Genomic DNA, 72,089 nt, shown 5'->3' on the forward strand with positions numbered 1-72,089 from the left:
AATAAGCAATTGAAGTGGAGTTAAAATCTCTTGCAAAGAGAGATGTATTTGGACATGTAGTTCATACACTTGAAAGTGTAAAACCTGTGGAATATATATGAGTTTTTGTAAGAAAAAGAAATGCGCGTTTGGTTGCACAAGGATTTTCACAAAGACCTGGTATTGATTATGAAAAGACATACTCTCTTATGGTAGATGCAACTATTTTTAAGTTCTTGATTAATCTGGCAATAAGACAAGTGTTTGATTTATGTCTATTGGATGTAATTATAGCCTATTTATATGGCCCACTTGATAATAACATTTACATGAAACTCCCGGAAGGTTTTAAATGGCTAGAAGCAGCTAATTCATGTTCTCGAGAACATTACTCAATCAAATTAAATAGATCCCTCAATAGATTGAAACAATTTGGGTGCATGTGGTATAATCGCCTTAGTGAATACTTATTGAGGGAAGGCTATAAGAATGATCCCATTTCTCCATGCATTTTAATAAAAAATTTTGGATCAAGATTTGTTGTAATTGATGTGTATGTTGATGATTTAAATATCATTGGGACTCCTGAAGAGATTTTAGTGACAATAGAGTGCTTAAAGAAAGAATTTGAAATGAAAGACCTTGGAAAGACAAGATTTTGTCTAGGGCTACAAATTAAGCACCTAAATAATAGAATCCTTGTGCATCAAACAACATATATAGAAAAAGTGCTAAGAAGATTTTACATGCATAATGCACATCCGTTGAGCACCCAATGTTTGTTAGGTCACTTGATGTAAATAAAGACCATTTTCGTCCTTGAGAAAATGATGAAGATTTTCTTGGTCTTGAAGTACCATATTTAAGTGCTATTGGTGCATTGATGTATCTTGCTAGTTATACACGACTTGATATATCATTTGCTGGCAACTTATTAGCAAGATTTATCACTTGTCCAGCCCAAGGACATTAGAATGGGGTTAAACATGTTTTTCGTTATCTTCAAGGTACAAGAGATATGAGTTTGTTTGATCCTCACAATACTCGATCATAATACTTGGTTGGTTTTGCAAATGCAGAGTACTTATTTGATCCTCACAATACTCGATCACAAATTAGTTATGTTTTCGCATATGATGGTACTACAATTTCTTGGCGTTCTATGAAACAAACAATTGCTATTACTTCTTCTAATCATGCTGAGATTTTGGCAATCCATGAGGCTAGTCGTGGATGTGTGTGGCTAAGGTCTGTAATTCATCACATATGAAAAGATCGTGGTTTATACTATAATAGCCCAAATTTCAGCGATGTTGGAAACAGTGGTTTGAGACCACCAAATCCAAAAAATGAACTCGTATATTATATTATTTAATATTTATGAGCCAAATATAGCTTTTAAAAGATTTTTGAAATAGTAAATTGTGTTTTATAAAGATTTATTTGGTTAAGAAATTAAGAAAAAAGTATTGAGATATCGGTGTTATAAACCGAGCCATAAATATTTTTATAAATATTTACGGAGTGTCAATAAGGTAGTATTAAAATATCGTTAGAAAATTTTGACGTTTGGATGATTAATTAAATAAAAATGACTAAATTGAAAAAGGTGTAAAACTTGCTAGAAGGATTAAATAGCTCAATTGTCAAATGAGGAATGACCTAAAGTGAAAATAAGCCCAAAAGAGATATTTTGGGCAGCAATAGCTGAGAAAAATCAGGAAATGGGTGAAATAAGGGCAAAATTGAAAAATTGCCAAAATTAGCTAAATAAAAATGGGACCAAATTGGAATATCTAGAATTCTCTTCATTTTCTCTTCATTTTCATCAGCTGAAAAACAACCATGGAATAGGGTTCAAGCTAGTTTTCATACTCTAGCTTCATGTAAGTTTAATTATTGCTTTCTCCTTGAAATTTCTAAGATTTTAGACTTTTATAATTGGGTCCAACTTAATATGTCATTACTTTTTGATTCCATGACTAATTTTTAAAGTTGCTATGGATGAGTGCTGGAAGCATATGATGAATAAATATAGAATTAAAGCTTTAATTTTGATATATGATGACTTTATCAAGTAAAATTGATGGAAATTGATTTTATGACCTAATTATGAAAGAGTTTGGAATTAAGGTCTACTGCTAAAGTTTTGATTTTCAGGGGTTATGAAGTAATTTAAAATTATAGACTAAAGTATTAATTGAGAAAAATTAGCTCAATTGAGGGGTTAATTGAGCAATGATTGAATTGTATGAACTGTGAAATTTGGGGTAAAATGGAAATCAATATTTTTCATTAAAATTGTTTTGGAAGCAATAGTAGTCTAATTTTGAAAAATCACCAAAAATTTTAGAAATTGAATGTGAGGATGAATAAAATATGAAATTAAAACTTATTGAGTCTAGTTTCTTATAGAGAAACGATGTAAGCAATGAAATTATAAATCATGAGATATAGTAAATTTTGTGAGAAAATGTCAGAATGATTTCGGGTTCCCCTATTCTAACTTTGTAAAATCATAAAAAATTGAAAAAAAAATAATCAGTGGCTTAAATTTATATGTTTAGAATCCTGAATGAATCTATTTTCAAAAGAAATAAATGAAAACATTATTCGAATCCTGTACGAGGAGATAATTAATTTTTAGTGAAGAAGGGTCGGAACTGTCAGACAGCAGAACAGGGGTGAATTTAAAGAATAAATTGTACTTATTGGCTAAACCAAAAATTTTAAAAATTTTATGGTAAGAAGATATGTAAGTCTAGTTTCAGGAAAAATTAGCAGATCTTAATTTGGAGCTCCATAGCTCAAGTTAAAAATAATTTAGTGACTATGACACGAATGGACAACTTTGGAATATAAATATAAGTAAATAGTTAAATTATAGATAATGTTACTTATAAGCGTATTATATACATTAATGATGTGGAATGGAGAGGAGGAAGAGGAGAAAAATATGTGAGTGGCTTATGCATAAATTGATCACATGCTCGATTATATTTGGTAAATGTTAAACTTTATTAAAATGAAAAATGTTATAAATTCATGTTTGAATTAAATGTTATATATGTTAAAGAATAATTTGAATATTTGATATTGCATAATAAATGAATATCCGATATTGCTTACTAAATGTCAAACCAAATATAATATATATATATGTTATAAGTGGAACATGTGTGAAAGAATGTGGTAAGTATTTTCATTGTTATTATTGATCTCATTCACATGAATCTATCATTTGAAATTGTGATAGATAGGAAGAAATAGTGAATGTCATGCTTATGTATGGTTATATGTATTTATTTGAAACACAAGAAAATGATGGTTATATATTTGATAAATGGAGACATGAGACTATGATATATGAACATGGAATATATATTTTATAAATGTGTTCGTTCATAATTATAGAATTGTGCAACTCAAGTGTACTATTTGTATAAAGATAGTATTTCAAATGATTTGATGAGTAAAGCTCCAATGTGAGATAGTCTGAAATCAAGACAAATTGTTATGAAAGCGTACTTAAAATAAATAGATATGATTGTTATAAGTTATGTGAATAAATGATGTCTAAAAGTATATGCATATGAGAAATTTAATGAAAGTTGAGCCCATACATGTTTATTGATATTCATATGAATTATATGACTAACAATGTGATAAGAATAGGTATTAGGGCTCATGATCAATTCGAATAATTATGCTTTGCATAATTATGTTGAATATAGAGAAGTGGTAAGTTAATTGCCATGTTATATGAATTTATTAAATATTACATGTATACTTTGTTTTATTTTTTCTCCTAATTAATAATGATTCGATAAGCTCAGGTAATGCCTCGCACCTTGTTCCGATGACAGATATGGGTAGGGGGTGTTACATATACTCTGAAAAAGAAGCTCCAACAGTTTTATATGAAGATAATACAACTTGCATTGCACAACTTAAGGAAGGATATATTAAGGGTGATAGAACAAAACGTATATCATCAAAATTTTTCTTCACTTATGATCTACAAAAGAATAGAGACATAAATGTTCAATAGATTCGTTCAAGTGAGAATTTGATAGATCTTTTTACTAAGACGCTCCCTATTGCTATAGTTGAGAAGTTAATTTTCATTATTAGATTGCGACGTTTTAAAAATCTTAAGTAATACTTACATGAGGGGGATTAAATTCGTTCTTTTAAGGTTGTGACATACAGTGTATCAAAGGATTATGTACTCCTTTTCCTTCACTAGGTTTTTGTCCCACAGAGTTTTTTCTAGTAAGGTTTTTTAACGAGACATATCATTTATACAATGAACATTTAATGGGAAGTGTTATGAATGTTATTTAATGGATGTTCAACTTTTCATCTTTTATCTCCCTTAGACTTTCCACCTTTCATCTTCTTTAATCATCTTCCTTAAACATTTCATCTCATTGTAACCGATTTTTCTTATTTATGTATTAGAATATGAAAAGCCTAATCTCCCTAAATATATAGTGAAATATACTACTTGTAAATATGATGAAAAAATAAACAATGCAATAGAAATCTTCATATTCTCATATCCATATTTTATCTATTAGTTTTGTTTATAATAGATTTTAATTTATTTTTAATTATTACGTGCAATTTTAATTTTGATTTTAAATTTTAGATCCCACGAACATTGTTACTTACGTTATAATATTTTATATTATTTCCACATAATTTTAAGTGAAATAAACGCTTTTATCACTATAGTCACGTGGAAAAAAATTAATTTTGTAGAAATAATTAAAATTATTTTTAAAAATAGCACAATTTAGATTTATTAATTCATTTTCTAATTTAATAAAATATTTCATTAATAAATTTCCCATAACTTAAATAAAATTAAAAGCAAATTTTAATATATACAATTATATCAAATAAAAAATTATTATAATATTATACATTAAATTAAATCAAAATTTACATGTAATTTTTAAATTCATCCGTAAAAATATCATATACACATTGAAGGTAAAACATTAAAAAGTGAAGACCATAAATTTGATTAATGCTATTTTTATTTAATACTTGCCATATTTAAATTACTTATTTAATATATTTTTTCAACCTATCTAAACCTATTACTGTTTCGTTAAAAATTATAATTTTATAATCAGCAGTTATAGTTTTATTAATAAATAAACTTTTTATTTTAACCAATTAAGTCTTAATTTATTTGGTACCGATATTGTTATCAATATAAAAAAATATAAGCTCGAACATATTGAAGCGCATTATCCTCCTATAATCTATATTTGTTTCTTAGATTATATAAAATTAAAATTAAAAATAAAAATATTGTTGCTTGTTGATTCCTTTCTTTGGTCCCTCGCCGGATCATTACACAAACTTGCATCATATATTTCTTTCCATTAGTTTTTTTTTTTTTTGTTGAAGTTCCATTGTTTATTGATTTGAATTCAGCCCAAGAAAGGAATCCTGAACGCTGAAGTTGATGAAATAGCCGCTTTTACCGCCACTACATATATAATAAAAACCTGATAAGATTAAAACAGAATCTAAAAGAGGAAATGTTCCTGACCTCACATTTCAGATTTCATTAGTATTTTTGAACAACTCTAAAGGGCAACGATATTTTTCTAACATTCTTTTCCAAAGTACCCCAAACATCTATCTCCTTACTCGTATCATAATCCAACAATGCACGCAACATGCTTGCTTTAACATTTGTTTAGTTTTTTCTTTTTTCTTTATTCCCTTATTTATTCATCATTTGCATGGCTGCACAGATTACTCCTCCTTCTTCATCTTCTTCTTCACTTGCCTTCTCTTCTGAATTCAATGTTTGGAAGCCAATGAGATGTTGTTTCTTTAAATGGGTTTCTCAAGTTTGTCCCAGAATCCGTCCAAGCAACCATTTCCGGATCAAATCCTCTAATGGACATCCATTAAATGCTATTTCTATGCAGGGTGGTCAGTCATTTTATTACTTTAAAAAAAAAACTGTTTGATTTGTTCATAATATGCACTGAGTTGTATTTGCGAATGAAATTTAGATAATTGATTTTTAGTTGGTAATAATGTAACCTGTTATTTACAACTGGCAAGCATTCTAGTTGTTGGATTTTGGAATTGTTGAATGGAATAAGCTGCTTTTACCTTTCAAGATTCGAGATATGAACACTTTGACTTCACCTATGTATGATTTCTGGGAAGCTTTGATTTTGTGTACTAATATGATTTTGGTGGATAATTATCAATTTGTCAAATAATAAACTATTTAAAGAGGTTTTTAGATTAGTCCAAAGCGGTGCAATAGTTTCTTTTACCATGTATTCGTAATTGTGATTTGAAAGTATTTTTTGGATTCTGGAAATCATGTGATTTTGTGTATTCTTCATCAAGTTTGTGGTTGGTTTAGTTTCTCACTCGAGGGCTTTTGGGATTAGGTATGGACGGTAGCCCTTTGGCGAAAGGGATCAACCCTGAAGAACAAGAAGAATTTTTCATCGACATCTTGGACAAAGAGGAAGCACTGTCTACACTCAGCATAACTGTTGTTGGAGCTTCAGGGGACCTTGCTAAGAAGAAAATTTTCCCTGCACTTTTTGCTCTTTACTATGAAGATTGCCTTCCTAAGGTAAAATCTTCTTCATTTCTTTCTTAAGATCGAATAATTTTCTTTGACTGGAGCCTACATAATTTCTATATGGCAGAAAAATAAGACATTGGCAATGACTAGTGAGTTTGTGCTATGTTTCCTCTTGTTATGCAGAACTTTATAGTTTTCGGTTATGCTCGTACTAAACTCACAGATGAAGAGCTCAGGAACATCATTAGCACAACTTTAACTTGTCGAATCGATAAGAGGTAAGATTATTATCATGCTGGAGTAACTTGACTAATCTCTATCATGTTATATCTAAAAAGTCTGTATGTTGTTGTGTTGATTTATTACATGGTTGACTTGTAGGGAAAATTGTAAAGATAAAATGGAGCAGTTCTTGAAGAGATGCTTTTACCATTCAGGTGAATATAATTCCGAGGAGAATTTTGCTGAACTAGACAGCAAGCTGAAAAAGAAAGAGGTAAGGTAACATGTTAGCTTGCATTTTTTCTCGGTTTCCTCAGCCTCCAATCAATCCTATTCTGTTGTTTTCGTATTTACTTTTAAGACTAGCTTAAAAATGTACATGCAGGTACAGGAACTGGATAGGTTTTAGCAATGCATATCTAATGGTATTAGGTTTGCTATCTTTTTGGAGTGGGATGAAACAGACTTGAGAATCTGAGAAATTTCCTTCAGATTTATGGAAAATTTACTTTTTGAAAACGAACTATTGCAAGCACAACATATAGCATTTTCTAACATTTTACAATTTGTTTCACCTACAAATTGTGATACCCCTACACGATCCTCTCATTGAAGTCCTGACATTTTTAGAATGGTGCAATAGTGGAAGGTTTTTCATGTTTATTCTTGTATGATAATACCGGGGAATTGGCCCTAGAAAAGATTGATTAAGATCTGATACTTAATAAAGTATAATACAGAAGGTTAGAAAATGATATCAAGGATTATCACTCATTGGGATGCCCTATTGAACCTAATGATGGATTTCATTGTTTGCCTGCTAAACACGCAATACATGCACACTGACATAGAAATGGCTTATTTTCCAGGCTGGAAAACTGTCAAACAGGTTATTTTACTTGTCGATACCTCCAAATATATTCGTGGATGTGGTGAGATGTGCCAGCATGAAGGCCTCTTCAGCAAACGGCTGGACAAGGGTCATTGTTGAAAAGCCATTTGGCCGTGATTCAGAGTCCTCGGCTGAGCTAACAAGATGTCTGAAAAAGTATCTAACTGAGGATCAGATATTCAGGTACATCTTGCTTTACAGTTTTTAAAATGAAAATGTCGAAGTTAATGAAACTAAACGAACATCTTAATTTTAATTATGCTTTTCTAGGATTGACCATTACTTGGGTAAGGAGCTTGTTGAGAACCTCTCAGTGCTTCGCTTCTCGAATCTTATTTTTGAACCTTTATGGTCAAGGAATTATATCCGCAATGTGCAATTCATATTTTCTGAAGACTTTGGTACTGAAGGACGAGGAGGGTGAGTTGCTGTTCATCTTTTTGTATTTAAAAACACGGTTCTTTTCAGTGACCAAGATCACTTATGTGTTTCTTATTGATTTCAGTTATTTTGATAATTACGGGATCATACGGGACATAATGCAAAATCATCTGCTGCAAATACTGGCACTATTTGCAATGGAGACCCCTGTCAGCTTAGATGCTGAGGACATTAGGAATGAAAAGGTAATGTTATTACCTTTGACATGATTTACTTTTACATTGTTTTTAGTTTTCCGGAAATTCTATTTATTAAGAATCTAACATGGTGCGCATATTCAGGTAAAGGTTCTGAGATCAATGAAACCATTGGAACTAGAAGATGTCATCATTGGTCAGTATAAGGGCCACAACAAGGGTGGTAGAGCATATCCAGGTTACACCGATGACTCAACTGTACCTAAGAACAGTATAACGCCTACATTTGCAGCAGCAGCTTTGTTTATCAATAATGCTAGATGGGATGGTGTCCCTTTTCTCATGAAGGCCGGAAAAGCTTTGCATCGGAAGCGGTAGGTGGATATTTTTTATTCTTTTATTTTTATCACGGGCCTATGCCTTGTAATCATTCTTATAATTGAATGGATTGAAAAGTTGTGGACTTGAAAACTCAGGGCAGAGATCAGAGTTCAGTTCAGACACGTTCCAGGTAATTTGTACAAGCGTAATTTCGGAACTGATTTGGACAAGGCTACAAATGAGCTTGTGCTGCGTGTGCAACCTGATGAAGCCATTTATCTGAAGATCAATAACAAAGTTCCTGGTCTTGGAATGAGATTAGACCGCAGTGACCTTAATTTGCTTTATCGAGCCAGGTACAGGGTTAAATTAACTGTTTTTCAACTCTATATGCGGCTTTCTTTCATTGACCTGCACTTAACGAGCTTGATATTGGAAACTATAATGTTCTGCATAGTAAAAACGATCATTGTCGGCCATTTTTTTCTAGTTCAGCGGCATCTTTAGACCGGCAAACCCATCGGTTTTCACTTAAAATCACAGATTTTACAACTACCCTTGGCAAAACAAAGATTTCTTGCCAGAAAATGCATATCTAACAGGATTCAATTTGAAAATTAAAGATAATTTTTGTCTGAAACTCCTTATTTCCTTCCAAGATTCTCTCATTGCATGAACTTAAGACTCCGGTTATGATATTCAGGTATCCAACAGAAATCCCAGATGCATATGAGAGGTTGCTCTTAGATGCTATAGCAGGGGAGCGAAGGTTGTTCACTAGAAGCGATGAGCTCGACGCTGCTTGGTCACTGTTTACGCCATTGTTGAAAGAACTTGAAGCAAAAAAGATTGCTCCAGAGCTATACCCTTATGGGAGCAGAGGACCCGTCGGAGCACATTATCTTGCAGCCAAGTACAATGTCCGGTGGGGTGATCTCGGGGGTGAAGACGACTAGTGCTCCAAAAGTATCAAACAATTGAATCCTGTATACTCATTGTAAACCATAGCAGAGCTGTTTCGTTCAAGTGTGTCGTGCATTTCAAGTGATACTTGTATTCACAAATCGAAATCATTATTTCACATGCTGGTGCATTTGGCATGTATCAAAACTGAAGATGTGAAAACTGTTAGTAGTCTGCAATTATACTTAATCAATTTAATACACCAAGTTTTAGTTTAATATGCATAAACCAATTTCATTAAAATTTTAAGCTACATTTGTTAATTGATGTTTCAAATCGAAAGACATCATTTTATACGCATAATCTTTATTTGTGCAAAAGATAACTAGATTACTAACATCTCAAATTAGTGGGAGATTATTAATAATTTGCAATATTTAGTAATCCTCCATTGCTAAGAAATATATGTGTTCCTTAAAACTAAGCCAAATGAGTCTACATGATTAGCTCATGTATATATATTCTCAGATTGACACTTGGGATAAGTTTATCATATATTTCTAAAAAAAACTATTATACTTATTATTTATGTTGTTTATATATATATATGTTCTTTCATTACTTATTTTTTATTTTTAGGGTTAAATCACTATTTAAGTTTGAACTTGGCAACTTTTATCATGTGGAGTCTAAATTTTTTTGGTCAAATTTTGAATTTGACAATTGTTCACACATTAGGAGTTGAACTTGGCAATTTTTCTCATACTGAGACTTAAACTATAAAGCTTTCAAAGACTAACTTGAACAAAAAAAATTCAAGTCCCAATATAGGAACATTTGTCAAGTTCAAAGCCTACCTTGAATAAAAAAAAATTCATGTCCTAATATAGAAACAATTATCAAATTTAAAATCTAACTTGAAAAAAGAAAATCCAGACCTTTACCAAATTCAATTCTTAAAATATGAATTAACCCTTATTTTTATAAACTATTATCTTTTTTGAATTACATATCCATTCCAGTATTAATTTGATTTTTAGGGTTCCTATAATACCACTGTTGGTGCATAGGCTGAAGTGTACCACAATATGTTGAAACTAATGTTGGTATATCTCATGCCACAACTTCAGTCAAACATGTGCCAATATCAGTCAAATTGATCTACATATTGTCGGTAGTTTTTTACGACAAATGTACCTCTTATTTTAACAGATAACTTGACAGCAAAATTTGTGATAATCCAGAGCAGATAGTGGTTATTTTTATGATGGATACATTTTGGTGATTATCTTAGCTGATAATGAATAGCTTGTGTGACAAGGCAACAAGAACTTGATCAACTAATGTGAAGATTATATGTTAAGGTTTAATAATCATATATTTCTTTAAGATAATGCAAGTCATAGTTGATGAACATATTGAAGATAATATGGATGATTAATAAGAAGATAATGTGGTATTTTTGGTAATAATATGTAAAAGCTTATTAGTGTACTAATTAATGTAACCACATTTTTTGATACACTTAATTACTAGATTTTTTTTTGGGGTTTGGTATTAAAATCATCCATTTAAAGTATTTGGTAAGATTATATATCTAATAGTTCTAAAAATGAAATGAATGAAAAAAAAAAAGGTTGAACTCAATGTCCATTACTATTAGATGGTTCAAATTAGGCATATTGATTGAAAGACTAGAATAAGAGTTTTAGTCAAATCAATTGATGAAAAGGTGTTTTGGTGTATAGTTACTAGATGGGTACCTCTCTATATTGAGGCAAATGGTGTACGAACTCCTATAGTTGAGACAACATGGACATCAAAAGAAGATAAAACAGTAAATTATAACTCAAAACCTTAAATGTTATATTTATAGCTGTAGATCTAGAAAAATTTAGATTGGTCTCAAAATGTGTATCCACACGTGAAGCATGGATCGTACAAGAGACCATGCGCGAGGGGACACCATAAGTCAAGCTCTCAAAACTCTAGATGCTCACTTCTAAGTTTGAATCATTACGAACGAATGATAGGGAAACTGTTGCTGAATATTATGCCAAACAATATGATATTACTAATGAGGCATACTCTTGGTGAAGTGTATCTTAATGAGAAACTAGTTTGAAAAATGCTAAGATCACTCCTTGAAAAGTTTACAATGAAAGTCAAAACAATTGAAAAAGTCAAAGACATGAGTACCATACGTATAGGTGAGCTAATTGAATCACTACAGACTTTTAAAATGAAACTACATGAGGCACAGAAAGGGCAACACGAAAATAAAAAAGACCATAGCATTGAATGTAAATGCGGTAAAAGGGCATACGAAGATGCTTAACATCAAGGTTTAGTCGAGGCATTTGAAGCAAAGCGGTGGCAACCACATTCCTAAGCCACTTCATCTTTTCCAGGCATTGCTGGTAATATCGGATCTTGTAAACGTTATTTAGATGAAGAGTGTTACTGTTTTTGTGTGACACCCTACACAAGATCCGTTGGTCGGATCCGAATGGATGATATCACAATACGTTGTCAGAATAACTCAAATTGTTTCTATTCATTTTGCTAAGTAATTTAACATACAATCTTAATGAATCTTGTACATTTCCAATTTCAGTCATAAACATGCACAATAGAAGTTCACTAGTTTCATTTAAAGCATTTTGAGATTATATGGGATCATACACAAAGTTAGGATTCAAATCTAACTCAAAATATTAAAATTCAACGATGTGTCTCGAGACATTCCTCCCATTTTTTTTTGAAATCGATTATCTCAAGGCAATTGTCTAAAGACAATGGGGTTCATGTCTCGAGACAATGACTTCCTTGTCTTAAGACATAAGTTTATGTCCCGAGGCATGTTCATTCTGTCTCAAGACCATTGACCAGAAAAATCCTAATTGATCATTTTTGTTCTTAATGTCTTAAGACATGCTCTAGAGTGTAAGTGTATACAAGGAAATTAATAGAAAATGAACTGACTGAAATGAATTGAAAAATGATTTATTATTGCCTACCTTGATATAGTTTTAACTAGTGTATTTATATACAATTTATAGAGAGATAATTGCTACTAACAACATGTGAACAACTCACTAACGATACTAACAACCTAACAGATTCTTTACTGATAGAAAACGATGAAAACGAACAAACGTGGATGCAGACAAAGGCTTTGTGAGAATATTGGCAACCTGATCGCAGACTGGAACCTCACCAACAATAAGATAACCATCAACCACTTTCTCCCGAACAAAAAACAAGTCAAGCTCAACATGTTTGAACTTAGAATGCAAAACTGGATTAGCAGTTACCACAACAACACTAGAGTTGTCACACTAGATAGTTGGAGTATCAGCAGAGCAAAATTGTAATTCATTCAATAAAGAAGCCAACCAAGTAATATAAGAAGCTGCAGCAACCAAACTTCTGTACTCAGCCTCAGCAATGGAGCGAGACACAACTTGTTGCTTCTTAGAGCATCAGGAGATAGGAGTAGTTCCAAAAAACACGCAATCACTAGTTTCCAATTGTCTATCATCAAATTCAAGCCCTAGTTAGCGTCAGCATAGCCAACCAGAGACAATCTGTCAATGGGAAAAAAACCAACCCATAATCAATAGTGCTACTCAAATATCGTAAGATTCGTTTTAACGCAATCAAATGAACACTAGTGAGCGCATGCATGAATTGACAAATCCGATTGACTGCATAAGCAATGTCAGGTCAAGTGAGAACCACATATTACAATGCGCCAGCAAGACTTCTATATTCAGTAGGATCATCTAGAAGAACTCCTTCATCTTTAGACAACATAAAAGAACTGATCATGGGTGTGTGGACACACTTGGCATTAGCTAACGAACTTCTGCCAAGAAGATCCAGAATATACTTACATTGGAAAATATGAGGACTCCCAATTGACGAACTAGTAACCTCAACGCCCAAAAAATAATGAAGGGCTCTCATGTCTTTAAGAGAAAACTCATCGTGCAACTGTTGAACAAAAGCATCAATACTTTTAGGTGCATTTTTTATAATGATAATATCATCCGCATAAACTTACACACACATACTCGAGTCATTTGTAATCCGAACAAATAGTGAAGCATCATATTTTGATAAAACAAAACCTAAAGAGACAAGAAACTATTTTAATTTATCAAACCATGTTCGTGGAGCTTGGCGTAGCCCATACAAGGCTTTCGTCAGGCGACACACCAAAGGCTCACCATTCACACCACATTGAACATACCTTGGAGGTTGTTGCATGTACAATTCTTCAGTAAGATCATCATTCAGAAAAGCATTGTTAAAATCAACCTGACGTAGCTGCCAACTCTTCGAGACAGCAACAGATAAAATAGTCTGAATAGTAGCAGGTTTAACCACTAGACTAAACGTTTCTTTAAAATCACAGGTTCACACGGTCGCGTGGATTTGGGGATTAGGGTTTTTGGACAAAAATTCATGCCACACAACCGTATGGCTAATTTGGGAAAATTAGTCAATTTTCACACGGTCGTGTCCCCTGGGCATACGGGCGTGTGTGTTTGGGAATTAGGGTTTTAGTGATTTGGTGCCACACGATCATATGGCTAATTTAGGGATTTAGGGATTCTACACGGGCGTGTGTTTTGGGACACACAGGGCACGCGGGCATGTAAGACCCTTACACGGTCTTGTCCTCCCTGAACCCTATTTTAGCACAATTGGACAGAGAGTTACACGGCCATGTCACTGGCTCACATGGACGTGTGCCTCCTCCTCACGTGGGCTTGTTGACCTCCACACGGTCAGAGAACACGACCGTGTGGCCCTAAGTCACCAATTTTAGTTCCATGTATGTTTTTTATCTAAAATTGTGTCTATGTGTTCCGACCCTTGGCTAGGCTTTAATGAGGGTAGTTAAAAAACTCTAATCTGGGCTCTGGTTTATGTGTTATTTTTTATTGATGTGCGAGATATCTGAATATGAACCCAGTTAGCCAAATGTGTACATGTCTATATCTGTCTGACTATCTGTTGATGTGTTCATTGTTTCTGCGTGGTTGTAAGCATGCTTGTATTTGCATAAAGTAATTTTTTGGTTGGTTGTGAAGAGAAAGAAGACTGATTTTGATCTGATCTGGCAATTTTGACTGCAACATATTTGTACAGCGGTTACCGCATATACGTCAACTTTGCTGCGTATTATTTTTTTGAGTGGCTTAGTCCACATATATGGTGTGTAGGGTTGGATGGGTCTTTCGAGGTCTTATGCGGTGTGTTTAGTTGGATGAGCTTGTGCAGATCTTTTGGGGTGTGATCGGGGGACAGAGAGGTGTTGGCTAGATAGGTGGGTTTTTTATTACTTGGTTACATTCATCCGTATCTGTTTAAGTGACTGAATGTAAGATTATTTGACTATATTCTATCTGACTGAATAAAATTTGTGATTGAGTGTATGTATATGACATGGTGTGCTTGAATTGCTACATTCTGTTGGGACGTTAGTTTCAAGTTTGCTTTCTAATTCTGTGTATCTCTGTAAGTATGTTTCGCTATCAAACTGATTTCTGTAATTCTATTATTAGTCAAGTGTTGAACTCACACTGAGCTCGTGTAGCTCACCCCATTAGTGTTTTCCCCTTTCAAGTACATTTACATGTTCTCGGTATACGGAGATCTCAGACAGTCACGATTTAAAATAGGCTTTAATAGTGTTATTATAATTTTTGAGATTATAACTAAACAGTTTGTGTTGTAAGTACTATTTGAAAATTGTGGTACGAAATTTTATGTTTTATGCTCGTAAGTGTCGTTGGGACTGCATCTTCTTTTGAAATATCAGAATTTTATAACTAAGAGTATTTACACAACTTAAATACTATTATGTTTTTCGATTTGTAAAACTAAAATTTTCCTATTATCACTTCGGTGGTCAATGTGACCTCCGGGATTCGGCCTAAATGCAACACCTCTAACCCGTATCCATCACCGAAATAGGGTTACGGAGCATTACCAGACTTATCACTTAAACAATCATACATTTCATATTCATTTCTCATATCCAAACAAAAGTCATTCAAATTCAGTCATATAGTCCTTAACACGAGTCTTTGGAGCCCAAAACAAGCATTAAAAACAATTCGAGACAAAACTAAGAACTCAAGGAAATTTTGGGAAAACATTAAAAATTTTCAAAATGCAAGGGACACACACCCGTGTGGCCAGACTGTGTGTCTCACATGGCGAAGAGACACGCCTGTGTCATAGGCCGTGTGGGCATTCGAAATAGGATCACATGGCCATGTCCCAGCCCTTGTCCCACCCTGTATAACTCACTAACTTGGGTCACACGGCCAGACCACATGCCCATGTGCCAAGTCGTGTACCCTTCGAAATGCTCTCACACATCCGTGTGCTAAGCCGTGCGAAAACTAAAGAGTATATTGACTTGTGCCACACGGCCAAGCCACACGCCCATGTCTTAGGCCGTGTGAAACTACTAACTTGATTTCTAAAGAAGTATCAGGGGACACACGGCCGTGTTACCTGGCCATGTGTCACACACGGCTAAGACACATGTCCATGTCTTTGCCCTTGTGGACAAAAATAGGCCATTTTCCAAGCTTTATTTCTCACCCAATGTGGTACCAACCTACACATACCAAATAATATCAATAGGCATTCAAACCAATCACAACCAAGTCTAAATCATGCAATTTCATTATCACCAATCATAAGCTCTTAGGCATCTCAAATGATCATTTTAAAAACATGCCAAAATCATTTACAAAAACTACCTAAATGGTCAATTACATATATGCACTATCTTGCCTAAACATAACATGCATACCATTTGTCAAGTTTACCTATTAAGTACCAATTTACCAATACACAATCAAAGCATTCTCATGGCAATCATAAATCATATAAGATGAGGCTATCCACACATATATATACATACCAATATATACCAAATCAAGCCACATTAAATGGCTAGTTACATAACAAAACATATGGGCTTCCATTAGCCAAATGACCTATACATGCCATATAACCAAAATACATAAAGTCCAAAAGTACTAAAAGGAAAGTTTGATAGTGCGATGCAATCTCTGACAACTTCCAAACCGAGCGAGCTTTCGAATCACTATAAAATGCAAAAAATTAGACAGAATAAGCAATTAAGCTTAGTAAGTTCAAATATTTTAACACTTAGCTTACTATTTAATCACAATTTAAGTAAATAAACATAGCATAATGCAACTCAATTTGATCCAAAAGCCTAACACATACTCAATCACACGGTTAGACATGAATTCACGAATCTCAGATTCAATTCACATATGATTCACATACATACATGTACTGATACATGTCAACCTCTTACTCTTTCATATTATCAGTATGCCCATTGAACCATTTGGAATAATATCTGATACTCGAGAATCTCGCACACTAAGTGCCAATACATGGTCGAAACCATCTCAATCTCATATCTCATATAAATGCTCACTCTCGAGCTATCACTGGGTCTGCTCACACAAGCTAACAGTCAAGATGTAGCTACACGGTGCTACTCACACAAGCTAACAAGTAACAGCAACACATGCCAGAAAACTCAGCCACCGGTAGAACGTACGAAACCAGCACCCAAAACACGGTAACCCCTAATGACATATCATTTGTATCCTATCTATTCCTAAGGTTCAATCCGAATCTCATACATCGCCAAATCTTTATCAAGTATATCCGTGAAATCATAATCATCAATAACGCAATATTAAAGAATTTAACACACAGTTATTTAATATTTATTAACATACGAACTTACCTCGAATTAGTACGAAGACAATTGACCAATCAATCTACTACTTTGTTTTTCCCCCGATCTAATTCTGAATGTGGCTTTTCTTGATCTATATAATCAAATTTAACCACTTTAATATTTATTCTATTCAATTCAATCCAATTTCATAATTTGACAAAATTACTATTTTACCCCTAAACTTTTGACTTCTTTACAATTTAGTCCCTAGCTCATAAAAATGCAAATTCATGCAATTTAGTCCACAACCATGCTAGCCGAATATTATCTAAGCTTAAAGCAGCCTATACATTTCATTAGTTCACACATTTCACCACATAATTTTCACATTTTACAAATAAATCCCCATTTTACAAATAAATCCCTATTTTACGTTTTCAACCAAAATCACTTTACAAATCTTGTTTAACTATCACTAAAATTTCATTTTCATCCATCAAACATAAAAAAAACCCACACATATTCATGGCAAAACTCTAGACTTTTAACAGTTTCACAAATTAGTCCCTCGGCTAGCTAGGTTAAGCTACAACGACTCCAAAAACATTTAAATCAGTAAAAACGAGACCAAGAATCACTTACATGCACAAGGAGACTTGACTAAATGTTATGAACCCTAAAATGGTGTTTTTCTTCCCTTTAATTTCGGCAAAAAAATGAAATGAAGAAGAAAATTTGACTTTGTTTTACTTAATTTGTTTTTATTTATTAAATTACATAAATAACCTTTATTATAAAACCTTTAAAACACTTAATAATGTGTCCATATATGTCCACTCACATTATGGATGGTTTAATTACAACATAAACCCTCCAACCTTTTATTATCAAAGCTATTTAATCCATTTAGCTTATAGAACTCAGGTTTTGCACCTTTTGCAATATAATCATTTTTATCAAATTAAGCATGCAAACGATAAAATTTCTTAACGAAATTTTCATGTGACTCTAGTATCATGCTGTAGACATTAAAATAATAATAAAATAAATATTTTCACTTTAAATTTGTGATCCTAAAACTACTATTTTATTTTCACTAAAAATAGGTTGTTACACTAAACCTCTAGGTCGGGTTTTAGGGCGTTACAAAAATTTATCATCCTAATTGCAAATTGTTGAAAATTAAAAACTAAATAAATTTGTTATAGAAAAATGTGTTAAATTTCCGAGAGACAAGTGTTATTAAATTACAATCCTAAACAGTCATTTGTAAGGATTTGGACTCGTATTATCTAATAAACATTAAGCAATATTCCAAATATTTAACCAAAACTTTATTTGATATTATATAAACTTCTAAAAAATATAGCATTTAATAATATTTTTTACACCACATCGTCAAATATCATATATACACACGTACACACCCACACACGATAAAATAGCATTTAACGTAGGATGAAAGAGAAAGGTGGACAAAAGAGAGATACGCCGATAAAAGCACCTGAAAACGTTGTACAATCAAAACCTCCACCAATTTCTTCAGTGAAACTGAAACTATGCCCCCCTCTCCCAGCCGCCTTTGCAGGGCGAGAAAACCTCTAATCTAAAACCAAACATATTTACTTTTTAGATGTATTTATAGATGTATGGTACTGATTCATAGTGTAATTATATCAGTATAAAAACAATGTACGAATGATAGCTTAAAATAAAAATTAAAATTCTTGTTTTCTTTTATATATAATATGTCCAAGATTTTCAAACACTATCATTTGGGTCCCTCATTTCTTGTCTTCATCCACTGCCTTCTTTGTCGTTTCTTTGTCTGCTCTCTCTTTCTTTTCTTTTCCTTTATAGCTTCTCCACTTACTTATATTTGATGTCTTCATCTTCTGCGGATGGTAATGGCAATGGCGGTGCAAGAAGATGCGGTGATTCCGAAGGACCATCTTTGACTCGTAGATGTACCAATAATGAAATCTGGCCAGGGCCTTTTCTTGAAGACCTTGTCCTCCAGGCCGCCATTGATGCTTCTCGTTCTTCTGGCCGCCTTGCCGCAGCTGTTGCACTTGCCAATGTGTTTCAAGTACGTCTTTCATCTTCTTCCTACTCCTCGTTTTGGTTTGATTCTTCTAAGAGAGAATTTTGATTGCATTAGATAATCATTTCCTTTTAGAAGCTAGCTAGTCAAAAATATCATTTTCAACCCTGAAACTGGACTATAATTTTACAGACACTGGCAGCTCAGATATTTAGTGTCAACTGTCAAGTCTTAGTAAGGGTGAAAACTGCTTTTGGGAAGGGAACTGACTTTGGATTGGTCTATTTTCTAACTAATATATGTCCCTTTCGAATGATGTAGCTTCGGGCAATGTTAGTTATTCATTTATTCCTTTTTACCACTTTCGAAATGTCTACTTTTCGGCCTCTTTTTCACATATTGAATCGTGGGAGGGGAAAAAAATAAAGAAAGGTTGTTTTGGTTTTTGAATTCCCTTTCTTGGAATGGTCCTTTTTAAGCTCTCTAGATTTTTCCAACTTTTTTGACTGAATTGTTAAGGCGCCATAGCTGCTAAAACTCCATGGGATTCTTTCTTTATTAGTGCTAAAATGTGCAAACTGACCCTTTGAGTGCCTACTTTACTTCTTAAATGTGCTGCGAATCATATATAGCTTTTAGCATAATTTAAGGCCATATGCTCTCTTTTTGTACTTTGTTCTCTTACCTTCATCATGTTCTGCATTAGATATGTCCCAAACTTGTTAGATATTTCGCATTATTTATGATTTTGAATCTTTTGACCATTGAGAAATGTGACCAAAATACATTAACGATTATTATTTAAAAATTTCTGGGTTGCAGTGCAGCATGATGAGTGCTTCATGCTTACCTCCCCTTGATTTAGTAATAACATCTGTCATTTTATGTAAGGCGTCAAAGTACAGTTACCCTACTCAACCCATAGTAATTTTTGATTGCAGGAGCATGTTAATGAGAAAACAGAAGCTTTGGTATGTATATAATCAAGAGACTTGAAATTCAAGTGAAAAAAAAAAGTAACAGATTTTGTAACATTTAAATAATATTACTACTAATTTCCATTCAAACGCGTATTATTGTCAATTTTTACCCAAAAAAATGATTACAGGGTAAGAAAATGATAAGTAATTTACAAACAGCAGAGAGTGAAACAGGTAAAATTTTATATGATAATTGAGAAGGGATTGTATGAAACTGTGATTTCACGTCATTCTTATCATTTTTCAATAGGGGAATGACAAACTAAATTTTCTTCCTAATTAATTTTTATCATTTTTAGTTGGATTTAGATTTTTTAGGAAGAAAACACTGGAAATCAAGAAGAAAAATTTGATTTGTCATTCTCTTATTGAAAAGAAATAGGGATAACGTGGAATCACAGTGTCATACAATACTTTCTCATTATAATTATAAGCAAAGATTGGTGTTTAAAATAATAAAATATTAAAAATTTCAAGGCTTTATGGTTATGTAGATGTAGCTGATGATGGTTTTTGTAGTAAAGGCATGAGGGGATATGGTTCAAAAGTTAGCATTGGCAAATGACCAAAAGGAGATGGAACCCAATGCTTGTTTATATTGAATTTCATTTTAAACATTAATTCATTATCCGAAATTTAAATAATATAAATTTATTATGTATTAATTTATAAAAAAATTTATCCAAGTGGAATATAGTAAATATTAATAAATCAAATGTATGGTGATGAAGCCTAGTGGAGATGCATCCCGATTCCCAAGTCCCAATAGTATGGGGTAAGTAAGATTGACTGAAATTCAGAGTGAAACAAGGGGCAGAAGAAATTAGTGAGGTAGGGAAGCCCCATTCAGGATTTAAACCATGAAAAGAAAATACGCAAGAAAAAGAGCGCCTGACGGTTGAATTATGTGATTAGGTCTTTGTGTCAATGCTTCAATTCAAGACAAGTCAGTTCAACGCCGATATTCCGAAAAACAAAACAGCCACTATTTATTTTCTTCTCTTCTTTTATTTATTTATCAAGAGCTGTGTTTTTCTATCTCATTTTCTGACATCTGAAACCTTCTCCTCCCATCTCTATCGTCTCTAGTGCCTACTTTTTCCCTACAAGTTATTCACGCGCATGCACTTAGCTTCCCATTTGGAATTTATTATCATATTTTCATTACTCATAGATCTCAATGAAATGATTTTACATTGCAAACACACCTTTCTTCTAATACCCTTAACTCTTATCCATCACCAGAATAGAGTTATGGAGTATTACCGGACTTTATAGATCAAATAAATTAATAAATTAATCAAATTGTCTCTTTTATTAGTCTTCGAGGCCCAAAATATGTGTTAGAAACAAATTGAGACTAAACTGGCTACTCAAGAAATGTTTCCAAAAACATCAAAATTTTTCAAAGAAACATAAGACACACGCTCGTGCTTCCAGGCCGTGTGGCTCACACAGTCAAGAGACACATCCATATCTCAAGCCGTGTGGGTATTTGAAGTAGGCACACACGGCCGTGTCCCAGCCCGTGTCCATACCCGTGTAACTCTCTAACTTAGGTCACATGGCTGAGACACACGCCCATGTCTATGCCCATGTGAAAATACCTGAGCATTCTGTTTTGAAATTTTAAGGTTGCAGGGGACATACGGCCAAACCACACGCTCGTGTATTAGCCGTGTGGACTCAAAATGAACCTTGAACATCAAGTTTACCATTCCCTGCAATCTTAAACACTAAGCAACTCAAAAACTATTCGTTCAATCCATCCAAAACACGATCAATTACCTTTTAAACATGCCAAAACAACCAACCTAGTTACCTAACCAATGTACCATTATAGATACTTCAAAAACATTATCAAAATATTTCAAATAACATCTATCAAAACCAATTTAAAACCATGCCAGTATCAACCTAAATTTTGCCTATATTATGTTCATTCATGCATCAACCTAAACATGTCATATTATAGCCTCAATAACACATATATTCATATATATAATCAACCAATATCAACTTATAATATTAATTACAATCACTCCACAAAATGATAAGCTTTAAACAACCTAGGTACATGCCAACACAAAAAGAAGTATATATCACCACGTTTTGAGTTCGGGATCGTTGATGGATATTGATTTGGCAATCAGAATTAAGTACTTAACCTGTGCACGGAAAACAAAACCATTCGCTGAGTATAAACTCAATGGTATTTCTATAATCCGAATACTTTAACTAAAATTATATAACATACACATTTAATCATACATTAACAATAGTCATTCAATTGATCAATTTAATCATACTACAATCAATTCTCATCATTTGCTATCTAAATTAGATTTTCACAATATGTCACACAATCCATATGTATCAATTTCATTCCACATTCGGTATTTCCAAATACTTTTCATAATACCACTTCTTTCAATTACTCCTATTAACATGACTCGGACTCTAACAGATACGAGGATCCAACCAAAACACACCAGTTTGGCACCAAGTGCCTCATCGGATAATTCAAAGTAATAAGTTGACACCCACTGTCTCATCGGTTAAACCAAAGTAAATTGGTACCTAGTACCTCATCGAATTAATCCGAAGTAATAAATTGACACCCAGTGTCTTATCGACTCGAAGTCTATGTAATCCCTGAACTCTTCCAATCCTATGACATGCCATCTATATCCGACTCAGCTCAATACAATTAATACGGTTTCAATTCACAATTCAAATGCAACAATATCCAATATTCAAATTTCACATTATTCACATATTCAAATAATTTCAATTAAATATCAAAATGCTAAATACTCACCTCAATCACTTACCATAAACATTTAATCAAAATACAACAATTAATAATTAAATTCGGATTATAGAAATACAAACCGGAACTTTCAAGCTATTCCTCGTCAACTTTAACTTTTCCTTTCTTAGTTGAGATTTCCGATACAATGTTGGCTACGGAAATTAAAACAATTAAAATTCATCAATACAATACAATTCAATTTCACATTAAATATTTCAATTTTTTATTCAGCATTTGCCTAAATTCCAATTTAGTCCCTAAACAAAGACTATATTTATTTCTTAAAAACTAATTCTATATTTTCATTCAATTTCTACTTTAAACTAAATTCAACTCTATATTTCACTAAAATCCCTAAATTTTAAAATTTTCACAATTTAGTCCCTATTACTCAAAACTTATAATTTATTTTACAATTCAATCCCCTTTTTCATTTCTAACTTAAAATTCTAGCAATTTAATCCCAAATACTTAAATTATTCAACATGAACAACATCTAAAAATTCAATATTTTCTAAAATTTCAACATAGGTTAAGTAGTATTTAATACTAGGATTCTAAAAACATAAAAATTACAAGAAAATGGACTAAATTAACTAACCAATTGAGCTTGTAACCTTGAAATCCCTAATTCTCCTTCTTTTCTTTCTCTTTTTCTTTCTTTTTCTTTCGCTTTACTTATCTGTTTCTATTCTTTTGTTTCTTTTCTATTCTTTTTCTTTTATTTAAACATTATAATATAATATATATACTTAAATTTTAAGTTTTAATAATATTATAATATATATTTTACACGTGTTTTTAATGTTATGTCGCCTCAATTATGGCCATTGGCATCATTGCTCCTTTGGTCCCTTTAATTTTTCTTTAATCTATAATTCAACTTTCACTCTTATACCTAATTTCTCTCAATTCAAGCTAATTCACCTAACTAAAACCTAATTAATTACACAACTAATTAATATTTACGATCCATTTTACGAAAACGAAGACTCAAAAATACACTTTTCGATGCCTCTGACTATCATATCGTTATACTTCTATTTGATCCTACCCTAATCCTAATTTTCTTTACTGCATGAACTCTATTTTTGTACTTCGACTTCGGGGGTTTTTTTTCCCTTTACGTACAAATGATTTTGCATGCAGGTTTGTTCGACGTGGCAAGCTATTTTTCAATCTTGTCCACTCTAGTATCGTCTCACAAGCATCATATGGGGTCGTGCTGGCCACATGCACACGATGTGGCAAGATAAATACACATATCATCATCGGACGACTCAGAATTTTTGTGCTAAGAGATCAGTTCACGTTACCCTCTACTTCGATCCTTCCGACGTTAACTTACCGGATGGGCTGACGTGCCGTTGCCTCACCCTATCTGACATCCAACTAACTTGCGGCTTTGATGATAGTTCCATTTGCCTTTTCGAGCTTGCCACTCGCCATCATGTCAACATTTTCCTCCCCTAGCACCGTAACCGTTTCGATCGCTTCTCACGCGTTGTATCTGGCATTGTCATCACCCACCCCAGAATCATTTTCGATACCTTGGATGACAACATCCACCTGGCCATAATAGATGGGCAGCCCCTTGCTCGTCGAGCCCACATGGGCAACGTCCTGGATGACGGTGCATTGGTGGACTTCACCAGATGTTGGCGTTGGTGGGTTGGCCTTTATGCAAGCGTCCCTGGTCGTGCTTTCCACATTTGGGACGGTAATGCTGAAGAGCTAGTCTACCTGAATGCATCATTGACAGACCCAGAAGCCATGATGGGGTGGCATATGTTGACTGAGTTCACTGAAACCATAGGCTAAGTGAGGATGACAAGTCAGGAATCGGCTGTGGCATGTACGGATTTGAGTTACATGATTCTGGACTTGATAAAATAGGAGTTCACATTGTACGATCAACAGCATAGAAGAGGACTTAGAGTGACTTGCTTCGACACCAACAACGAGTCGTTTATCACTGTTGACAACCGTGGGCTGGCTATCGTCCGCTATGTTGGTACGTTAGAGGAGGTGTGTAGATTCCACACACGGCATAATAACGCCATTGGTTGCGCGAACTTAGGGTACGCGCTAATGTGCGGTGCGAGTGTGGTAAGGACGTGGGAGATAGAATAGGGGCAATACTTGTATAGTTTGAATGAGAACATAGGGGCTATAAACGCGATGGTGGCGGATGATAGGCACGTAGCAGCTACAAGTAGGGACACCACTATACACCTATGGGATTTTGGTGCATAGTAGCGTTTGGTGAAGCCAAGGGTAGTGATGTTGTTTAGGGCGAAGGGAACTAAGAGAGGAATGTAATCTAGCTTGGGGAAGTGACAGGCGTGTTTGGTTTCGGTACTTTTTTCTGGTTTTAAACATAATTAGTGGGGGAAAGTATTGGGTATTCACTTGCCTAGGGGATACTGCTTTAGTTGGTGTATTTGACCTAAATTAACAAAGAAATCAAAACATAACCCATTGGCTATTTTTTAGAAGAATGAAATGAGAGGAAGAATTTTATATTATATATTTTGTTATTTGATATATAATTTCATGTAGTTTTTTTTATTTAAGTTAAACGGATACATTGGATCCATAAACTAAATCTCCAAGATGAGATATATTTAAATTCAAATATAGCAACGAGTGCTAAAATAAAAAAGAAAATGTATATATATTTAAAAAAATTTAAATTATAGGGACTTATTTAGATAAATTCTTATAATAATTTTGTACATAAATAAACCCTAATTACAGGGACTTATCTAAATAAACCTTATAATTTGTATTTACATAAGCTCTTAAGCTATAATCACTTATTTCAATAATATTCGGTTAAAATAATATTAATAAAGTACAATTATTCTGAAGTTATAGATTTACATTGAAATTTTATCACCACTAGATTTGTGATAAACTTTAAAAAAGGTAATAAAATAATTATGTGCCTACCCAAGCCAACAATTGATTTCCATGTAAAAAAATGTCTAAGTAATTAAATATAAGGGCTTTTATGAGTATAGATTAAAGAAAAGGGACTTATTTATAAAAGCTTATTCAAATAAGTTATTATAGTTTGAGAGTTTTTTATTAATATATAAGACAAAAGAAAATGACTATTAGGTGTGTTTGGGTGAGAAATTTTATTTGTATAAGGTTTTACTTATTTGGGTAAATACATTAGAGATTTTCAAAGTTTGTAATTAATTTCTAGAGAAGATTTTAATTGCTCAATTTCCTTTTTTCAAATTCCATCTAAATAGGTGATTTTTTTTTAAATTCCTTATAATTTTATTTTATTTAATGCACATGGTCTCATTATAAGATAAAAAAAATTTAACTTCAAAAAATCATTTTTATTTAATTAAAATTATTTATAGAAATTTACGAATATAATGATATCCATATTGAATATTTTTTTTATATTATTTTTTTTATATACTTATTCTTATTTTATACTTATTTTTTAATTGGTAAAATTCCAATAACAATTTTTTGCTATTTTCAATTAGCTATGATTGATGAGAATGTCAGTACTGGAAAAGTTACTTTACGATGTTTGATATATACTTATAAGTATTGAATAATTTTTTTTTTATTTTCCTATGTTAAGATTTCAATGGATTGTGATTTTCTGAATTGTGATCGAGGAGAATGTCATTATTGTGAATGTTACTTTATAACGTTTGTAAGTATTGATTAAAATCTCATGTTTGGCACATTCAACACATTCCTGAGAATGAAATGATACTTTACAAAACTATCCTTATTAAATAAAAATAATATTAATATATTGTTAATATTATTTTAATATTTTTTGTTATTAATAAACATTTAATAATATTTTTCAATAATCTTTATTATTAACCAATATTTGAATTAATCCAGTATGATTTTCTCATGTTTTGATCTAATCCATTATTTGAATACATTTAAAAACAACAACTTGCTTATTAACTTTGTGAAGATATACAATTTGCAAATTTTTCCTCATTACATTATAGGTATAAATTCAAATATATTCATATAGTGCATATATGACTTGAAATTATCTTAATATTAATTTTTAAATTAGCAGCTTGATTTAGATGCATGACATTTTATTCAATAGCTAGCAGATTTTTCATTTTTAACTCCTGAATTTTCATGTAAGCTTTGTTAGGATGGCATGCCATGCGTCTTCTTTTATTAAAAAATTGGGCAATAAACTAGTTTAAAATTGAATTTGAGAGTAGGTGATGCCAATGTTATCATTGGAGCAATGGGATATCATCTATGAATAGACTTGTTTTTCACACAATGTATCTTTCATGAATACGTTTGACTAATAGTTGGACTAATGGAGGTATTAACTTGGGAAAAAAGTAGTTTAGGTATCAAGATGGAAAAATGATATAGTTTAGGTACAAATTTGTGTGTTAAGCCTTTTTCTTATATGCTAAGTTAACAAAGAATTTAAAAATTATGTCACACCTGGGAATGTTAGGTTTAAGTCGAAATCTTGATTTTGGTTATTAATTTGAAAAGCTTACAATTTGAGCGGGCTCTAGTGGGGAAAAAAGGGAATCGGTGGACATGTTGAGGAAAGGTTGGATTTCAAACTTTAGTTCGGTTAATTTTGAACTAGAATTTCTTTAGTGGAGGTATGATGATTAGGGATACCTACAGATTGTTGTGGAATTGGTTTTGGTGAAGGTAGTGCAAGAGGACTATATAAAGGGGGAAATTATTCTCCGGTATTACTTTTTATTTTTTTGTTCTTTCTTCATTTTCTTCTTTGGTTCGTTCTGGAAGAGAAAAAGATTAAGGTGCATCTGTTGAGAAATATATTGTAGTAAACATGTAATTATTTTCTATGTATTTAAACGATAAATAAATAAATAAAATTAATTTCATATTTCACTATTATGTCTTTTATTTTTCTGTCTTTCATATTTTACATGCATAGCAAAATTGTGAGCAAATATTATCTCATTAATTATCTAAGTTCAATCTGATTATAACTGGCACTGTAAGAACGTTTACATTGCGAGAAGGAAAACTTACTTTAGTAGATAATCTTGACGGATCTGTAATCCCGTAAAAGAATCAAAGTGAGCATTTGATTCGAATACTTGGAAGGACTATTATGTTGTCTACAATTCCAATTGGAGAGATGACTAGTCTTGGCTATCGAAGTAGTTGACTCCATAGGTAGAGACATAGATGTACTCATTAGAAGAATGATATATTGGACTGGACCCAAGATGAATTAATTCTGAATCCATTTGTAAATTAATTCACTTGTGACGTTCATGGTGTGATTTATCTAAATCCTGAGTTAGCCACTGACCATGCGTAAGTAACTCATGTTCTTTAATATAAGCGGAAGCTTTTGATATGTTGGGTACATCTTGTGTACGGTATGGTTTTACTAACAATAATGGAATTCATAACCTGATTAAAAAGCTAACGATATCCTCTCATTGGCATTGTGTGGATTGATAAATATGGAACGTGACCATGGGTTACTTATTCTCGAACGAGTAGTTTATCATAGTCGTTTGTTGATAGTGATCATATTACTCATTGAAAAGACATAATGGTGACAATGAGATAAAATAAGATTGTATTGAGTGAACGAATTTAACTTAAAGGAATCAAGGATATCATATGAGAGTAACACACACATAACGATGTCATTAGACAAAACAATTGGTTGAATCTCTTTTGTAAATAGTATATAATAAGGAATTTTCAATCATGGTACTTCTTATAAACTTACTCCATGATTAAGTAAATCGCGAATTATCGGAATAATCATTCTGGATATAATTGCAATTACTCGAGCTTAATTCTATATATTTGGTTGGTCCCTCCGCTAGCTCAACAAAAACTTGATCAAACTACATTTGAATTAGAAGAAAATTTTATGACTTTGTAAATAATTTAATTAAGTCGATTTATTTGATGTGGAATTAAATTAGGCAGTCATGAGAACTGTTCAACTAAAAAATTTGATTCAAGAATTTTCTTGAAAAATTCATTTGAAAAATCTAAGTGATTTTTTGGAAAATTAATTTTGATCAAGTAAAATTAAATTAATCAAGTTAATTAAAATAAATATGATGTTTTGAAAATTAATTTTCAAGTTAGACAATTGGTCCAATGGATAATTAAACTTGAAAATTAGACCTTATATCAAAAATTGGGCCCGAGAATCCAAAATCAAGACTGAGACAAAAAAAACTGATTGAATCAGGCCTGGTATGTGAAACTGGATCGACAGTCCAATTGGTGGTAGGATCGGACCATTCGAGTCGTCACTAGCCCTGACCGAATAGGCAACAGTCGAACCGACTCGATGTGTTGTGAGGGTATCACACCTGCAATGGCACCGTCGAACACGATGGGTGGTCCTTCGACAATTAAGCAGTGAAGGAATCACACTCCTATTGGGACTCTACTGGATAATTTGATTTCAAATTAACTATTTCAAAAATAATATTATTTTAATAAATTTAATTTAATTACTATCTTAATAGTATATTATTAATTTAATATTAAAGTGATTATCTTAAAATTAATTTTAATTTAATAATTATCTTGATGAGTATTATATTAATTTAATATTAAAGTGGTTAAGTTGAATCAAAGTTAAACTCTCTAAAGTCTTCCTATATAAAGAGAGCCTTGGATCATTATTTTTCACACACTTGAATTCAAGAGAAAGTTGTAGAGAGAAAATTCTCTAAAGAAATTATTTTAATATTAAAAATTCCTTATATAAAAAGTATCGTTATATTTTTAATGGGTATTGATACTTTTTGTTAGTTTTTGAAAGATCATAGAATGCAAAAATGGTATCGATAAAATTTAGTATCAATATAAATCAACAGGTATCGATACAATTTTAAAAGATCAATACTTATTGTTTTTGTTTAACTTTTTTTTTCAAGTCAAAGTGTAGTTTTGGTATCGATAATAAATGATGCATCGATAGAAATTATGGTAATATTGATACATATTGGAAAATATTGATGCTTTTTGTAGAGGGTAGTTTTTTAATTTTTTTAAGATAGTTTCAATAAATTTTAAGACTTTAACATTTTTTTTGAACTTAGTTCAAAATATTCTAAGTGTTCAAAACATTTTCTACTATGTTTAGAAGTCTTGAAATAATTTTTATGCTTTGAACGTTATTAATTCTTTGTACTAAAAACAAATTTTACATTTAAAAACATTTTTATTTGTTATATCAAAATAATTTATCAAATAAAGCTAATTTAATAGATGAGATTGAATGTTACCTTATCAACAAAAGGAGTTGTAGCTCGTGGAACAACAATAGTTTTTCTACAAAACTTAGATGAAGTTTCTTCAATCCTCGATAAATCTTTAGCATGGTCACCATGATTTGCAACATCATGTTTCACACAAGCATCAGTCAAATGTCGGTCTTCATTACTCATATGTGCTCGATCCTTCGTTACCTAAATCTGCCTATACTATGATCTTCTTATTCATTCATTGTTCTAACAAGTTTTGCAGCAGAATTGAACTTTTTTCAATCTCACATCATTCTATAACAGTTGGGTTTGATATGTCCAGCTTTCTCACAACAATAGCATATAGTCTTTCTAATATTTTTATTCATAACCTCATGACAAAAAGAAGAATTCACATCTTTAACTTTAACAAAAATTTGGAGGAGCGATAAGTTCCTTACTTTTATTAATATAACCAAGTCTTCTTAGGTTTGGTTCAATTCTCCCTGAAGCCAAAATTTCATCAAGCTTCTCAATTTGGCCTCCAAACTTCTTCAAGATAGCATTTCTATAATCTAACTCGCTTTTGGTTTCTTTTAAAGCATTACCCTTTTCTTGGACCACAATTTCAAGCTTTTCTTTTTCTCCTTTAAGGAGAATAATTTCTTCCTTCAAGGAACATATGGCTATAAGCATCCTCTAAAGATTTAAAAGGAACATCATCATTATCCGAATCTTCTTCAAAATCTGTTGGAACATGGTTTGAAGCAGTAGTAGTAAAAGCAACATAGTTGCTCACATCTTCATCTACATCGAAACTTTCTTCATCATTCCAAGTGACTGTGAGGGACTTCTCATTCTTCTTAGTATTAATATGTTTTGATTGTTAATGACCAAGTCCTTTGCATTCATAACATTGAACATCCTTCTTCCTTGTCTCATTGATATCTACTTTGGTTCCCTTCCTAGAAAACCTCTTCATGCTTTTTGTGAGCAAGGCTAATTGCTTTATGGTCTCATCAATTTCCTCCACCATCTGTTCCACTGTCGGGACAGCCTTTTGAGCATTGAATGCTACGTTCTTTGTAAACTCATTTTGCCAATTTTACTTACTTTATATTCAGCTCAAAGGTTTAGAGTGAGCCTATTAACTTGTACATCTTGAGAGCTGTAATATTTTTGGCCTCCTCCATTGCTGTGACTTTAATGGCGAATCGTTTTGGTAAAGACATCAACACTTTGAGTACCAATTTATCATCAGAAAAATGTTCATTGAAACAGAAAGCCACATTAGGAATCTTACATAATCTTGCATAAAACTCAAAGATAGTTTCACTCTCAAACATTCTCAAATTTTCAAACCTAGCTGTTAAAATCTAAAGTTTTGACATGCGTACGATATCATTTCCTTCATTTTGGTTTTTTAGGATTGTCCATGCCTCCTTAGCATATGCACATACATAACTGACTTTAAGTTGGTCTAGGTCAACTCCATTGAAAATGGAATTTAAGGCTTGTGAATTTTCATGAAAAGTCATTCTTTCTACATCAATGTATTTGCTTCTTTCTTTAGGGCGTGTGGTGCCATCAAGGGTTGAGTCCACCAATTTCCAATAGCTTCCCAATTTGCTTCGTTGACAAACATAATGGAATCTCTTATTGAGTAATCGAACTACCTTTCTTCATGGATTTCATGGTTGCAGATCGGACAAAGGATCACCTTCAAATAACTTTTGAAGTCTGCTCTATAACAAATTGAAAAATAATTAATCTGTATATATGATAAATCAACTTTGCTTAACGTTAGTTATAATGACAGTTAGAATGAAAACAAGTAGAGTAAAAAATAAGAGCAGAAAAGAATTGACACAATCGATCTTTGTTAACACAATTTAGACACAATGATCCTACATCTGCGAAGCCTCGTCCAATGAATGATTTTATATAATAATCTTCTGAATCACATATTAACTTAAGTCCAATATACCCTTACACAAAGAAGTAACTGCAGCCCCAATACCGACCAAATTGTCACAAATCAATCACTCAAATACCTCACAATACAATCAATAAGCTCTCTATAATGACCCAAAATTTAAGGGCATCGAAAAAGTGTGTTATCGGGCCTTCATTTTAGTAAAGCGGATTCGTAAATATTTATTTAAAATATTTATGAAGTTAGTTGTGTGTTTAATTAAGCTTTGGTTAGGTGAATTAGCTAGAATTAAGAATAATTAGGAAAAGGGACTAAATTAAAATAGGTGTGAAAGCTTAATTAAAGATTAAAGAAAATAAAAAGGACTAAATAGGAATTATGCCCATTACTAATTTTGAGGCGGCATAAGCATAAAAATCTAAGATTTTTATGTGTTAAAATATATTATTAAATTATTATTATTATTAAATAAAATAAATAGAGACAAATGTATGGTAATGAAACCATAAATGTGTAATAATAATAAATATATGTACACTTGTAATATAATTATATATTTATAATATAAGTAAAAGATATTTATATTATTATAATATATTATTATTAAATTAATAAACAAAGGAATTAAAATAAAATAAATGAAATAAATGAATAAAAAGAAATAAAGAACAGAATTGGGGGACGAAAACAAAGAAGAAAAGAAGGAAAGAAAGGGAAAGAAAGGAAAAAAGGAAATTAGGGATTTTAAAGTTTGAAGTTTAATTAGTAAGTCAGTTTAAGTCCTTTTCTTGTAATTTTTGAGTTTTTATGATCCTAGAACAAAATACTACTATGTATATGTTGAAATTTTGGAAGTATTAGATTTTTAGATACTAATTTTGTTGAGTAAAAGTGTGAATTAGAGATTGAATTAATAGAATTTCTAATTAGAATTGGGAGAAGGATTAAATTGTAGAATAGGCTATAAATTTTTGTGTAATAGGGACTAAATTGCAAGAAATTCGAAATTAGGTATTTATGATGAAAATTAGAGTTAAGTTTAAGTTTGGTGGAAAATTGAATATAAATAAGGTATGAATTGAGATGGAAAAATAGATGATTTTGGTTAAGGATTAAATTGGAATTAAGGTAGAAGTTAAATAGGAAATTCAAGTATTCGATATGAACAATTGTTGTATTAATAATTGTAAATTATTTTAATTTTCATAGCTAACATCAAACTGGAGACATCGGCTCAGAAGGAAAAGAAAAAGATTGCCGGAGAGTAACTCAGGATAAATTCTGGTTTGTATTACTATAATTCAAATTTATTTATTATTAATTATGAATAGTGATTAATATGCATGGTAAGAGAAATTAAGGTAAGTATTGATATTGAATTGAATGAAAATGTATTGAATTGTGAAAATGTGTGAATATATGGATTGAATATTGATTGAAAGGTGGAAAATGATTGAATTGAAAATGTGAGAAATATGAAAATGGAATTAAGTTGAATTATGAGTTTATGTGATTATTTGAATTGAAATGTGTATTGATTGAAAATTTAAGAGTGATTTGGAAACCCTATTAATTGTATCAGGCTGAGTTGGATATAGTTTGCATGCCAAAGGATTGGAAGTGTTCAGAGATACTTCAACTTCTAGTCGATAAGACACTGGGTGTCACTATATTACTTCGGATAGATTCGATGAGGTACTGGGTACAAACTTACTTCGGCTTGGCCGATGAGACACTGAGTGCCAATTATTTGCTTCGAACTATCCGATAAGGCACTAGGTGCCGTATTGGAGTGTTTGGTTGGATCTATATATCCGCCAAAGTCCAAGTCTTGTTAATAGGGGTAACGAATGAAATGGTAAAATTGAATAAAAGTAAATGATCTTGATTGAGAAATGAAATAAGAAATTAAAATTGAGAAATGAGAATGAATGAATGAACCAAAGGTTTAGGGAATGATTGATGAACCAATGAAATGAGATTATGAAAAATCATAGTATGAATCATTGTTCATGAATAGACAATAGTGTATTGATGAATGAAATGAGTAAAGAAAAGCTATTTAGAATGGCTATGGTTGTTATGTAATGAATAAGTATATTTTGTTGATTTGTAAATTTTAATAAGCATCATTTGTATGTTATATCATGTAATTTGAATTATAGTAATACCACTGAGTATATCTATACTCAGCGTACGGTTGTTTTCCATGCGTAGATTAGTTAAAGTCAAATGTTCCGGTCCAGTATCCAAAGCCAATCTCGATCTCAGAAAACTTTGGTGATGTATATTTCTTTTGGTAAAAGTGACATGTACCTAGGTTATGTATGAGTCATTTTTGAATTGGTAGTAAATGATGTGTTTGAATGGTTATGTGAAATGATAAGACTATGAAATGGTACTTTTGATATAAAGTTTAAAAATGGAAATTAATGAAATTAACTAAATTAATTTGAATATTATATGTAAAATTCTTATAATTCAAGTGTAATTGTATATAAAATTGTATTGGTTGTTATATTGGTTTGAATTGGGTACATTTTAAGTTTGCAGGGTTGGCAAGATGATTAAAAAGGGGTTATATTAAGTTCGCACAACCTGGTCCACACGGGTGTGTGAGCCCTGTATTTGAGAAAAATTTTGGAATTTCACGAAAAATTTCTTGAGCACTCGAATTGGTCCCGAATCACTTCTAACACGTATTTTGGGCCTCGAGGGTCCTTAAAAGGGACATTATGAATGTTTTACAATATGTATGTTATTTATTTGTATAATGTTCGTAATATATCTGAAAGGTCCGATAATGCTCAGTAACCCTGTTTCAATAATAATCTAGGGTTAGGGGGTGTTACACTCTCTCAAATATACCTAAAAAAGTCCCACAAAATAATGATAAGAACAAAACAAAGTTGCTGACAAAGACACTTTAAAAACTACTCTTGATGTGTGGCATAAAACAACTTATTTATAGATCTCTTCAAGTGATCAATCTATAGTTTTTTTTATAAGCTTTAAACTTTTATTCCATTAATTATCCTAAATATTTATCACATAAAAGTCTTCGTAAATCAGTCTTCCAACTGCTCCAAAATTCTTTTGAATAAATATGATATTTATCTCTAAAAATAACACTTTGATAATAAAACTTTCGTGCTTATCCAATCATCTCAAGCAATTTATTTAGGAGTCTGAGCACCTTAGTGAACCCATGTATCTAGTTTTGTCAAATATGTTAAATTTAAATGGACTGAGCTCAACACAAACGAAAATTATTGAAGGCCCAAGAAAAGAAACAATTTCGACATAACAAAACATAAAACGAGCAGCAACTTTCTCAATAATATAAAATTTAAAATGCAAACTATATAATTTTAATAATTATAATAATAGGAGAATAATATATTTCCCATTGAATTAACGTGAAATTTCCGGGGGAAAAAAAAGAAAACTGATCTTGAAATCATGAATACAGAAGGTTTGGTTATGGTTGAATTTGTGTAAGCATTCATTCAATGTATATTTTGGTTTAAAATATTTGCTTTTGAAATTTTTAATGCATATTTTTCATTATTATTAGTAGGGTTAGAGAAAAAATAATGTTAAATTGGAGATATTTAGATGACCTATAAAATATATGTTTAGAAATTGTGATTATTTGAAATCGAATCGAATTTTTTATTTATTTCATATATATTTAATTTTATTTTTCTATGATATAAAAATAGATATTTTATATTTAAAATAGTAAAAGTGATTTAAAAATTCTTAAAATTTTATTTTTTTAAAAATATTTATGAAAAAACCTTAAATTTTTATAAAATAATATTTAAGAATTATAAAAAAATTATTTTATCAAAATAATTTTTAAAAATTAACATAAAAAAATTGAAAATCAAATCGAGCTAAAACCAACTTATAATCAACTATTAAAAAATTTAAAAAGCTGGACGGAACCAAACTGATATCTCACCTAATTATTTGGTCATTACGTACTAGCAACTTATAGGATATTTTTTTCAGTATCCTTTCCCAATAATTACGTTGCTAACCTAAAGTCAAAGAATGCAAATTCTTACTTTGCAAATATATACATATAATGTAAGACCCAATTTTAGCCTGGGCCCATGCACATACAAAAACCAAAGAATAAAACAAAATATTAAATGTCTATTTACAAATAATAAACCCAAAAAGAAAACCAAGCACAATTACATTAAAATAGCCTGGTGACAGAAGGCTCAAATTCAGAAACCCTCGGTTCCTTTCTTCCCCTTGCGCCGAAGCCCCCCACGTTCAACGCCCCACGCACGTCAATACGCCCACACACGACCACTAGCTCGCGCGTCCATGACCCACGATCATGCACTCTCCCACGATACCTGCAATTTGAACAAAGAAATAGGCAGAAACGGTTTTTGTATTCGGCTATAAAGTTTTTGAATTTCGATTGTAAAAGGGTTGGGTTTTTTTTTATCTTTTTTGGGAGAGAATATAGATTCAAAATCAAAAGCAAGCAGAGATCTATAATAACAACATTTGTTAAAGGTGATTCTTTTAGTTTTTTTCTTTTTTCGGTTTTTCTATTTTTCTTACTTTATTTTTTTCTTTTGTGTGTAAAAAACGATATAAGAGAAAGAGGGAAACTCACCGGAGTTACATCGCACTCGCATCACAAGAAGGCCCTGCTCCGGTCGTCGTAATCAATCACGGAGGCAGTTGAAGGCTTGGTGTTGGCCTTGTTTGCGGCTGGAAGAAAGAGGAAAGTGGAGGAGAAGAAAGAGTTTTGGGTTTTTTTAAAAAGAAATCAAAGTTAAAATGTTTCTTTTAGCAAAAGAATGACTTTAAAACAAGCTTTACTTTTAATAATACAATAAAGGTTCTTGACTTTAAAACATGTTGACCCAATTGCTAGGCTGGGTCCGCGCATTTTACTTTAAATGGGTAATTTGCGCGGCCAGTCCTTCCCTTTTGCTCTAGTGTTCGATTGGGCCCTTTCTATGCTTTCTTTAATTCTTTTAAATTGTCCCAAAAATTTGTGCGCGTGTTCATCTTAGTCCGTGCTGAAACGTTTCGTTTTAGGGTTTGGTTAATTTTCAGTTTTAGTCCCCAAACGTTGGAGCGCGTTTTACTTTGGCCCAAAATTCTGTTTAAATGGTTTGCTTTGTTCATAAATTGTCCCTTTAATTTTGTTTTTCTTCCAGTTAAGTTTTTTATTCATTTTTTCTATAAAATAAGAATATATTATTTTAACATATAGTTTTGTTTAACAAAATTGATATATATATATTTGTATATATTATTTTAACAAAATAAGAATATACTGTTTTTTTCATGTGCATATTTATTTGTTTTTTCTTCCAAAATGCTTTCATATATTATTTTGTATTTATATACTTATATTAATTTTTCTTTATTTTATGTATATACGTAACTTATATTAAGTTTTTTTTTACTCTATGTGTACATTATTGACTTCCTTTTATTTTATGTAAATATTTCCTTTTATTTTATTTTTTCTGTATATATTATTGATTTTATATTATTCTATGCATATTTATTTTCTTCTAAGGACCCTATTTTAAATGGTATATTTTATTTATTTTCATATACTAGTACCTTTGTTTTTTTTATGTATAAATTTTCATTTCAAGTACTATTTATTTAGATTGACAAATACTATACTATGTATTACTTACTCTTTTATATATACATTATGTGTCTTGAAATCTCATTTATATATTATTATCTCATACATTATTTTTATTTTTATTATTTTTTGACCTATTCCGAATTGTCATATATGTTACCTTAAGATTTTTATACATTTGTTTGATTGCATACTAATGATTCCAAATTGCATTTCTTCTATATTATCTATATATTATTTGTTTTAAAACTTGCCACATACTTTTATCTCATGTACAAAACTAAGCTTGTATACATGTTATTGCATCATGATCTTTAAGTTCCAACTCTTTGCCCAACATCAATCGTTTTTACCCTAAAGTGAACCAAATAAATATACTTTGAGCCGGTATTATAATTGTTTATTTGAAAAACTTTCAAAACAAAGGTGATATTTGATGTTTTGGGGAATTCAAGAAATCGTGCCCTAACGTTTTGGGTTTCGATCTTTCCGTTTGTCCAAATAAACAAATATCCCTTTGAAATTTCATCTGTGTTATCTAAATTTTAGAACAATGCAATGTTCTATATTTAGAAATTCGAGAAATCGTGCCCAATCGTGTTGGATTTTATTTTTTTCGTTTGGCCAAATAACGGGATACCCTTTTAGATTTCATTGCGTGTTTTGGAAATTATAAGGTGATCTCAATTTTTGGAGGCTTAAAATATCATGTCCTAACGTGCTGGATGTGGTATTTTATTTCTTTAAACGAGTGAATCTCAAAACCCAATTCGAGTTGTTCATTTTTTTAAGAGGGAATCGTATTTTAATGGTTTTCTTCAAATTTTCAATGATAGGATAGTAAACAGTCAATTGGTACCAATTTTGGGTGTCACGAGGGTGCTAACCCTTCCTCGTACGTAACCGACTCTCGCACCCTTTTTCTCGATTTTCATAGACCTAAAATTATCGTTTTAATAAATCAAATGTTTTATTAAAATTATCAATCTCTAGGTGATCCGATTACACCTCAAAAAAGATCGGTGGCGACTCCAAAATTCATTTTTAAAGTCGATCCCCATTTTTTTCAAAATTTAAAAATGGTTTCGACATAAGAGAGTCAAGCCGTAAAATTGATTATTTTCTGTCCTTTTGCTGAAAATTTAAAATTTGGTTTTTGACATACGATCCTTTTAATTGGTGTTATGGTTTTCATCATCTTATTCATGTTTTTATGTTGGAGTTTTTTAGGTCCCCTCGCATTGCATTGCATGACCATCATGGTCACACCTTTTAAGTAGGAGTGAGAAACTATGCCTTCGTGAGGTTTTCACCTCCGCATGGGCTAGTGGACTGCTTCCGGGGTACATCCATACCTATATCTTCTTGAGGTTTTCACCTCTGCGTGACCATAGGGAAATGTATTCCCCTGAACCGAACTCGATCCACATGAGCCTATAATAGGTGAGGGTTGAGGAATCTGCTGGTTCAGGAACCATTTTCTTAGAACCGGGCCACATATAGTGAACTCTAGGAGCCTGCCCTAGGTAGAGCTATGTGGAACCCTAGCAATTACCCAATTAGGTGTTTGATTATTTTCTATTTGCTTTGATTTTATATTTTTCGATACTAACTTGGTGTGTTTTGTTGTGGTTATGTTTGCATGTCATTTCATATTAAAGAGGTATTGATTTCTGTTCAATTCCTAAATTAGAAAGCTTGTTATGGAGAGCGAATTCCTTGATAAAGTAGAGGATAATACGGCTGTCCGTATGTGGTTAGAGAAGATGCAACTTGAGAAAGAGGATAGCCTAGCTGAGGGGTATACATCGGGGTTGTTGGACTTCACTCGCATCAATGTGACCCAAAACGAGTTCCAGGAATTGAGGGATATATGGGCTCGTTGGGATGATGAGATTAAGCAGTTGTTCTATCAAAGTTATGGCGACTTGCCCTACTTGCTCGATATCAAGAGGAACAAGTACTTGTTTCGGGCTATGCTCAGTTTTAGAACCCGGTGTATAGTTGTTTCACCTTCGGGAATGTGGACTTGGTGCCTACTGTGGAGTATACAGCTTTGCTTCATTGTCCAAAGGTTCAAGTCAACAAAATTTATTCCAAGGCTGTTAATGCCCCGACTTTTGTAAAGAAGTTAATGAGTATCACCGGGATGAGTGAACAATGGGTTACAGCCCGAATTCAGCAAAAGGGTGATGGTAAGTGCATTCCTTGGGTGAGTTTGAGGGAACTGATCGTAGCACATCCAGATACAAAGAGGAAAGTTGACGTTTTCGCCTTGAGCATCTATGGTTTGGTAATTTTCCCAAAAGCTTTAAGGCATATAGATGAAACAGTTGCCGACTTTTTTGATCGACTTAACAAACGGGTCACACCAATACCGGTAATTTTGGCCGAGACATTCAAATCTTTAAATGCATGTCGGAGGGCAGGTGAAGGTAGATTTATAGGGTGTGCACAGTTGTTTCTGGCTTGGTTCCACAGCCATTTTTGGAAGGTGGATAAGGTTTCTTATAGGGTTTTCTCCAAGAGTTACTCCTCGTTAAAGGAAATAACAACCATGTCCAGGAGAGATGACATATCATAAGAAAATTGGATCGTGCTCCTCCGAAATATTCAGGAAGAGGATGTTGAGTGGAGAGCTCATTGGTTTGTTCCTGATGATTTCCTCTATCGATGTGGGAGTTTTGATTGGGTACCTCTACCTAGAATTTGGAGAGCTGTTGGATATGCCCATTTGCTCGTTTTAAGACAATACAAGTCAAGGCAGTTTATATCGATGACACATAGACTAACCCAGAGTGAGTTCTCGTATAGGGAGAACAATTATAAGAAGAAGGTTCGAGAAATTTCTGATGCTTGGAAACAGATACGCCGGATGAAGAGATTGGCTGTAAGGTCAATGACAACCCCTGAATACAAAGGGTGGTTGAGTAAAAAGGTCAACGATAATGTCCCTAGGCTGAATTTGGAGAGTATTCAATCGATAGCGGAATACTTGCAAGTAATCCCCTCTGAGTTAGAAATCATAAAACAGGACTTCGAAAAGAGAAATTCAGAGTTAGGGAAAAAGATAGAACAATTAGAGGAGGAAAAGATGCATTTGAGGTTAGATGTCGACGTTCAAAAACTCGAGGCTGAAAAGTTGCAGAAAGGGAAAAGGAAGGTTGAGGAAGACCTGGACAGTTTGAAAACTGATTACAAGAAGCTATGTATGTCGATGAGAACTACTGGATTGGGAAAGACGTCAGAGCAGTGGCGACAAGAAGTTCAAGGGGAAAAAGCTAGAGCTGATCAGTGGGAGAAGAGGTTTCATGATGCTCGAGCACGTAAAAATGCCTTGAAAAAGAGCTTGGTTGAAGGCCAAGATGAGAGGGAGATGTTAGTAGCTCGGGTAGCGGAACTAGAGAAGGCACTACATCAACACTGTGGTTGTAACTCCGACATTGAATTAAGAGCCAGCTTGAGCAGGATCAATGATTTAAAAAGGAAGGTAGAAGAATTCGAGTCTGCATTACAGAACTGTGAACTTCGAATCAAATTTCTTGAGTCGAATAAAGAGTAGTGGAAGAAACAGCTCCGTCAATCGCAAGACCAGGTCAGGGATAGAGATCATATCATAGGTGAAGCCATGGCTCAGATTCAAGAAATGGCTGATCATTTACATACCTTAGCGGCTCAAGCTGATGTGCTGAGCGTAAAGTATGAGTTAGAGTAAAATCAGGGTCGTGAGCAAGCTCGCCTTCTTACGAAAGTTAAAACTTTAGGCATTAGGGCAAAGTCGTATATATGACCTGTTTTATGTAAAGGATTTTGCTTTTTAATAAAGTTTTTTTAAATGGAATTGAATCAGAATCGATGTCTTTTTAGTTTTGTATTCATTTCATGCATTTGCATTTTATCGCATCATGTGCTTTAAATTTCACAAAAGAATCCTAATTAATTCGAAATCGCGTTATAGTTACCCTAGGACATCAATACTACACACTAAAAAAGACTAAAGCTGTGGATCAAAGGTTGGAAAAATTAGAGCAAATGCAAAAAGAAATGCAAGAACGGATGCAAGCACAAATACAAGAGCAATTAGCTAAGATCCAGCAAGATATGAAGAATCAAATACTGGAATCTCAGAAGAGTATGATGAGCCAATTGACTCAGCTACTAGTTGGAAGGCCGAAAAAAGGGAAGAGTCCTGTTACCAATAATGAGGACGATAGCGAGATCCTTGCTTACCCTCCGAGTTTCACCCCAACAAATACCCCAGTACCTCCGCAAAGAGTGTCTGTCTGTATTAAACCTCAATATCAAGCTAGTACTTCGGCACCAATAAATGTCCTGACAGGCTCGTGTTCTAACCCTGAAGACAATCGGGCAAATCTTGTAGTCCCTGACTTTGATGAAGTAGCGGAAGTAGGAAAGGTAAGAGCGGAACTTCCAAAGTAATTGGAAGACCGATAAAAATGGTTGGAAGAGAAATTCAAAGCGTTGGAAAGCACTGATTATCATTGCGGAATGGATGTTAATAAGTTGAGCCTAGTCCCAGATTTGGTACTCCCTCCGAAGTTCAAAATGCCAGAATTTGAAAAGTACAACGGAACCAGTTGCCCTGAGGCTCATGTCACGATGTTTTGTCGGAGGATTACTGGTCATGTCAATAATGATCAGTTATTGATTTACTGTTTCCAGACAGTTTGGCTGGGGCTGCAGCCAAGTGGTACAATCAATTAAGTCGTACCCAATTCAAATCATGGAAAGACTTAGCACAGGCCTTCATGAAGCAATATGGCCATATGACCGACATAGCGCCTGATAGAATCACATTACAGAACATGGAGAAAAAGTCGAATAAAAGTTTCAGGCAATACACTCAGAGATGGAGAGAAGTTGCTACACAAGTCCAACCACCATTGTTGAAGAAAGAAACAACCATGCCTTTTATTAATACCCTGAAAGCACCTTTTATTAATCACATGCTGGGAAGCGCAACTAAGAGTTCTGCGGACATAGTTATGTCTGGTAAAATGATAGAGAATGTGATAAGGTGCGGAAGGATAGGGGCTGGAGAAAGCACCAGGAGGTCGGCCCCGAAAAAGAGAGAAAATGAAGTCAGCAATGTGAGCATTGGTTATACAAAACCAATCACGGTAAATTAACCGAAAACGGTAGCCACGGGCCAGCAAGCATCGACAAGGCAAGAACCCAATAGAAAGCAGAACACGGAGAAGCGTCAATTTACTCCTATTCCCATAACGTATCGAGAGCTGTAGAAAAGCTTATTCGATGCACATATTGTATCCCCGTTTTACTTAAAATTGTTGCAACCCCCATACCCCAAGTGGTATGATACAAGTGCCCAATGTGAATAACATGCAGGAATCGCAGGACACTCGATAGAGAACTGCACCTCGTTCAAAAAGGGTAGTCGAAAGGCTCATCAATATCGATGTTGTGAAATTTGATGATGCACCTGGTGTAGGAAATCTGTTACCCTATCATACTGATAATGGGGTAAACGCGATAGTGGAGAATATGGGGAAGAGAATTAAGTTGGATGTGGCAAAAGTGAAAACCCCGATGAGAGAGGTTTTGAAGAAGATGGTGGAGAAAGGTTTAATCATGCTAGACTTTGGGAACCAATCTCAAGAAGCAGGGAACTATTGTGAGTTTCACAGAGAAGAGGACCATAAGATTGAAGAAGGGATGAATTCATAGCCCTGGTACAGGGTCTAATAGACAATAAAGAGCTGGAGTTCTTTGAGTTTGCTAAGGAGAAGGATGTATGCACCTCGGAAGAAGGGCCAACAGAGAAGGTCTGTGAGGTCAATCACCCAGTGGTGATCATTTCACGACCGAGAATCAATGAAGCTTGAGCAAGAATTGCGCCAAGAGTTGTGATTCATAAACCCGTAACTTTTCTTTACAAGGATAGCAAAAGGGTGCCTTAGAATTGTAACTGTAATGTGACATCATTAGGAGAGGGGAGTCTAGTCAGCGCACCAACTGAGCCTGTAACAGGGAAATCCTTGATGTTTGAACAGGGGGAAGAGAAGACAAAACCACTAGTTAATGAACTGGTAACGGACAATGAAGCTAAAGAATTTTTGAAGTTCCTAAAATACAGTGAGTATAGTGTTGTGGAATAGTTACACAAGTAGCCAGCACGCACATCAGTACTAGCTTTGCTCCAAAATTCAGAGGTACACCGTAATGCGTTGATAAAGATGTTGAACGAAACCTATGTCGCTGAAGACATCTCGGTGAACAAGCTAGACCGTCTTGTCAGCAACATAAGCGACCATAACTTTATCTCCTTTAGTGATGATGAAATACCACCAGGGGGCATGGGATCCACCAAGGCTTTACACATCACTACTCGCTACAAAGGGTATACATTATCGGGGGTATTAATTGATAATGGATCAGCGTTGAACGTTTTGCCCTTGTCCACATTGAATAGGTTGCCAATAGACAGCTCTCATATGAAGACATGGCAGAATATAGTGAGGGTATTTGATGGCACTGAGAGGAAAGTGATGGGAAGGATTGAGGTACCTCTGCTGATCGGACCAAACACATACGAGGTAGATTTCCTTGTGATAGACATTACGCCTTCTTATAATTGCTTGTTGGGAGGCCTTGGATTCATTCGGTGAGGGTAGTACCGTCATCGTTACACCAAAAGCTAAAGTTGGTGACAGAGGATAGGTTGATAACGATAAATGTGGATGTGGATATTATTGCATCCGTTACTAGTAGTGTACCGTATATAGAAAATGATGATGAAGCAATTGAGTATTCCTTTCGGTCATTGGAATTTGTCAATGCGACTTTCATCATTGAAGGAGGAAGGATCCCTAGGGTAAAAATATCCGAGGCCATGAGGATAGGCTTGCAACTTACAGCTGGAAAAGGGGCGTTGCTTGGTAGAGGACTTGGGAAATATCTACATGGATGGGTTGAAGTGCCAATTTTGGCTGACAACCAGGATCGCTTTGGCTTATGGTATAGGCTAGATGCAAAGCAGAAAAGAAAGGAGATGGAAAGGAGACAGGAGAGACGAAAAGCACGATTGAGTGGGGCAGAGGTCAAGTGGGAATCAATGACTTTTCCCCATATATCCTATACATTTGTGTCAGGTGGAATTATTTATCCTGAATTGAAAATGACAAAAATAGGAACGGCTGAAGTCATGATGGAAAATTTGAGTATCAATGTCATATCTGAAGAGAAAGTGATGAAACGCAACCTAGCAAGCATTCGCCCTTATGAGCCTGGAAGTGTTCTGAACAACTGGGCTGTAAAAGAAATTCCTATAGTTTTTTGAGCTAATACAAAGTAATGTTCAAAACACACTTGTTGTTTAAAGCCTAAAAGCAATAAGAATCTTTTGTGAAATAGGTTTATGTTCTTTTATCTTAAGCAAATTTTATTTTCTTGCATTTCATTTATAATCATACCATACAAATAAAGCTATACTTAGATTCATTTGTTTGTTGGATATTCTTTCGTGCCCATTAGTAACGCTGTTACGAACCCAGAGTTCCTTTTTGAGCGAGACATGTGTCTGAAGGGATCTCAGGATTTTGAAGATGATGGAGACTATAACTTACCTCTGGATTTGTTAAGAATGGTAGATCAAGAAGAGAAACAGATTCTACCCCATAAAGAGACAATCGAAAGTGTGACCTTGAAAGAAGGGAAAGAAGTGAACATTAGAACTTGCGTAACTGAGGGAACAAGACGAGACCTCATTGAATTACTACGAGAGTTCAAAGATATATCCGCGTGGTCGTATCAGGACATGCCTGGGTTAAACGCTGATATTGTAATACATCGCGTCCCCAAAAAAAAGAATGCAAGCCTGTTCAACAAAAGCTTCGAAGGATGAAACCTAATATTGCAGTAAAAATAAGGGAAGAGGTCAGAAAACAATTTGATGCTGGGTTCTTGCAAGTTGTTAATTACTCAGAATGGGTAGCCAAAGTTGTCCCTGTTCCTAAGAAGGATGGAAAAGTACGGATGTGTGTAAATTACAGAGACTTAAACAATGCTAGCCTAAAGGAAAACTTCTCGCTGCCTCATATCGACACTCTAGTGGATAATACGGCTGGTTACTCACTGTTCTCTTTCATGGATGGGTTCTCTGGGTACAACCAGATAAAGATGCATCCTGAAGACATGAAAAGACCACATTCATAACCTTGTGGGGAAATTTTTATTATAAGGTGATGCCATTTGGGTTGAAGAATGCAAGGGCAACGTATCAAAGGGCTATGGTAACCTTGTTTCACGACATAATGCACAAGGAAATTGAGGTCTACGTCGATGATATGATCGCAAAGTCCCGAACAGAAAAAGAGCATATACAAGTTTTGATAAAATTATTCTTGAGGCTGAGAAAGTTTCAGCTAAAGCTCAATCCAACAAAATGTACTTTCGGGGCTAGATTAGGAGCTGCTCGGTTTCATCATCAGTGAAAAAAGAATTGAGGTCAACCCTGACAAAGTTAAGGCTATACAACAGTTGCCCGCCACGCACTCAGAAGGAAGTTTGAGGTTTTCTGGGAAGAGTAAATTACATCGCTTGGTTTATTTAGCAACTAATTGAGAAATGTGACCCCATATTTCGTCTTCTCAAGAAACACAACCCAGGTGTGTGGGATGATGATTGCCAGAGAACCTTTGACAAGGTTAAACAATATTTGTCCAATCCCCCAGTACTAATGCCACCTAGTCCTGGTAGGCTATTGATACTGTATTTGACAGTATTTGATAATTCAATGGGATGTGTGCTCGACCAACACGATGAGACAGGAAAGAAAGAAAAGGCGATATATTACCTCAGTAAGAAATTCACTGAGTGTGAGATGAGATATTCGCCAATTGAGAAATTATGTTGTGCCTTGGTTTGGACTACTCGGAGATTGAAGCAATACATGTTATACCATATGACTTGGTTAATTTCAAAACTGGACCCTCTGAAATAAATGATGGAGTCAACTGCTTTGAGTGGAAGGCTGGCTCGATGGCAAATTCTGCTTTCTGAATTCGACATAGTGTATGTGAACCAAAAGGCTGTGAAAGGGAGTGTAATAGTAGATTTTCTAGCCAGTAGAGCTTTGGAAGATTACGAGCCTTTAAATTTTGATTTTCCTAATGAAGATCTAATGTATGTGGCAACTACCGAAGAAAATATTCCAGAAGATCATCCTTGGAAACTAAATTTTGACGGGGCGTTAAACACTGTTGGTAACGGAATTGGGGCAGTCCTGATATCCTCAAATGGGTATCATTATCTATTCACTTGCAAATTGGATTTTGATTGCACAAACAATATGGTAGAGTACGAAGCAGGTATCATGGGAATCCGGGCGGCCATTGAATGGAAAATTAAAGTACTAGAGGTGCATGAGGATTTTGCGCTCGTAATATATCAGCTTAAGGGTGAATAGGAAATCAGGGACCCTAAGTTGATTAGTTACTGGAAGCTTGTCCTGGAGTTAATTAAGGGGTTCGATGATATCGGTTTCTATTATCTATCGAGATGAAAACCAGATGGCTGATGTCTTGGCTACGTTAGCTTCTTTGATTAAAGTAAATAAACAGGAGGATATGAAGCCGATCCAGATGAGTATTTGTAAGGCACCAGCTCATTGCTGCAATATCGATGAAGAAGAGGAGAGAGATGATTATCCTTGGTATCATAATATTTTACGCTACATGAAGAATAATGAATAACCTGATCAGGCAACTGAAAATGATAAGAGAATGTTGAGGAGGCTGGCTAGCGACTATGTCTTAGACGAGAAGATCCTGCATAAAAAGAAGAAAGATTAAGTGCTACTAAGATGTGTTGACGCTGTTGAAGCTAAAAAAATCCTGGAAGAAGTCCATGAAGGTGTCTGCGAGACGCATGCCAATGGGTTCATAATGGCCAAGCAAATCATGAGATTCGGGTATTACTGGTCCACGATGGAAGGAGATTGCATCAGTTACGCAAAAAAATGTCATAAATGCCAAATTTATTGAGACAAGATCCATGTGCCTCCTTCACCTCTTCATGTTATGACGTCTCCATGGCTTTTCTCAATGTGGGGTATAGATGTCATTGGGCCAATCTCGCCGAAGGCTTCTAACGGACATCGGTTCATCTTTATAGTCATCAATTACTTCACCAAGTGGGTGGAGGCTATTTCTTATGCCAATGTCACAAAGTCAGCAGTCAGTAAGTTCTTGAAGAAAGAGATCATATGTCGGTATGGCATGCCAGAAAGGATCATATTTGACAACGCATTGAATTTGAATAACAGCGTGATAGTAGAGGTCTGTAGGCAATTCAAGATTAAGCACTACAACTCGTCACCATATCGCCCAAAAATGAATGGTGCAGTTGAGGCAGCTAATAAAAATATTAAGAAGATTGTGGGGAAAATGACTGAGACCTACAAGGATTGGCATGAAAAGTTACCATTTGCTCTGTATTCCTATCGAACATTTGTCAGAACTTCTACCGGGCAACACCTTACTCATTGGTTTATGGGATGGAGGCAGTTTTGCCCATTGAAGTTGAAATTTCTTCTCTCCGAGTTTTATCAGAGTTGAAGCTTGACAAGGCAGAATGGATCCAGTCCCAGTATAATCAACTGAACTTGATTGAAGAAAAGAAGCTGAAGGCTATTCGTCATGGTCAAATGTACCAGAAGAAAATGATGCGAGCTTACAACAAAAAGGTTCGCCCAAGAGTTTTCCGTGAGGGAGACTTGGTTTTGAAAATGATCCTCCCTATGCTAAAGGATTTTAAGGGAAAATGGATGCCAAACCGGGAAAGACCTTATGTGGTAAAGAAAGCTTTTTCTGGAGGGGCACTGATATTAACTGAGATGGACGGTAAGAGCCTGCCTAACCAAGTAAATTCAGATTCAATCAAGAAGTATTTCGCTTAAAATGTGAAAACCCGCAAAGGGCGCCTTGAGACCAAAGGGGTTTTGAATTGAAAACCCAGAAAGGGCAATCCAAATTTAAACCAAAGATAGGACAGGTGGTAATCTTGCGATGCTGGAATTAACGAAAAGGAAGTACGCATGTCTTGGGGCATCGACAGAATACACTAGATCTCCTAGGCACATGATAAGCTCAAAATGATTCTCGTGTAGTTCATACGGAGGAGCTTAGGCTGTGATATCTGAGGCGCTCATTTTTGTTCCCCTTTACCTATTTTTGTACTTTGGCAATATTTGCTTCCTGTAATTAATCCATTTTTCTTGAATCTTGTTCCTAATAAACTTCAGTTTTGTCCATCTTTATTTTTATGTTCACGTGCTTGTATTGAAATAACGATTGATAGACTAATAATACTTTTGCAAAAGAGGTTTTGCATATTATTCTGGAAGTTTCTAAATGGTACAAGAACCTGAAACAGGACTATCGTTTAGAACTTACCTAGCTTAGGGGTGGAATATTTGTGTTCAAATTGGGATTATCTCTTCAGTCAAAGATATTGATTGAATAAGAAAACAGGATATTATGTCAACCAAAGCATAAGAGGGGATCATGATATTCCTCATTAATACAAATGTCGGGCGTACACATCTGGTCATGATGCTCAGGGTGTGGTGTAATAGACCGAATTGATGAAAGTTTCTAGGTGACAAGAGGGGGTTTGAAGATGGTACAAACCTTAGGTTCTAGAAATACAGTGAAATAGACCCTGAAGTTGCAATGGGGCAAACCAGTTGAGCAAAATGGGTTGTTTCTACAAGTTTTTGTTGGGAAGTTCTAGTTGAGCAAGAAGACAGCATAATACGATAGTGATAAAACTCTGATGAATAATGAGGAATGACACTTTAAGCATTTAAAAGGAATCATTCTCATGACATTTCTACATTCATATCATTCATAGCACATTTGGTTAAGAGCATTTGATTCGTTTTTTTCATAGCATTCTAATCATTTGGGCATAAACATAGACATATGAAACTAAGTCTACAGGGCCTGTTCCCCTAGGGGACAGTGTAGCGACGTCAGTGAAATTGCAGATCTTATCTCCATGTATCGGCTATGGAGTAGATTTTAGCCACCAGCCTTATTTCTTTGAGGTAGCAAGAGAGCAGGTTGAAGGTACAAGTCTTATCTTCCTGAGGTAGCAAGAAAGTAGACTGAAATTGCAGATCTTATCTCCATGTATCGGCTATGGAGCATATCGAAGATGGCGAATCTTATCTCCATGTATCGGTAATAGAGCAGATTTTAGCCACCAGCCTTATCTCTCTGAGGTAGCAAGAGAACAGGTTAAAGGTACAAGTCTTATCTTCCTAAGGTAGTAAGGAAGCAAACTGAAATTCCAGATCTTATCTCCATGTATCGGCTATGGAGTAGATCGAAGATGGCGAATCTTATCTCTATGTATCGGTTATGGAGCAGATTTTAGCCACCGGCCTTATCTCTCTGAGGTAGCAAGAGAGCAGGTTGAAGATACAAGTCTTATCTTCCTGAAGTAGCAAGGAAGCAGACTGAAAATTACAAATCTTATCTCCATGTATTGGCTATAGAATAGATCGAAGATGGCGAATCTTATCTCTATGTATCGGCTATGGAGCAGATTTTAGCTATTGGCTTTGTCCCCTTGAAGTTGTAGTGGAGTAGGTTGAAGTCACAAACCTTATCTTCCTGAAGTTGCTATAAGACTACTTGAAGAAGAAGAACACTAAAGAAGTCAAAGATTCGGCAAGACCGGGCAAAATTGGTCCTTTTAGGGTCTTTGTTACGTTCTCGTTACACAACAACGGGAAAAGAGGGGCAGCTGTAAGACCCAATTTTGGCCCAGGCCCATGCACATACAAAAACCAAATAATAAAACAAAATGTTAAATGTCCATTTACAAATAATAAACCCAAAAAGAAAACACAGCTCAATTACATTAAAATAGTCTGGTGACAAAAGGCCCAAATTCAGAAACCCTAGGTTCCTTTCTTCCCCTTGTGCCGCAGCCCCCCACGTTTAACGCCCCACGCACGTCGGCACGCCCACACACAACCCCTAGCTCGCACGTCCATGACCCACGATCGTGCACTCCCCCACGATACCTGCAATTTGAGCAAAGAAATAGGCAGAAACGGTTTTTATATTTGGCTATAAAGTTTTTGAATTTCGATTGTAAAAGGGTTGGGTTTTTTTTTACCTTTTTTTGGAGAGAATATAGATTCAAAATAAAAAGCAAGCAGAGATATATAATAACAACATTTGTTAAAGGTGATTCTTTTAGTTTTTTTCCTTTTTCAGTTTTGTTATTTTTCTTGCTTTATTTTTTTTCTTTTGTGTGTAAAAAATGATATAAGAGAAAGAGGGAAACTTACCGGAGTTACGTCGCACTCGCACCACTGAAAGGCCTTACTCTGGTTGTCGCAATCAATCACGGAGGCGATTGAAGGCTTGGTGTTGGCCTTATTTGCGGCTAGAAGAAAGAGGAAAGTGGGGGAGAAGAAAGAGTTTAGGGTTTTTTTTAGAAAGAAATCAAAGTTAAAATGTTTTCTTTAGCAAAAGAATGACTTTAAAACAAGCTTTACTTTTAATAATACAATAAAGGACAATAAAGGTTCTTGACTTTAAAGCGTGTTAACCCAATTGCTAGGCTGGATCCGCGCATTTTACCTTAAATGGGTAATTTTCGCGGCCAGTCCTTCCCTTTTTACGCTAGTGTTCGATTGGGCCCTTTCCATGCTTTCTTTAATTCTTTTAAATTGTCCCAGGAATTTGCGCAGGTGTTCATCTTAGTCCGTACTGAAACGGTTCGTTTTAGGGTTTGGTTAATTTGCAGTTTTAGTCCCCAAACGTTGGAGCTCGTTTTACTTTGGCCAAAAATTTTGTTTAAATGGTTTGCTTTGTTCATAAATTGTCCCTTTAATTTTGTTTTTCTTCCAGTTAAGTTTTTTATTCATTTTTTCTATAAAATAAGAATATATTATTTTAACATATAGTTTTGTTTAACAAAATTGATATATATTTTTGTATATATTATTTTAACAAAATAAGAATATACTGTTTTTTTCATGTGCATATTTATTTGTTTTTTCTTCCAAAATACTTTCATATATTATTTTGTATTTATATACTTTACTTATATTAAGTTTTCTTTATTTTATGTATATACGTAACTTATACTAAGTTTTTTTTATACTCTAAGTGTACATTATTGACTTCCTTTTATTTTATTTTTTCTGTATATTTTATTGATTTTATATTATTCTATGCATATTTATTTTCTTCTAAGGACCCTATTTTAAATGGTATATTTTATTTATTTTCATATACTAGTACCTTTGTTTTTTTTATGTATAAATTTTCATTTCAAGTATTATTTATTTAGATTGACAAATACTATACTATGTATTACTTACTCTTTTATATATACATTATGTGTCTTGAAATCTCATTTATATATTATTATCTCATACATTATTTTTATTTTTATTATTTTTTGACCTATTCTGAACTGTCATGTATGTTACCTTAAATTTTTTATACATTTGTTTGATTGCATACTAATGATTCCAAATTGCATTTCTTCTATATTATCTATATATTATTTGTTTTAAAACTTGTCACATACTTTTATCTCATGTACAAAACTAAGCTTGTATACACGTTATTGCATCATGATCTTTAAATTCCAACTTTTTGCCCAAGATCAGTCGTTTTTACCCTAAAGTGAACCAAATAAATATACTTTGAGCCAGTATTGCAATTGTTTATTTGAAAAACTTTCAAAACAAAGGTGATATTTGATGTTTTTGGGAATTCAAGAAATCGTGCCCTAACGTGCTGGGTTTCGATCTTTCCGTTTGTCCAAATAAACAAATATCCCTTTGAAATTTCATCTATGTTTTCTAAATTTTAGAACAATGCAATGTTCTATATTCAGAAATTTGAGAAATCGTGCCCAATCGTGCTGGATTTCGTTTTTTTCGTTTGGCCAAATAACGGGATACCCTTTTAGATTTCATTGCGGGTTTTGGAAATTATAAGGTGATCTCAATTTTTGAAGGCTTAAAATATCATGTCCTAACATGCTGGATGTGGTATTTTTTTTCTTTAAACGAGTGAATCTCAAAATCCAATTTGAGTTGTTCATATTTTTTTAAGAGGGAATCGTATTTTAATGGTTTTCTTCAAATTTTCAACGATAGGACATTAAACAATCAATTGGTACCAATTTTGGGTGTCACGAGGGTGCTAACCCTTCCTCGTACGTAACTGACTCCCGAACCCTTTTTCTCAATTTTCATAGACCTAAAATTATCGTTTTAATAAATCAAATGTTTTATTAAAATGATCAATCTCTAGGTGATCCGATTACACCTCAAAAAAAATCGGTGGCGACTCTAAAATTCGTTTTTAAAGTCGATCCCCGTTTTTTTCAAAATTTAAAAATAGTTTCGACATATAACTTAGATAATTATTTGAAAATCTAACTGTAAAAGGTAATATAAATTTAAATAAATAACTGTAAATAAAAATATTTATATTTGACCCACAAATTATGGTAATCATAATTAAATGTTATATGGACACAATTAAACCTAAGTTATTCATTCAAGAAAAATAAAATTATAAATGGAGACAAGATTATTTGTTAGGGATCAACTCATATAAACAATGAGAAAAAAAAGAATAGAGAAATTTGAGTATACAAACTTACATGAAAAACCTCCTTCGAGAGGATAAAAAATCAAATAAAAAAAAGACTTCACTAATAAACAAACAAACAAAGAGTATAATATGAAAAAATTCAAAACAAGCTCTAACCCTAAAAACAAAACTCTTTGACTACAACACAAAATTCTCTTAAAGCTCTCTCTTTATCATCTCTCAAAATCTTATGTTAAGAATTTGTTTATTTTAAGGTTACTATGGCCTTTTTTATAGGCTAAGATTAGTATAATTAGAGTTCAATTGAGAAAAGTACCCTTACTAAGAATCTAATTACGTGATTGTTTTAAGTTAGAATTCGTCATGACGCCACCTTTGCTTTGCTCTATTTCGAACATCGTCTCGTCGCGTCGCTGCAAAGTCGTGTGATTCCTTATCGCAATGTTGCTTCTGCTTTGACTTTGATTCAATTGAAAAAATGCGAGAAATTATTAGATGTAAAACTAGGAGTAAGATTTTGTCCATTTCAATTTCATCTTCATTAACAATATATTTATTTAACCTTCCTTTATGTTGATACTTGATGGGATTCAGGTGATAATATATTCAAGATCTAGCGGGTTATAAAATAATTCTGCATGAATCAGATCTCAACTTTATAATTTTTTTTTTTTAAATCTGAAAATGAAGAATATTCCCAGGGTCCGTTTTAATTCCTTACTGAAACTCAATATGAATCATTTTCATAATAGAAAAATTAGGCAAATATCATCATTAGTCCTTTTAATTTTTATTTTCTTCTTAAAATGACGTTAACTATTTATTTAATTTCAAATTTACATCCCAATATTTAAACCCTTATAAATGCGATTTCATTTCAAGTTTAATGCCACTTCTACATCCATATTTAAAAATTCAATTTATAATTTTTTTCAGCTACTTTAATCAATTTACATTATCACAATTTTTTTAAAAAGAATAATAAAATAAATACAAAATCTATTTCACTCAACTATCTTGAATAAACAATTACTAAATTAACTTACTTATTCTTTTTTTAATGAATTACAAGAATATGATTCGAACCCAGACCACATCTATACATCATTCTTTTATACCTGAAACATCTAATATATTGCATGAAAAATATTAAATACATTCATTCCAACGACAAACCTATGCAAATGTTAATTTCTTTAATAACTATTATTTAAATTTTAATGATTTTAATAATCTATATATTCACCCGTTAACAAATCATAAAAATCTTAACTTAAAATTTGGGGATTTTGATAGCAAAAAGGAGTTAGAAGCGTTAATGGGGTGGAGAAATGTTGAATCAAATCAGGTCCACTTATCTTATCTTATCAACCAACATCTAATCCTCCTATCTCTACTAATTCTCATTGCCTCCTCCCTACTTTATTTTTCATTCCTTGGCCCCACCCAAGGCGACATCATCCACCACTAATCATCATTACACATTTCAATCTCCACAATCAAATGATGCATGCAACTATGTATATTACAATTATGATGATATATGTTAATACTGATAAAAAGCAGAGATTTCTACATCTTCTCTTTCATCTCAACCTTCTACGATATTTTTACCTTTGGTTTCTTCTTTTCAACTAAAGAGAAAAAAAAATACTGTATATTACAATTCTCTTCTAAAACAGTCACAGCTCTCTGCCTGCTTTCCTGTGATTTTTAATTTTAAAAAAAAAAAAACTTACCCTTTTAACATATTAGGTTTCTATATTAAGTTTTGTTTGGAATCTTCTCCATTGGAAGTAAAAGTGGAGAATTTCTAGTGTTTCTCTCCTGCGGGTTGGTATGAACTATGAAAGATGCTGCTGTCGAACGATGATGTTTAGGTAGTGAACTTCAATTGTGATTAGAAAAGACAAGGAAATGGGAAGAAAATGAAACTCTTGTTGTTGTTGGTATCCACTTTCCTGGATTTGCACTTGTTCTGGATCTGAAATCTCAGTCTTCTCTCTATATAACTGTTGAAATGCCGCTCCTTATTGGAGATGCAAATGGACTCTCCGGAAGATTGAGTCCCTGGCTGCTGCCAACATAAAATTTATGCACTTTAATGCCTCTCATGCACCAAAAGTGCATGGAATATTGGCTATTATAGGATGCAAAACCTTTTATTGTTGCTTTATTCATTTAATGATTGCGGTTCATTAATTATGGTTTGGATAAGTGAAAAGACTGAGGTTTCGGAACGCAGAAACCAGATACGTACCTATCCTGGTCATTATAATTGGTACTAATATGCTTCACTTTGTCCTCACTGGTTGAACCAGTATTCAGAACATCCAAAAGATAGTTGAAACGCTCCGCGGTCGGGAAATCCACCGCTTGGTCTGCACAGGCTACAACTGTAGTTTTCCAATGGTTAGAAACACATACAACGAGACTTGAAGAATCGGTTGTTTCACTAAGAGAATCCGGTTATATACCATCTGTGTGCTTCAGCTCATCCATAGAGTAGCCAAAATAGAAGTGATTGGTCATATACTGCTTTGGTGCTAATTGCAACTCCGAGAAACGCCTTCTCTCCAACTCCAGTGTTTGCTCGCGATCGTTGATTAGCTGTTTCCGAAATGGTCTCGAGTTATCACAAACTCTTGGCACTGTAAAACGGGCAGGCAATTTGGTGTTGAATCAGAATAAGCTACCAATATGTTACCGGAAATAAAAAAGGATATAAAACAAAGCATAAAATGAAAAGGTAGTAACTTGATTGAAGTTCAGAATCCCCATCTATGAAGTGTGGACCGTAATACATAGGAGGATGCTGTAATTTCTCGGGATACTTCCTGAAAAAACCGAGAGGGAAATAATCGATGTGTCATTGACAAGAACATCAATAAGATTAATCACAAAGCAAATTATTTCACCAACCAGTTTATTTAAGAAGCAAAACAAAAAGTTGCAGGCTTTGGTAACTACAAATGTTTTGGCAATTAGACAGATACAAAAGGTTCATTTTCAACAATCATCCATTCGCAATTGCAAATGGAAGCCATGCGATGTCTGCATAAGGCGGTCGCACCAGTTGTAGCATTCATTGGAATGAAAAATATGTTGATTTTACCATATGAAGACGGCAACCAGGTCAGGGAGAACATAGGAGTCAAGCACACACCGTACATCTGGCCTTTGAGTTTGAACCCCCAAAGTTTTTAATATAAACAATATCCAACTAAATATAGACGAGATGAAGTGCTAGAGAATATGATCATTTAATATGCTATGAAACTGGAAACTTTACCTATCAACAAGCCTTGATTTTTCCCTATATGGTTTCACCAGAACACGAGCCCCACATACGAAATGAGGATTTCCTTTAGCCAGAATTTGCTTCACTGTCTCAGCATAAACAAAAGTGACAAATCCAAACATCCTCTTCTGTTGGCATGGAATCCTAACATCTTGCACCGGTCCGAATTTGCTATAGAATAATTTTAATGGAAACATAAGATCAAATACAGCAGAAGATAAAAATGAACAACTTAAATGATCTTCATAATGATTTCCTTACTTGAAGTAGTGTGAAACGTCTTGTTCGGTGAAGGTACTCTCAGCTGGAAAGGTAAGGTATATCTGCCTAGAACCAGCAACTATTGCACCGGGATCATTCCTCTCGCTGGCATACTCAAGGTACTTGGGAGCATCTTCTGCCAATATCACCGCGTGCTGCCCATGGGGCCTGCAAATCAATATGACAGTTAAATCCAAACATTTCTTTTTTCAGCTAATTGTGTAAATGCAAGGTCCAACATTAACACCATTCGCATTCCGCACCTGTCAATGAGACGAATGCTGCTCTTCAATCGAGCAAGAAGCTTGGTCAGACTATAACCAGCCTTACCATGTCGTTGGCTCTCAGTAAGATACCCCTCAGCTTGAAGTGTCCTCCCATACTTCTCATAATATAATGTAGGCAAAGAGGCAATAGAAACAGGCAACCCTCTCCTTGCTTTTAGAAGCTCGGTGAGCTCCAACTCTAGCTTTTCAAGAGTCCCAGGAGAGACAACATTATCTTCATTACCGGCCTCGTTCGAACTTAAGCTGAAAAGCTGTGAAAAGCTCTCCGGCATAGGCTGGCCATGGAAGTACCTACAATTGTTTCCATGCTTGCAAAACCCCTTGTTGAAGTAATGGCAAATCTTAACAGGGAACTCAGGCAAGCTAGGGGACTTTCGGCTGGTTCTTGCACCCAATGCAGGTTCAGAATAATAGTAACTGCTCGAAAATTCGGAACCAACAGAATTGGGAAGTTCTAACTGGTCTTCAATGTTCAAGAAATGCATTTGGCTTTGGAGGCTATAATCTTCGGCAACAGCATCCGAATACCCTGGCGGGGCGAATTCCAAACTATTCACATGTTGCTCAGCAGCAGTCACTGGGGGATCCCAGAAAGGAGTAGCGGCAGCTCTTTGGGTTGAAACTGCACGGGAAAATGGAGTTAACTGCATGGGGAAGTCGACCACAGGGGTTGGACTCACCTGAGAAACAGGTGGTTTGTTTAAGCTGAGTTGCGATTTAGCCTTGTGGATCAAAGAGTGGAGCAAAGCGTCAGGGCTAAAGGCCAAACGGATCATGTCCAGGTCCCCATTGTCTTGCAAAAGAAGATAACCGATAATTTTAGAAACATTCTCAGGCTCCAATTTTTGGATCCTATTGTACACAATTTTGGTGGATTCAGTAAAATCCATGGGCAGGGCAGATTTCTCAAAAAGACCCTGCAAGTGCAAGCAAAGATTGGAGAAAACACACAATGAAATAATCGCAAATGGAAATAAGATTTGAAAAAAGATAGCAATATATGAGATTCTAGGACAGGGAAAACATTAGCTGTAGGAATTATTATGAAGGACCAAAAATAAAAATAACATTAATACCTAGAGAATGAACCACAAAGTTCAAACCAAAATGGGTAAGAAAAAGGGACGGATGCAGGTCAATTGTAAATGACTGACAGCACAACCAAAGCCTAATCTTAGTAGACAAAAGCTGGAATTTTTTTTCCAGTTACAGAATAGCTAATTAACTTCATCAGTGTCTGATTATAGCAAAACATGTAACATTAATTGGCTTCAAAGTTCAAACATTAACCATAAAACCAAAAGCAATATATATGAAAGAAACATTAACCCTTTCCTCTTCTTTTTTTTTTCTTAACCTTTCTGTTTATCTTCTGTTTGTTTGTTTGTTTATTATCATTCATGGAAACATATAGTTCAGCAAATTGAACACTTTGCTTTATTAATTTTCCTGAAGCAAGAACAGTTTCAAAATTCATGAGCATTAACCAGTAAGGAAAAGGGGGGCCACAAAAGTCAAGAGTTTCTGCTTGTTTTTTCTATTTGAAAATACCCAATGAAACTGAAGATGTGTTTCAAAAAGCAGAAAAACAAAGTTAAACACAGTTGTAAGACAAAAACATGAACCGAAACTTAGTATCCTGTCATTTTAAAAACTCATAACCACATTTCCGTGAAAACCAATGTCGGAAAAAACATCGTTTTTACCAGAACTAACCATTACAAAGAAACCCCATCAAATAAAAACAATAAAGAAAACACACACACAACTTTGTTGAGCAAAGATCTAAGATACCCACCAAATCTAACAGGCTCCAGAAGATGAAGAAAACTGAAGAAAAAAAAATCAAAAGAAACAATCCAAGGCCTCAAATTCTTCCATGCCCATCATTATTGTTCCTTTTTCTCTCCCTTCCTTTCTATGGAGTTCTTTTTTAGCTACTTCTATAATTCTATCTTCTTTCTGGTTTTCTACAATTCTTATTTCTCCCCAGAAACGACACTGCTTTAAAAAATATTGCCAAAATGACAGAAAGGATAGCCTTTAAAGGGCGCCTTGTCTTTAGTTCAAATCAACACTCACTTAAATAAACCAATATATACTCATTTTCCCATGTCTTTCTCTCTCTCTGAAAAAGAAAATACACATAAAATATTTATACATATTTCTAATTACAGTAAAGAGAAAAAAATAATTTTGATTTGACTTTATTTATTTAATTAAAAAAAAGTCACTACTTTTCCAGTTTATGTTGTTGTTGCTGTTGCTCTTATCTTTTCTCTTTATAATATTTATAAAAAAATTCAAATGTTTTCTTGTTGCCACATATTTTTTAATGTACAAAAAGAAATTAATTAGTCAATTAATTATTATAAAATTCCAGGTTGTAGTTGTCGTTGCAGAAAGTTGCGGGAATTTTATTGAAAATGCGCCTGGATTTCCGAAACAGTTCAGTGATTTTTGTAATGTCGTAATTACCCTTTTCATTTCATGAAATTCCCCCATTTGCTGCTTAATTATTTTAATTTTAACAAGAAAATATAATAATAATTAAAAAGAACTTGTTCGGAAATATCTATGCGGCTGAGCTCTTCATACAAAAAACTCGAACTTCGTTTTTGTCTTCTTTTTTTTTTTTTCAATTATTACTAATTGAGAGGAGAAAAAGATCAGATGTTGAACACTGTAGTGGGGTCAAGTAAGTTAAAACAAACGGCTGTGATGGAAGATTGTGAAAGCTAATCGAGAGCATGTTAGCCACGTGGCTGATATACAATCTGATTCGCGGGAAATACGGGACAATCAGAGGATAAGGTGGGGCCCACATCATCCGGTTAAGTCCATATCTTACCTGGCACGTGTGGATCCCACTTTCCTACCTAAGTTCGCTTCTCCGTGATTGGTGCTCGAGCTCAGTCCCGCCTCAGTAACTTTTTTTATTTTTTGACTGAAAAAAAAAACGACAAAATGGATTCTTTTTAATTTATTTATATATGTATTCGTTTAAAATTCGGCTACTGAATTATGAAGTTAATAAAAATAGAGGGAAAAAAAAAGGTGGGAGTCAAAGGAGGAAAAAGGAAGACAAGGGTAGTTAGGGTAAAAAGCGGGAAAAATGGATGCTGTGGAGAGCGGTTCAAACGGCAGGAAAATCGGATTGCTAGTTACCGTGAACCGCTGACGGAAAGTAACCTAGATTTTGAGGAATCCAATCTGATTTGGCGTTTCAGATTGGCGGGAAAAAATGTCGGGTCGTTATGGCTCTCCGTTAGAACCGGGACTTCTCGTTAAACTTCTGGTCATTTAATTATTGGTTTCAAACTTGTACTTTCTAGTTCCAATTTATGTCTGTCTTTTTTCCACCTTAATTTAATCCAAAAAATGAAAAGAGGGTTTAATATTTTGTATGGACAATACTAAAAATGTCCTAATCTACCCCACTATTGAAACAATGACATTTTTGTTGCCCCTCAAAAAAAAAAGCTTTAAATGTAATAAAAATCAGTACAATGAAGCGAATTCTCCATCCTCCAAATAAGTAATTTTCTTATGCTTTAATCTTGTATGTACATTTGAAGTGTTTAATTATTGAAACATTTTTGTATGTTATATTATGAATATACTACACCAATTCGTTATGTATAGATGATGAGATTCTATTGAATCAGAGTCAATTTCAAAGGATTTATTGGAAGGTCTCATTGTCACTCGATCATTATCAAACTGATCGTAATCTTTTTCTGTCCGTGAGGATTCCCCAGAAGGCCTTGAGTCATGTATGATTATCTCATCATCCAAACAATAATATTTTTATTCTAAAAAATTAAAAACCGAAATTCTTGATTTTTGGTAAGTAATTTTCTCATAGTTAATTGAAAATAGGGAGGAGCAGTTATGGAATATTTAAAATGGTTGAAATGGCGTCGTAAATAGGGATGGGGTTGAGAAATCCGAGAGCATTTATATACAACAAGTTTTGATTTATTCCGTGTGTAAAACGTTACTTAATACATCAACTTCGATAAAACATTTAAATTAGAGAACAAGTTGAGGTTATAAGGAGTCCTCCACTCACGTGGGCCAAATCTAGACAATACAATTAACTAAAAGGCATTTTTTATGATTTAATTAAGGCTTGAGTGATTTATACACCTTTATCATTGTCAACCTATGTATTTTACCACATTTTGATGCGTGATGGAATTATTTTTGTCGCCTTGCGAGATAGGGGTGAATTCTTTTTTTATATTTTTAATAAAGTAACTATTTTTCAATTAATATTTTATTTTAAGGATAATTATTCATTAAATTTCTAAAAAGTTTATATGCCTATAGAGATAATATATATATTGAACAAACTATGCATGGGTAATTATGAGTGAGAAGTTATTGAGAGAAGCAAATAGTGTTTCAAAGGATTTTATATCAAGTTATTGTCACTTTAACTAGTGACTTGCATAAAATTAATTACAGAATATAATTAGAATATTTGTTAAATATATATTTATATTATATATTTATTCTTAATTTTTAAATATTTCATTTTATTTTTTTAAAAAAAGTTAAATTTTAAATGTAAATTTTGTATAAGATAGTATACTATTAAAATAAATAAAATAAAATTGACTTAATTGAAAATATTCTCTATTAAGTGATAAGTAGCTCTTATCTATTTATCATTTTCTACATTTTTATATGAAAAACAATCTATCAAATTATTTTTATTTTGAACTATTAAATATATATAAAAAGTTAAATCATTAAAAATATTAATTTTACATGTTTACCAAATATGCCATTGGTGAAGCTTATTATATATTATTAGAATAGGTATCAACTGAATTCAATTTTCTTTACAAACAAAAAAAATATTAGACTGCATTAATGCCCTTACTATTTTGCTATTTAACTTATAATTTATTGACTTTATTGTAATTTTCTTAGATTAAGCCAACGTCTCTTTAATCGTGAGTTATGACACTAAACACAACTAAATATATGTGTATCTAGCCACGTATTTAAAATAATATATAATAAAAAATGAAACGTAAAATTTGAAACTAACAATAATAACAATATATATATATAAAATTAAAAAATTAAATTAATTATGAGTAGAAAATCAAATATATATTTGAGAGAAAATATTTTAATAAATTATAATTTTAACAAGATAATATGCACCATCAAGATATCACACATTGCTACATCGTTAATGAATAAATTAAAAAGTTGAAAGATTTTTTAATAAATGACTAACTTTATTTAATTATAATTAAAATTAGAGATTACATTTTGATACACTGTTAGTACAATTCGCCATAAATAAATAAAATTGGAAGAACTTTTGAATAAACACTTAAAGTTGTATTTAAATATAATTATAACTTCTCCTTTTGTAAATTTTTATTATTCTCCCCTCTTTGTGTATGGGTCCAAAACTAATTAGGATTGAGTAAATATATGTTAGAAATGATTTTGGTTTGAAATTAAAGTTGAAGATAATTGGAATTTGAGAAATCATAAAAAATTGGAGACAATGAAGCAATGGTCCTCTCCAAATACAGTAATAAGTTGTTTGGAAATGAAGTTTAGTAAGTTAAAAATAAAGCACAAGAAGGTACGTTTTGATATTGATTTCATTTCTTTTACTCTACATACCCTCTCTTTTTAATAGAACAAATTGGTTGCATTCAACACAATGAAGGTATGAATCTTAGAGTAGGGTAAACTATACTCATTTTTACTCTAAAACAATCTCTCTGTTTTATTTATGCGTTTACCTCGCACACTGCATCAAATATATACATTTATTTCCAGGCAACAAGTGATTAGGATTCCATCCAAATTTTCTCAACATGGTGCAAGATATATTATAAAATTAAAATTTGAGCTTATAACTTAATCCCTTATATTTGAAGAAAATGAATTTAAAAATAAAAGAAATGTATTTACCTAAAATTTACGGGCATCGAAAAAGTATATTATCGGGCCTCTGTTTTAATAAAATGGGTTCTTAAATAATTATTAGAAATATTTATGAATCTAGTGGTGTGTTTAATTAGGTTTTAATTAAGTGAATTTAGCTTAATTTAGAGTAATTAGGAAAAAAGGACTAAATTGAATAAAGGGAAAAAGTTTAATAATAGATTAAAAGAAAATAATTAGGAACAAAATGACAATTAAGCCATTAAAGAGGAATGAGGCAACATATAAGTAATAAAAATCCAAGGTTTTATGTATTAGCATATCTTATTATGTTATTGTTATTAAATTGAATTATATTATTATTGATATTATTTTGAAACAAAATATGATTTTGACAAATGGATGGTGATAAAAATATACAAATGTAACAATTTATTTAATTACCTTTTATTAAAGTAAATAGATATTTATTATTATTTATAATTATTTAAATAGATATTTATTATAGTATTATAAGATTATAAGATTTTTTTATATGACAAATAAATTAAATGGTGACAAGTGTAAGGTGATGATGAATCCAAGTGTACTAAATAAAATATATACATTTGTAATTTATATATGTATTTACTTAATATCAAAGTAAATAGATATTTATTATTTTTATTAAATTAAAAAGATAGTTATTAATTAAATAATTATTTATAAGATTTTTATGAAATAATTAGATAAAATCATGACAAATGTATGGCATTGATCATGTACAAATGTAGAAAAGTAAATCTCTACATTTGTATTATATTTTTAATTATATGATAAATATTTATAATAATTAAATTATAATACATTAGGTTAATAAAATAAATAAAAAATGAAATAATAAAAGAATAAAAGAGAAAGACAAAAGAAACAAAAGGGTAAAAGAACAGAGAAGCTTTCGAAATAAAGCGGGGAAAGAAGAAAGAAAGAAGAAAAAGAAAGAAAAAGAGGAAATAGGGAATTTGAAGCTTGGAGTTTAATTGGTAAGCTTAATTAAGTCATTTTCTCTTAATTTTGATGTTTTAGAAGTTTTAAAACAAGGTTTTGATGAAATTAAGTTGATTGTTTAGAAGTTTATAGGTTTTCAAGTATAATTTATGTTGGGCAAAAAGATGAATTAGGGATTTAATTGAAAGAATTTCAAGTTAGAATTAATAAAGCTATAAGTTTTATATTGTAGGGACTAATTTGAGGAAAATTTAAAATTAGTGAAATATGCTGAAAATTCAGTAGTTAAATTTGAGTTTGAATGAAATTTGAATAGAAATAATGTAACACCCCCTACCCGTATTCCGAGCCTAGAATAGGGTACGAGGCATTACCAAACTTAATATGATCAATCATGTAAAAAAATCAGCCATAAAATTTTTTCTAAATTAAAAACTTTCATACATATGTTTAACGTCCCTTATATGGGCTTACGGGCCCAAAACATACATTCAGGGTAGTTCGGGACCAAACCGTAAACATATGAAACTTTTGCAACACTTAGAAAATTTTCACACTTTGGAGAGTCACACGCTCGTGTTTTCAACCCGTGTAACTCTCTGTTTATAATTTCATCACCATTGTCAGCCGTACACTTCATATAAATAACAACAAACGTGTATGGGCTTAATTCTCATTCAATTTCTCATATATATACACAATTTCACGTTGTGTAATCATACAACATATATCAGCCATATCTCTGTAATCTAAATATATTTTCATAACAACTTATCTTGATTTCAGACTATTTCATATTTAAGCTTAAATAACCAAAGTATTTGAAATATCATCTTTATGCAAATAGTACACATGAGGTATATAATTCTATAATTATGAATAAACACATTTATCAAACATTTTCCATATTCATATATCAATGTCTCATGTCTCCATATATCAATAACCGTCATTTTCATGAATTTCGAGTTCAATTTCATAATTATTTGTCTCGTGTTCAATTTATTCCATATCGGAATTTTATTCATTAAAACATTTGAATTATCAATACATATGGACAGTACATTCAAGATGAACAATTATATAATTACAAATGAATTCATTTATCAACCAAGTTCTATACTCGTATCTTATCAACTCGTACTTCCTTGTATTGCATAATTCCATGTAACACTTACCAAACTTTGTCAAATTAGTGAACGTCTTACGAAATTGAGTACTTCGTTTTCTCGATGCCATAGTTCAACTATGGTCTTACACATCTTCACATAATGATGCCATAGCCCAGCTATGGTCTTACACATATTCATATATCGATGCCATAGCCCAGCTATGGTCTTACACGAATCACATATCTCACTAATGTCATATCCCAGATATGATCTTATACAGTAGCATATATCACACCAATGCCATATCCCAGATATGGTCTTGTACGGAAATCACTTGTCACTTGTCACTTGTAGCCGAAGCTACCACTATTCACTGATCAGGTAGCCGGAGCTACCATTATTCATTGATCAGGTAGCCGGAGCTACCACTTTTCACTGATTAGGTAGCCAGAACTACCACTTTTCACTGATTAGGTAGCCGGAACTACCACTTTTCACTGATCAGGTAGCAGAAGCTACCACTTTTCACTGATCAGGTAGCTGGAACTACCACTTTTCACTTGTCATTTGTCATTGATCAGATAAGTGTAGCCGAAGCTATCACTTATCACTTTCACTTTTCCTTGATCAAATAAGTGTAGCCGAAGCTATCACTTATCACTTGTTGCCATGGTCCAACCATGGTCTTTTCCTTCAATTCATATTGTCACTGAACTGAAATGCTCAATTTGATCATTTATTCAATTTTCATGCTTTTACATTATTCACGATTTTATCATCAATACATATGAAATAACACATCATGAAATTCATAAAATTAACAAATAATCACTAAAATTTAGCCATATAAACTCACAAGTTCAATTTTTGTATTATAACAATAATTATAATTTCATAATAAATATACCAAATAAAACATTATATCATTTCTAATCCAACACTTATCGATTATAATTGGGCATGTGATCAATTTATACATGAGTCATTCATATATTTTTGTATATTTTCCTCCTCCTCCTCTTCATCCACATCCTTAGTATAAACAACACACTTGTAGGTAACATTATCCATAATTTTCACTATCTACTTATGTGAATATTCAAGCTGTCCATCTGTGTCATAGTCACTAAATTATTTTTATCTTTAGCTACAGAACTCAAAATTAAGATCCATAAATTTTTCCAGAAACTAGACTCATATGCATTCTTACCATAAAAATTTCATAATTTTTGGTTGGGCCAATTAATACAGTTTATTCATTGAAGTCTCCCTTATTCTGCTGTCTGATAGTTCTGACCCTTCTTCACTAAAAATTAATTATCTTCTCGTACAAGATTCGAGTGATGTCCTCGTTTGTTTTTCTTGAAAATAGACTTATTCAGGATTCTAAACATATGAATTTAAGCCTCTAATTATTTTTATCCAATTTTTTATGATTTTCTAAATTCAGAACAGGGGAACCCGAAATCATTCTGACCTTGTCTCACAAAAGTTATTGTATCTCATGATTTACAATTCCATTGCTTACATAATTTATTTTATAAGAAACTAGTCTCAATAATATTTAATTTCATATTTTATTCATCCTCTAATTCGATTTATACAATTTTTGGTGATTTTTCAAAGTTAAACTACTGCTGCTGTCCAAAATAGTTTTAGTGCAAAATGTTGATTTCCATTTTACCCCAAATTTCACAATTCATACAATTCAGTCCTTGCTCAATTAACCCCTCAATTAAGATAATTTTCTCAATTAATACTTTTTCTAGACATTATAAGTTATTTCATAACTATTGAAATTCATAATTTCCACATAAAACTCTAACTTCAAACTCTTTTACAATTAGGTCCCAAACATTCACTTTCTATTCAATTCTTTCAATAAAATCAGAATATAAACAATTTAAAGCTCTAATTCCATGCTAAATCATAATATACTTCCAGCACTCATCCATAACAACTTCAAAAATTAGACATGGAATCAAAAACTAATGAAATAGTAAGTTGGACCCAATTGTAAAAGTCCAAAAACATAAAAATGTCAAGGAGAAAGCAAGAATTAAACTTACATGAAGCTAGAGTATGAAAACCAGCTTGAACCCTCCTCCATGGCTGTTTTTCAGCTGATGAATATGAAGAGAAATGAAGAGAATTCTAGATATTCCAATTTAGTCCCATTTTTATTTAGCTAATTTTGTCAATTTTCCAATTTTGCCCTTATTTCACCCATTTCCTGATTTTTCTCAGCTATTGCCGCCCAAAATATCTCCTTTGGGCTTATTTTCACTTTAGGTCCTTCCTCATTTGACAATTAAGCTGTTTAATCCTTTTAGCAACTTTTACACCCTTTTCAATTTAGTCTTTTTTATTTAATTAACCACTCAAACGTCAAAATTTTCTGACTAAATTTTATTACTACCTCACCAACACTCCATAAATATTTCTAAAAATATTTATGGCTCGATTTATGAAGTTGAGGTCTCGATACCTCATTCTCGACCCAATTTACCTAATTAATTCTTTTAAATCACCAAATTCACTAATTCAAAAATGCTTTTATATTCACATTTGACTCATAGGTATTAATTTGTTAAATTTTCAACTCACCCGTCGGATTTAGTGATCTCAAATCTCTATTCCCGATACCACTGAAAATTAGGCTATTACAAATAGAGTGTGAATTAAATTAGAAAAGTAGATAAATCTAGTTAGGACTAAATTGGAACTAAAATATAAATTGGATAGAAATTCAATTATTATTATAAATTAATGCTGTAATTAATGGTATAATTATTTTAATTTCCGTAGCTAACATAATACCGGAGACCTCGACAAAGAAAGGAAAGGAGAAAGTTGACGAAGAGTAATTCGAGAATTACGGTTTGTATTTCTATAAACCGAACTTAACATTTAAATTGTTGTTTTTATTATTATATGTGTATGGAAAGATATTAAGGTAAGTATTAGTGTTTTGATATTGAATTGAATGTATGTGAAATTGTGATTATTGTGAAATGAATATTGAAATGATTAATTATTGTGAATTGAGAAATGAATTGAATACCCTATTAACTGTATCGGACTAAGTAGGATATAGTTGGCACGCCATAAGATTAGAAGTGTTCAGGGATACTTCGACTTCGAGTCGATGAGGCACTATAAGTATCGTACTGATACTGTTACTTTGGTTTAATCTGATGAGGTACTAAGTATCGCACTACTACTATTTACTTCGGCAAAGTTGATGAGGCACAATGTGCCATATTGGTGTGTTGGTTGGATCTGTGTATCCGTCTAGGTCCGAGTTATGTTAATAGGGGTAAACTACTGTATTGAATAATTGATAGTTACTGAATAACTAAATTACTGTATTGAATAATTAATAGTTATTGAATAACTAAACTACTGCACTGAATATTTGATAGTTACTGAATGACTAAATTACTATACTGAATAACTGATTGTTATTGATTGTTTGATACTGAATAAGTGATTATTGTTGAATAACAATAAACAAATAACTGTTATTGAAAAATAATGATTGATACTGAGTTTGAAATACAATAGAGTACTGGATTAAAAGGTGAATATTTAAATAGTTATTGAATTTGAGTAGTGTTAAATATGTATTTTATAATTATTTAAGTGTTGGTTTATAGAAATACCACTGAGTGCATACTCAGCGTATGGTTTGTTTCCGTGTGCAGGTTAGGTACAAAAGTGACTAACGACTCAGCATCCAAGTCAATCCTGAACTCAAATACGTGGTGATGTACTTTTCTCTTTTGAAAATGGCATGTACCTAGGTTGTAATTTGTTATTATTTTGATACATAAATATTAATGATAAATGATGGTAATGGTTGTTCCATACAATTACATATGTTTAAACATAGTCTATATCATAGCTTTGGGCAATTTTGTTGAATGATAATTTAAATGAATCAATTAGACATCTTATGTTAGATTGTTATAAACATAAAAATGTTAGAACTTTATATTATTAGTTTGTTATAATTAGAGATGTATAAATTCATGAATTGATTTGTTTGGATTGGTCTCGATTTGAATTTGAAGGGGATATTAGATATTTATAAAAGGGGTTATATTGAGTTCGTACAAAAAAATCAGAGTATCCGAACAAGTCTCGATTCGATTCTAACGTGTGATTTGGACCTCGAGGGTCCATTATAGGGACTTTATAATTAAATCAAAATATGTATGTAATTTATTTTGAATTAATTTTAAATTGTCCGATAGGTCCAGCAATACTCCGCAACCCTATCCCGGCGACGATTTGGGATTAGAGAGTGTTACAAGGAGATTTAATAGTGGGTGAATGTATAAATTTACCCTAAAACAGTCCATCCCTCAAACTCACCTCATTAAATAATTAAACTTCGTAAGCAATATTCATACACTGAATTAAACATAAACATAAACAAAGACATGAAACATTGGGAAAATGATGAATGAAGAAAATAATTAAAGGAGGAGTTGCATTAATTTGGATGTGATAGCAAGACGGTCAAATGTTGGTACCAAGTGTAACATCGTATCTAAAACAAATGCATGGTAGGTTCGGGATTCTCTACACCTACACACACTCATATCTTTCTCCTGCTTTCTGACTACTCTTAGGACACACTACTGTTCACCTTCTGATGTCCCTTTTTTACAATAATGCGTGTGTTAATCATCAATTTTCAACTTCTTGTAGGTTACCAAATTTACTGATAAAATATGTAATGGGTAGACCGAATGCAGTTATTTATTTTTCTCCAACCTTTTATCTATTTTGGATCTCTACATTTCTTTTTCTACTTCTTAATCCCTTTCCTTTTGAATCTATTTCACCCACGGATTAACTCTGTAACACACTAACACTGCCATTGCATCAACTCCTCGGATTCATCTATTTGTATGAGATCTAAAATCAAGGTAGGTTAAAATGGTTTCTATAAATTTCATAATATATTTTTTTAATTGAGTTTGTACTACAGATTAATCAAATATCAATTTAGTTAAAAATTATTAATATATTTTTTTATTAAATCACTATTATCAGAGGCGGTGACATGTAGAGGCCTCATGCCCCCTCCAATTTTTTTTTTTCAATTTAGTTCTTTCTAAATATACTATGCCCTCTCAAAAATATAAACAGCCCCCAAAATTTAATATTTTTGCAATTTCCTTTTTTATATATATTATAACCCTCTTAAAAATATAAATAAGCCTCCTTCAATATTTTTATAGTATTAAAAATAATATAAAAATATAAGTAGACCCCTCCTAACAATCGATTGTTACATAGCACTTTTAATTTCACCTTGACCCTCTAAAAGTGACATCTTGACTCTACCACTGATTACTATTATTATTTTCATTGTATATTTAATATTCTTAATATCATGTGTTTATTTATTTTAATTTTCTTTTACTAACATCTTAAACTGTTTTTTTTTATTTTTTAATTTCGTACATATTGCATGTGTATTATTATTATTAGCTTCAAACTTTACATTTCATTATTTATTGTATGTTATTTTTAAACATACTTGTGTTTAAATACTTGGTTTCAATGTGCATACTCATGTGATAGGATTTCTAGTTATTAATAAAATCTTTAATTGAGTTGGTGTCATGAGTCAACCGGACACTAACTCGGTTAAAAAAATTACGGAAATATCTTTCTGCAATTAAATTTCTATAATTAAAATAAGCTATATTATTTTAGGGTACTTTAGCCTTTTTGTGTTAACAAAATAAAAATTATAAATATAAATATGGTGGTATTTGAACCCATGCTAAATGGATTAATAGAACCTTAAATTTACCAATCAATTGAAGCTTCATTTTATTGTTTTTTATACATTTTTATTTTAATATGCACAATTTATTACCATCATTTTTATTTTAATATGCACAATTTATTTTATTGTTTTTTATAAATTTTTATTTTAATATGCACAATTTATTACCATCATCAATTGTATATTTATACTATTATTACTCATTTAGTACTCTGAATCCACTATATTTATGTGTTTAGATTTTTTTTACTCATAATTTAATCTAAATTTTCTGATTTAATAATGTACATATTTTGTTTTTTATTAATTAGTTCACACTGTATTTTATTATTTATTGTATGCTATTTTCAAACACACCTATGTATTCTAACTACGTTATCTCCAAATACATACGTATGTGATAGAATTTCTAGTGTTAATGCTTTTGTTAATTGAGTTGGTGTTATAAGTTAACTTGACACTAACTTAGGATTGATAACAATACCATGATAAATAATGGTATTCATTAAGTATTCTTAATATGATGTATTTACATATTTAAATTTTGTTTTATTCACAATTTAATCTTTTTTTAAAATTTTAAAATCGTACATATTTCATGTGTTATTATGATTAATTAGTTTCAAACATTACATTTTATTATTTAATGTATGTTATTTTTAAATACACACATGTGTTATAAATCTGTGGTTTCCACATGCATACGCATGTGTTAGGATTTCTAGTTATTGTTAAAAGTGTTTTTAAATGGTTTGTTTGGACAACACTGAGTAATTAAATGAAAGTATAATTATTACGGTAGTAATTTCACTCTCTTATAATTATAAAGAATTGTAATTCTCTAAACGTGT

The 72,089-nt window shown here is 32.7% G+C and overlaps 3 protein-coding genes and 1 long non-coding RNA gene across 5 annotated transcripts; 2 read left to right on the top strand and 2 right to left on the bottom strand.

Moving 5' to 3' along the window:
• Positions 1–5,523: 5,523 nt before the first annotated feature.
• On the top strand, positions 5,524–9,756 carry LOC107922783 (glucose-6-phosphate 1-dehydrogenase, chloroplastic). The gene is made up of 10 exons (XM_016852950.2): positions 5,524–5,943; positions 6,420–6,610; positions 6,746–6,840; positions 6,944–7,058; positions 7,654–7,859; positions 7,947–8,096; positions 8,182–8,302; positions 8,399–8,628; positions 8,731–8,931; positions 9,279–9,756. Exons 1-10 carry the CDS (start codon positions 5,748–5,750, stop codon positions 9,529–9,531), a joined length of 1,758 nt encoding a protein of 585 aa, XP_016708439.1. The 5' UTR covers positions 5,524–5,747; the 3' UTR covers positions 9,532–9,756.
• Positions 9,757–36,317: 26,561 nt separating this feature from the next.
• LOC107923004 (uncharacterized) lies at positions 36,318–37,459 on the bottom strand. The gene is made up of 2 exons (XR_001691494.2): positions 36,911–37,459; positions 36,318–36,641 (listed from the first exon to the last, which is right to left on the bottom strand). It is a non-coding gene; the product is annotated as an uncharacterized lncRNA (long non-coding RNA).
• Positions 37,460–45,790: 8,331 nt separating this feature from the next.
• LOC107923412 (uncharacterized) lies at positions 45,791–47,643 on the top strand. The gene is made up of 2 exons (XM_016853624.1): positions 45,791–46,053; positions 47,415–47,643. Exons 1-2 carry the CDS (start codon positions 45,791–45,793, stop codon positions 47,641–47,643), a joined length of 492 nt encoding a protein of 163 aa, XP_016709113.1.
• Positions 47,644–55,057: 7,414 nt separating this feature from the next.
• On the bottom strand, positions 55,058–59,637 carry LOC107922699 (zinc finger CCCH domain-containing protein 18). 2 transcript variants are annotated; one of them, XM_016852832.2, is made up of 8 exons: positions 59,198–59,637; positions 57,376–58,316; positions 57,113–57,280; positions 56,843–57,022; positions 56,308–56,387; positions 56,028–56,201; positions 55,811–55,946; positions 55,058–55,624 (listed from the first exon to the last, which is right to left on the bottom strand). In XM_016852832.2, the coding sequence occupies exons 2-8, from the start codon at positions 58,287–58,289 to the stop codon at positions 55,555–55,557; spliced, it is 1,722 nt and encodes a 573-aa protein (XP_016708321.1). In that variant the 5' UTR covers positions 58,290–58,316; positions 59,198–59,637; the 3' UTR covers positions 55,058–55,554. The 2 variants fall into 2 exon arrangements, with proteins under 2 accessions (XP_016708321.1, XP_016708320.1); XM_016852831.2 differs by having other exon boundaries at positions 55,058–55,627.
• Between the last annotated feature and the right edge of the window lie 12,452 nt (positions 59,638–72,089).

Source organism: Gossypium hirsutum, chromosome A11 (assembly GCF_007990345.1).
Source record: "Gossypium hirsutum isolate 1008001.06 chromosome A11, Gossypium_hirsutum_v2.1, whole genome shotgun sequence".
In the NCBI taxonomy this organism is placed as follows: domain Eukaryota; kingdom Viridiplantae; phylum Streptophyta; class Magnoliopsida; order Malvales; family Malvaceae; genus Gossypium; species Gossypium hirsutum.

Excerpts from the sequence above, each read along its gene's own strand:
- LOC107922783 (XM_016852950.2), top strand. The coding sequence starts at position 5,748 with ATGGCTGCACAGATTACTCCTCCTTCTTCATCTTCTTCTTCACTTGCC. Across the intron at positions 6,611-6,745 it reads ATGAAGATTGCCTTCCTAAG|AACTTTATAGTTTTCGGTTA; the intron begins GTAAAATCTTCT and ends CTTGTTATGCAG. Across the intron at positions 7,059-7,653 it reads GCAAGCTGAAAAAGAAAGAG|GCTGGAAAACTGTCAAACAG; the intron begins GTAAGGTAACAT and ends CTTATTTTCCAG.
- LOC107922699 (XM_016852831.2), bottom strand. The coding sequence starts at position 58,289 with ATGGATTTTACTGAATCCACCAAAATTGTGTACAATAGGATCCAAAAA. Across the intron at positions 57,023-57,112 it reads GACGTTTCACACTACTTCAA|CAAATTCGGACCGGTGCAAG; the intron begins GTAAGGAAATCA and ends ATTATTCTATAG. Across the intron at positions 56,388-56,842 it reads AAATCAAGGCTTGTTGATAG|GAAGTATCCCGAGAAATTAC; the intron begins GTAAAGTTTCCA and ends CGGTTTTTTCAG.
- LOC107923412 (XM_016853624.1), top strand. The coding sequence starts at position 45,791 with ATGAAACCTAATATTGCAGTAAAAATAAGGGAAGAGGTCAGAAAACAA. Across the intron at positions 46,054-47,414 it reads TTCATGGATGGGTTCTCTGG|GGGTTCGATGATATCGGTTT; the intron begins GTACAACCAGAT and ends GAGTTAATTAAG.